General features: G+C 32.2%; 1 protein-coding gene and 2 long non-coding RNA genes across 5 annotated transcripts; 2 read left to right on the forward strand and 1 right to left on the reverse strand.

Moving 5' to 3' along the window:
- The first annotated feature begins 24,155 nt into the window (after positions 1–24,155).
- On the forward strand, positions 24,156–25,752 carry LOC111894499 (uncharacterized). The gene is made up of 3 exons (XR_008232094.1): positions 24,156–24,247; positions 24,343–24,488; positions 24,566–25,752. It is a non-coding gene; the product is annotated as an uncharacterized LOC111894499 (long non-coding RNA).
- Positions 25,753–29,285: 3,533 nt separating this feature from the next.
- LOC111894482 (uncharacterized) lies at positions 29,286–31,512 on the forward strand. Its single transcript, XM_023890559.3, has 5 exons — positions 29,286–29,712; positions 29,794–29,897; positions 29,979–30,150; positions 30,275–30,397; positions 30,495–31,512. The coding sequence occupies exons 1-5, from the start codon at positions 29,518–29,520 to the stop codon at positions 31,209–31,211; spliced, it is 1,311 nt and encodes a 436-aa protein (XP_023746327.2). The 5' UTR covers positions 29,286–29,517; the 3' UTR covers positions 31,212–31,512.
- Positions 31,513–35,566: 4,054 nt separating this feature from the next.
- LOC111894489 (uncharacterized) lies at positions 35,567–51,911 on the reverse strand. 3 transcript variants are annotated; one of them, XR_008231405.1, is made up of 21 exons: positions 51,624–51,911; positions 51,029–51,080; positions 50,851–50,924; positions 50,247–50,791; positions 50,068–50,168; positions 48,807–48,892; positions 47,879–47,961; positions 46,704–46,789; positions 46,576–46,622; positions 45,703–45,820; positions 44,608–44,940; positions 43,878–43,935; positions 42,838–43,161; positions 42,153–42,218; positions 40,834–40,911; positions 40,642–40,745; positions 40,075–40,120; positions 39,444–39,613; positions 38,753–38,824; positions 37,204–38,095; positions 35,567–36,190 (listed from the first exon to the last, which is right to left on the reverse strand). It is a non-coding gene; the product is annotated as an uncharacterized LOC111894489 (long non-coding RNA). The 3 variants fall into 3 exon arrangements; XR_002851250.3 differs by lacking the exon at positions 35,567–36,190 and having other exon boundaries at positions 37,054–38,095; positions 43,092–43,161; XR_006190131.2 differs by lacking the exons at positions 35,567–36,190; positions 42,153–42,218 and having other exon boundaries at positions 37,054–38,095; positions 43,092–43,161.
- Positions 51,912–59,230: the final 7,319 nt, after the last annotated feature.

The raw sequence follows: 59,230 nt of genomic DNA on the forward strand, positions 1-59,230 counted from the left end.
TCTCTTACCCTAGATTGTTCTAAAGCTCATTACATGTTTACATAGCTTGAAAATCATCCATGGAGGCCAAGAACAAGGAGTTTACGGCCCAAGAACCTTCTTAGGCTGTAAACCCCTAAAAGTGTGCTGAAATGTCCCCAAATCTCTTCCTTAGGCTTAGAGACTAGCTTAGAACTTACCCTTGAAGTGTTTTAGACATTAAACACCAAGTTTGGAGGCTTGAAAGAGGGTTTACGGCCCAAGAACATTCTTAGGCCGTAAACTCCCTCAAACTATGCAAATCAAGCCCTAAAGCCCCTAGCTAGCCTTATACCTTCACCTAGAAACATGTAGCAGTGAGCTAAGGACCTCAAAATCGAAGGATAAGGTGTGTTTAAGAGCTTACAGCCGTAAACAAAGGAGTTCACGACCATAAAATCCCAACGAGTGGTCCTAGGACCGCAAACTCCAAGGGAGTGCCTCTTTTGAACCTTAAACACCCCTCAAGCCTTGGAATTTACCTTGGAACCCTTCCTAGTGATATAAGAGACTTGAAAGCACACAAATATACTCCTCACATGAGTTTACGGCCGTAAACTCATGGGGGAAGTGGTCCCTCAGCCGTAAACTCACCCAAAGTGAACATTTGAAGAGTAAACTCCATAGTGAGGCCTAACACTCCGTCCTTGCAACACAATAGCCTCCTAGCACTTGACCAAAGAGTTTTTCTTCGCATTAGGATGTCTATATGTGTTTAATTAGTGTCTTAATCACTAATTACTTGTAAACCTATGTCTTCATATGTTACTAGGGTCATAGAGTGTGTTCAAGTCCTTACTTGACACCAAACGCTCATCCGACACTTCCACTCGATCTACTCGCTACAGGTGAGTTCATACCCCTTAATTAAACTTTTCAAATGTTTTTACATGTTTTAGGGGGGGGATACAAGTTAAATGCAACAATTTTTAGAAATCATATGTGATTCATAATTTACAACCAAAAAGGGATTTTCTATACTTTTAGCTATTTGTCAATAAAACTGTTTTAAATAATTATCAAAAGCATTTTCTAGGTTAAATTGTTGTTAAACTATTTTCAAACTGTGTTTAAATCTACTTTTATTTTAAACTATATCTACACCAATATATTTATATAAGTAAGACTTGAAGGACTTAGGACCGATAGCTCGCACTATTTCCTGTTCTTGTTTGATTGTGGTCTTAGGGTATATTGTTATCCGTCCGACTGTCGTTGATTTCTTAGTTATATATCATATATATTTGTGTTAGATATGAAAGTCTTCATCTTATCTGATACCTTTGTAAATCAAAGACATGCAATCCCACACTCTATTTAACTATAATAGGTATAGTTAAGACTATTGCTCGTTACCTCTGCTACTATGATACTCACTACCATTACAACTACTACAAGATAATGCACATTAAAGAGAACACTCTATGTACTATACTAAAAGTTTACTATGCTATAATACAAGAGAATACACTAATCCAGAACATGACACACTATCCCTTTATACGGCACTCTACTGCGCAAATACCATGTAACCAGGGCTTCCCGGAAGGAAAGCAACACTACATGTATAGATCTATACAGGACAGACGCTATTACACCCCGACTGTTAACTACAGTCCGAGCCGACTAGGCCCAGGGGTGGCACTACATCACTACACTACGTATAACCGGGAAGGTCATCGGGCTCTCTATTATCACTCAGTTTGGTTACATGAGGGATTACATCCATATCCAAATTAATACACTAAGACTTAAAGTCTAAGCTAACATCCCGAAGTAAATAAATACCTATTACTAATTGAAGTTTGCAAAACTACTACAGCCAGCCGGCAATACTTTTCCTGATCTACGTTACTTGAATGAAATTTATTACCTTATTTTTATAACTGAAAGTTTCAATGAAAATACTTTTACACACTCGAAGGATTTAACTTACAAATGTACAATTCTAGAAAATATAAGATTTTCTAGGGATTTCTACTACTCTCAAACATTAATTTCAGCTTTTATATTACATGTTTGTAAACACTTTTATACAAGCAATGACACTAAAATCTTATGAACTCACCAGCTTTATGCTGATACTCGTTTTCAAAATAACTTGTATCCTCAGGTCAAAAATGGACAGGTACTGGTGCAGCTTTTGAGAAGATGGAGCGTATACAAGACTCATCTTTTGTTTTTGTTTATACTTTTGGTGTCTATTAACTATGCAGAACACGTTGTATTTATAATCACTATATTAATGAAATGGTTTTTGTCGCTTGTTTTTACTATTATGCAATTGTTATGATACTGTACATGACGTCCTCCACCCCAGAACGTATTCCGCCGTTCTCGGTTTTGGGGTGTGACATATGCGGTACTTTTCTTGGCTCTGGTACCCTTCTAAACAATCTTTGATGGATTGGACTTTATTTTTGAAATGTATTTGGTCCGACCATATTTAGGTTCAGAGACAGGCTTATTGGTTTGCGATGTGGGTCTAGGCGCAATAGAACGATACGATGGTATATCGTCTGTAGCCTAAATGTGGTCAGTTACGACATGGTTAAATTGTCCTATCTCTATCAAAATATGCATATGTAATTTTCTAATGTGGGAAAATAATATCTTTTCAAATCTCTGCAAGAGAAGAGATTGATGTCGTTGCCTATACTCACTTCGACATCCTTGTGCAGATCATTGATGCAAAGTGACAAAAACTAACGGTGGTTACTTCAGCTAGTTCTTAATTTGGAGCGTTCTTGCCAACATAAGTAAGAAAATCATCCCAAAGGATGGTGTCGCAGTCGACAACTTCTCTAGTGAAAATGCTCCATAACAACTCCAAGAGTTATTTGCCCATTTCGTTAGTTCCACCAGTTCTTACATACAGACACTGGGTTAAGTAGTGGCAAAGAATTTGCCACATCGTCGGTAGCTTCCCCTTTTTGAAGTCGGTGATACCCTTAAGTTTTTATTGGTAGCCCATCTTGTACAGTGCCCTAAAAACTTCATCGTTACTTGGGCTTTTGAAGATTACTGAAGTTGGAACCCTAAGATTGATTGCATCAAGAAAATTTTCCTTTGTAAGAGTAGTCGTTGTCTACAAGCTTGATATGGATATGTTCTAGATCTTCTTGAGGTCTGAAGGCTATGAAAACACACTTGAAAGTGTAGATTGATTAATAACATCACATACAACATCAAAGGGACCATTGAGGGGGTGTTTTGGAAGATTGTGAATCATCAGTTTGATTGCTTCTTCGTAATGGTCATGATCTTGAAAGATTTCTCTGTAGTGGCTCGATGCTATGGTTGGACCAATGTTCTTGATGGTTGATGTGGAACCAGTGGGTTTTGATTGCTTTTGGGAAGCTCCAGATTTCGCCATTGTTGTAGAATATGATTTTTGAAGAACTTGCAGAAAATGTTTTAGCAAGGAGGAAGAAGATGAAGATTGTCATTTAGCATTCAGAAAGCATAAAAGCTTTCTTAGACGGAACGGGGGTATTATACCTCCAGATTTTAAAATGGTATTCAAGCGGGAAAAATATTTTGACAACTGTGAAAACCCAAAGGTTTTTACCATTTGAATAAATTTAGTTAAAAATATTTGAGGGACATGACGTTCATTAAATGAGGGATTAGGTGCATTAAATGAAATAGATGATGATGGTCTAAAACATGGGGTTAATTATGTTTAACCGTCAGAGATAGTGGGAGAGTGGGACGAAAAACAACTGACGGTTCTTTGATACATGCTTAGTCATATAAAAATGGGTTTGGTAAGAAAAAACACTTTACTGAAAAGACAAAATCTTCTTATTTACTAAAAATAATAGTTTTTGAAAAGTAACTTAGGGACAAAATGCTTTTTAATGAATCAGAGATATAAACATTCCTTTGAAATACTCTTTAATTTGATTTGATTCAGTAAATAGCACACCCTTGAAACTTTATTTATTTCTAGTAGTGAAATGTGACTTTGGTGTTCTTGAAGGAGGAATTATGGTATGAATGCTGATAAAGATTGTGGTATTCCATTGCACTATAGAGTAACTTGATCACAAGGTTAGACATACAAACAATAAAATGACCTGAAGAGTACATAGATCATAAATAATCTTCGGCGAATAGAATTCACCAAGGAGTAATTCATGAAATATGTGCTCAATAGTTAGAATTAAAAGGAAATCTTTAAAACTTAGATAAATAAATGTGCTTCGAACATTTTTCGGTGACAAGATGAATGAAGCATATATATTTTTTAAATGCGAGGAATTTGCAGTCTTTGCCATTTATCACTTTAAGAAAAACCGAGGATCATGATTCATCATTCCTAACATTTCTAAAAATCTGTTAAGTTACTGGAACCAAGTGCTTTGGAGAAAACGTCAGCTATCTCTTCATGTGTAGGAACAAAGATAAGTTCAATGTTACTTTTAAGGATATGATCCTTAATGAAGTGATACCGTAGTTCAATGTGCTTTGTCTTGGAGTGTTGAATAGGATTATGCGAAATGGAAATGACACTCTGAAAATCAAAATAAAGTGGGACGCAGAGCATTCGATATCCATAATCCATGAGTTATGTTTTCATCTATAACACTCATGAGCAACAGCTAGTTGTTGTAATATATTTTGCCTCTGCGTTGGAGAGAGATACATAGTAATGTTTTATTGAAGACCAACTCACCAGTCTTGCACCGAGAAATTGGCATCCTCTAGATACCTTGGGATTAGCTTGGTATCTGGCACACAAAACCGTTATGAAGACAATATATGGTCTTCTTGCGGTCTGGTATATTAAAGAACCAATCATTCCTCAATATACCTTTTGGTCAACTAACTCTCTGGTAAGATCTGTGGTGATCTTGTAACCAAAGGTCATAGGGACCTTTTCCAAAGAGCATATATCAATGGAATATTTCTTTAACAATTCAGTGGTATACTTTTCTTGATGAATGAATATTTCTTGAAGAATGAATGAAGACTTTAACAATGCGTGCTATTCTCAGACATTCTGGATGCAAATTCAATCAGTGACTTACAATTAGTATCAGAGCTCGGATTGTATCAATCATTTTGGCCAGATCTGGAGCATTTTAGATCTTTTTCTTGAAGACTTTTTCGTTTTTGGATAGTTCTTGGCAAAATAGTAGGGGTTTGCTCTTTGTGTTTTTCATAAAAATGAGTTTTGGAGTAAAAAGGGGTGAAAAATGCTACTTCATCTGCGAGGTGTTTTTCGTGATCCGAAGAAGGTTTCACGGCTAACCGAAGAAGGGTTCTCGGCCAACCGAAGCTGTGCCTCGAACGGAAGAAGCTTTCATGGTCCTCAGTGGGTTTGCGGTACGAGGGTTTACGGCCAACCTCGCACGTGCTCGGTCTTCGCTCGTTCTCGGTCTCGCACGTTTACGGCTCAGCATTCGCGTTCCCGGTCAGCAGGAGTTCTCCGCCCAGTAGCATGTGCGGTCCTCACGCATATAGTATTCGCAACAGCAACAAATAATCAAAAGGATTTTGGGTGTTGCATGGATCGAACCTGGATCCCTTGTGTAATCAACCAGCGCCCCCTTCCAACTCATCTATCTTTCTGGATGTTACACTCCTTCCGGATTTAATTCATAACGATTCAATTTCTCGGTTAAAATTTCGCAATTTTAACACTTTCAGCCCAAAATTCAAATTTTTTTATTTCGCAATTTTAACCTTTGACTTTAAACTTTGACTTTCTCATTTAACTTTCAAATTTTCAAATTTAGCTTTTCGGTTTGACTTTTTAAATTTGACTTTTAAGGTTGTCTTTTGAGTTTTTAGTCAAAGGGCATTTTTGGTAAACAATGAGTTCTTCAAGCATCCCGATCAATGAAGTTTCATGTACTCCATCTTGTGAAGCTATAATTAAATTTCTTCGTTAACAAAATAATTTACTAAAAAGGGTAAATGAGGACCTTAAATATGAATATACTCTTAGGAAAGGTCAAAAACCCTTAAAAGAACAACTAGACGCCAAAATCAAGGACTTCCGAAAACTTCAAGAAGAATACTGTAACAAATGTGCAAATTATAAATATATAAAGGAACAGCTGTGACATCCCCAAAATCACGGCCAGAAAAGACCGATTTTGTTTATGCTTTATAAAAATCAGAGTACTTCATTTTATAAAAAGGTTGCGGAATTTGTTCCCAGAAAAACATGGTAAATACGTTATTAAAACATTTTCGAAGAAACATATTCATTTCATTTTAAAACGTTTGGGATGTCATCGTTAATACCGAAACATAAGCATAAACAGAACTTACAATGATTTACACTAGTGACCTACATCTCTTTAAATCTCTCAGTGTAATGTCACTTCACTTCGTCACCTGTGATATACATAAACTGAGTGGGTCAGGTTGGGAAACCTGGTGAGTACATAGGGTTTTCAACCCACAATAATATAATTGTTATGTTCAATCATCAAACAATTAACCCAATTACCCATCCCCGTTATCTTCTTTACTCTTAAGGATTTAACCTAAGAGTCATCTATCCTGCATTCGTTTATTCCGAAGTCCCTTACTTCCAGGGTTATAGGACTGGCACTAAATCCATAGCTGCCGATGTTCGTTCGTAAAACACTAATTCCATAGCTGCTATATCCTACTCATTGGGTACTAAATCCATAGCTACCAGTGTTCAACAGGTACTAAGTCCATAGCTACCAACTCCTATCAGGTACTAAATCCATAGCTACCAGCGTCTGACTAATAGGTACTAAGTCCATAGCTACCAATTTCTAACAGGTACTAAATCCATAGCTACCAACGTTTAATAGGTACTAAGTCCATAGCTACCGGTGTTCGTCCCATAGACACTAAGTCTATAGCTGCCAATGTATACTCACGTCATCTTCTATCTCTCATCATTCATCTACCCATCTCATACCCAACATATTCGTATATATAAAATACGTATACAGTTTAAATCCTTTAAAACATGTATAAAACGTTCATCCAGCATAGACATCAAGTATTCAGATAATATGCACACATAGCACGTAGTTTATATAAAATACTTCATATCTATGTGTAAGATGAAAGGGACTATGCACTCACCTGAGTAGGTGGTGACTTCAGCACTCGGACAACGCTTCGATACTCTCAAAACGATATTCCTTCGATAAAACCTAGTACCAATACCACTAGGGTTTAGTCTAACGATAACCGCGACAAATTAATTAGTCTGACTATTATTAAGCGTTAATAATGTTCAATATAACTCATAATAATATCCCAAATAATTATTTTAAGGACCTAATAACATTCCTATAATTATTTGAAAGCTATATTAAAAATTGCGTAAGCGTAGCACACTTACAGCGAATTTTATCGAAAACCGGAACTTAATTGGAGCAGCGTTTCGAAACCGAAAAACTCCTTTTTTTCGGGACTCCAGGAGCCTCGGGGCTTCCCTCAGGAGCTAGGGATTTTATCTAGGGCTTAGGGGTGGTTTGGGACCTTAGAGAGAGAAAGTAATTAGAGAGAGAAGTGAAAAATGTGCAAGAAAGTCGGCAGCCTTCGCTGGCTTTTATAGGCCGAAGTTCGGACCTTACGCGGGGCGTACCGAGGGTACGCTGGGCGTACTCCTCGGATAAGATCAACAGGTGGCACTCCTCGGATGGTTCATCGTGGCATGCTCCGGAACCGTTCAATCCGAAGTCCGCTGGGCGTAGCCTTCTTCCGACGCAGGGCGTACTCGGACGCGGGGCGTTCCCTTCGTACGCGAGGCGTAACGAGGCCAGGTGTCCGAATCCAAAGACCAGACCGTGACCAACAAGCTACGGCCCTGATCGAGCCACGTCACCTCCCTCGCACCAGCTTCGCAATTTCGAGTTACAACTTCAAAAATTCGCATCTTCTTCATACGGGCTCCGTTTTTAACGTTCTTTATATCCACGCGAAGGTGGGAACGTACTCTACAGCTTTCGTTTAGACTCCGTCGGCTAATTTTGGCTCGATTTTAAATTTTATATTATTAACAGGCCGGGACAGGATTGGTCTGTTAAATCCTCATAACTTCTTCATCCGACATCCGTTTTCGCCCATCTTTTTCTTGTTACGCTACTTTTAACGAGATCTTCGATTCTCGTTCAGGTCATGTCGGTTAAAAACCGCTCGATCTAATATTCGAATTTCGGGCTGTACACTGCTAGTCCGAAACTTCGAAAAATCATAACTTCTTCATACGAAGTCAGATTTGGGCGTTCTTTTTATCGATGTTCTTAGTTTAACTTATTCTACGACTTTTGTTTAGATTGCTAAGGCTAAATCTCACTCTATCGTAAATTCACTATTTACGCTTCCCGGTATCGTGCCGGTTCTGTCGCGAAACTTCGACGGGTCATAACTTCTTCGTTATAACTTGGATTTCGGCGTTCTTTATATGTACGGAAACCTTGTGACATACTTTACAACTTGGTTAAGATTATTTATTCTAAATAATCTTTTGTCAAAAAGTCGTTTTCGACCCCTATTGCCTCTAATTTGACTAGCCCGAATTTGCGGGCGTTATAATTATCTCTCCCTTAGGATGATTACGTCCCGGAATCATCAACGAAACAGGGTCGTATAATGACTCCATACGTCATTTCTTCATCCTAGGTAATAATTATTCCTTCAAGTCTATCTCTTAGACTCATTGACTGTAAGCAATGCTCGAGCGTGCACCTGCTCTCTACCTCAGGCTAGACTCCCAATTATGACCTTCAAGTCACAATCTCAATCCTTACTGGACACGAAATTGAGATGATTTCTTTTATTACTACTATGGATCGATGTGTCATATTCTAATGACCTATCATCGTATGTTGCAACACTTAGACTAAGGTCTCTTAGAGTTAAATTCTAAAACAGACTATGCCTTCCTTCATGTTCTAATGTGATATAATCACACTTTAACATTAGGCATTTCTAGCTATCAACTTTTTTTAACAACGAGCGCGATATTTCTATTGATCGCTTTGATTCCAATTGTTTGGTTTAAGTCGGACGCTACATCAAACTTGGTTCTCTAAACCACGTAACCTACTCATCGTAGTTGGACTCAATGGGATATGACCACTAAGGTCGGGATAACAACAATCTTCTTAGTCATTACCGAAACAATGGTAACGACATACTTGAATAAAACGAAATCAATTACTAGCTTCTTGGTACCCTCATGACTTTCCCTGATCCAAGTGTGAGTCCTGTGCTTCCGGTAGTATAGGCCTCTACTACCATTCACACCTACTCATACTCGTCCCAAGTATAGTCTCGCAGTTTTCCAAGTCACCATTCAGCAAATCACACAATCATTCAACACATCCGATAACAAAACGAAGGTTTTATATTATTTCTTGAAACGATTACATAGGTGTTCAAGTTCACCCTGGACTATGCCTCTAATAGGCTACATCATAAAATACTATGGCTACTACATAACTTGATCTTCCGATATGAAGTCCTCATCCTTGATTCCCCGCACGGTTTTCTGCTTTGTCGAGGATCATGTGAAATGCCCTTGGCCTTGGTGGCGTTTCTGGTCTTACTGCTTTATTTTTCTTTGGGCAGTCTCTGGACATGTGCCCCTTACCTCCACATCCGTAGCATACTTAATCATCATGTGTGCAGTCTTTGGAATAGTGACCAGTCCTCCCACACTTGTAACAAGTCACTTCTTCGTTGCACTTCCCACCATGCTTCTTCTTGCATCTATCACACCATCTCGCTTCACCTCCATCTCCTCCTCCTAGCTTTGAGAATTTTCTTTCCTTGTTCGTCCTCGAAGATCCTTCAAACTTCCGCTTCTCTCCTGCCTTATCTTTTTCTAGACCCTTTTCTCTTATCTGGGCCTCTACGTTCTTAGCTGCCCTAACAGCTGCTTTCAAGGTAGTTGCCATTTTGACCATTAGGCCAAAGTCAGTGGGCAGTCCGTTAGCAAACCTATCAATCTTGGAGAGTTCAGTAGGCACCAAGTAGGGGAATAGCTTCATCCTCTCGGTGAATGCGGTGGCATACTCATCAACACTCATCTTCCCTTTCTTCAGGTTCTGAAACTCGTTGTTTAGGTCTATCAGATTTATCTCCGAGCATTACTGCATTTTCAACTGTTCCAAAAACTCTTCCCACGACATTCTTAAGGCTTCTCCTCGTGGCATCGTATCTGCCAATAGCTTCCACCAGCTCAAGACTCCAGTTTTCAGCTGTCTTACTGCGAAGACAGTCTTCTATTTCTCGTTACAGCTGCAGCTCTCAAACACCATCTCCATCTCAGAGATCCAATCCATAATCTCAACCGGCTTCGGGCTTCCTGAGAGACTTGGTGGTTTCGCACCCAAGAAATTCTTGTACATCCTCCCATCCTTGTTGTTTCTCCCTTCTGGGACATCCCTTTGCTCACCTTGAGTCCCTACTTGACTCACTTGGCGGCTGTAGTTCCCTTCCTCAGATTGCTCGGGAACTGACTCCGTCGGTTCAACATGTTTGGTAGGTTCGTCCCTATTCAACATCCGTCTCATTTCTTCCCTTTGTTCAGCCAACATAGCCCGAATCATGGCTTGAACTCCAGCCATGGTGACTGGCTCAGGCGCAACTTCTTCTACAACAGGTATTTGCTGAACCACTGGGGGTTGGTTTCTGTTCCCATTTGCGTTTACGTTTCCGCTACGGGTTTTTGCCATCTTGATCTATACACCGAATAAGGTGAATCTAGATCTTAATTTAGGATTGACGTCTTAAATCATCCTTATCACCCTGAAACGTTTATATGCTAGTTCTAATATCGTAGTTAAACGCTTAGAATCCTAAACACATAAGGTTTCCAGATCCGGTCGGCAACAGACCATAGATCCGAACAAATAACAACATATCATGCACAAAGCATTTAGCACATAAAAGCAATCTAGGCATCATTCCTAAAATAAGCTAGTGCTCACACCTCACAATCATCGCTTAGCATTCCAAGTTTAAGTCTAGAAATAAATCCATATTCCTAATTCGCTTAAACTAATGCTCTGATACCAACTGTGACATCCCCAAAATCACGGCCAGAAAAGACCGATTTTGTTTATGCTTTATAAAAATCAGAGTACTTTATTTTATAAAAAGGTTGCGGAATTTGTTCCCAGAAAAACATGGTAAATGCGTTATTAAAACATTTTCGAAGAAACGTATTCATTTCATTTTAAAACGTTTGGGATGTCATCGTTAATACCGAAACATAAGCATAAACAGAACTTACAATGATTTACACTAGTGACCTACATCTCTTTAAATCTCTCAGTGTAATGTCACTTCACTTCGTCACCTGTGATATACATAAACTGAGTGGGTCAGGTTGGGAAACCTGGTGAGTACATAGGGTTTTCAACCCACAATAATATAATTGTTATGTTCAATCATCAAACAATTAACCCAATTACCCATCCCCGTTATCTTCTTTACTCTTAAGGATTTAACCTAAGAGTCATCTATCCTGCATTCGTTTATTCCGAAGTCCCTTACTTCCAGGGTTATAGGACTGGCACTAAATCCATAGCTGCCGATGTTCGTTCGTAAAACACTAATTCCATAGCTGCTATATCCTACTCATTGGGTACTAAATCCATAGCTACCAGTGTTCAACAGGTACTAAGTCCATAGCTACCAACTCCTATCAGGTACTAAATCCATAGCTACCAGCGTCTGACTAATAGGTACTAAGTCCATAGCTACCAATTTCTAACAGGTACTAAATCCATAGCTACCAACGTTTAATAGGTACTAAGTCCATAGCTACCGGTGTTCGTCCCATAGACACTAAGTCTATAGCTGCCAATGTATACTCACGTCATCTTCTATCTCTCATCATTCATCTACCCATCTCATACCCAACATATTCGTATATATAAAATACGTATACAGTTTAAATCCTTTAAAACATGTATAAAACGTTCATCCAGCATAGACATCAAGTATTCAGATAATATGCACACATAGCACGTAGTTTATATAAAATACTTCATATCTATGTGTAAGATGAAAGGGACTATGCAAGGGACTATGCACTCACCTGAGTAGGTGGTGACTTCAGCACTCGGACAACGCTTCGATACTCTCAAAACGATATTCCTTCGATAAAACCTAGTACCAATACCACTAGGGTTTAGTCTAACGATAACCGCGACAAATTAATTAGTCTGACTATTATTAAGCGTTAATAATGTTCAATATAACTCATAATAATATCCCAAATAATTATTTTAAGGACCTAATAATATTCCTATAATTATTTGAAAGCTATATTAAAAATTGCGTAAGCGTAGCACACTTACAGCGAATTTTATCGAAAACTGGAACTTAATTAGAGCAGCGTTTCGAAACCGAAAAACTCCTTTTTTTCGGGACTCCAGGAGCCTCGGGGCTTCCCTCAGGAGCTAGGGATTTTATCTAGGGCTTAGGGGTGGTTTGGGACCTTAGAGAGAGAAAGTAATTAGAGAGAGAAGTGAAAAATGTGCAAGAAAGTCGGCAGCCTTCGCTGGCTTTTATAGGCCGAAGTTCGGACCTTACGTGGGGCGTACCGAGGGTACGCTGGGCGTACTCCTCGGATAAGATCAACAGGTGGCACTCCTCGGATGGTTCATCGTGGCATGCTCCGGAACCGTTCAATCCGAAGTCCGCTGGGCGTAGCCTTCTTCCGACGCAGGGCGTACTCGGACGCGGGGCGTTCCCTTCGTACGCGAGGCGTAACGAGGCCAGGTGTCCGAATCCAAAGACCAGACCGTGACCAACAAGCTACGGCCCTGATCGAGCCACGTCACCTCCCTCGCACCAGCTTCGCAATTTCGAGTTACAACTTCAAAAATTCGCATCTTCTTCATACGGGCTCCGTTTTTAACGTTCTTTATATCCACGCGAAGGTGGGAACGTACTCTACAGCTTTCGTTTAGACTCCGTCGGCTAATTTTGGCTCGATTTTAAATTTTATATTATTAACAGGCCGGGACAGGATTGGTCTGTTAAATCCTCATAACTTCTTCATCCGACATCCGTTTTCGCCCATCTTTTTCTTGTTACGCTACTTTTAACGAGATCTTCGATTCTCGTTCAGGTCATGTCGGTTAAAAACCGCTCGATCTAATATTCGAATTTCGGGCTGTACACTACTAGTCCGAAACTTCGAAAAATCATAACTTCTTCATACGAAGTCAGATTTGGGCGTTCTTTTTATCGATGTTCTTAGTTTAACTTATGCTACGACTTTTGTTTAGATTGCTAAGGCTAAATCTCAATCTATCGTAAATTCACTATTTACGCTTCCCGGTATCGTGCCGGTTCTGTCGCGAAACTTCGACGGGTCATAACTTCTTCGTTATAACTTGGATTTCGGCGTTCTTTATATGTACGAAAACCTTGTGACATAATTTACAACTTGGTTAAGATTATTTATTCTAAATAATCTTTTGTCTAAAATTCGTTTTCGACCCCTATTGCCTCTAATTTGACTAGCCCGGATTTTGCGGGCGTTACAACAGCTTGCTAACGTGACTGCCGAACTTGATGCATTGAAAGCTAAATATAAAGATGCGGATTTTACCTTTAAGAAATTTGATGTGTCAAGTGAGGTAGTTGCATCAATGATTGAAAAAACAATTAACTTCTATGGATAATCAAAATAAGGGTCTCGGGTATCATAGTGTACCGCCTCCTTTTAATGACAAATGTAACCCACCCCTTGAAACCAACGAGGAAGAGATACCTACAAAGTGTGGCCAAGTCCCTCAACCAGCTTCGGTTAAGACTGAACAATCAGGGCCAACTAAGGATATTGAGGTGAACGTTTCTGATGATTCTACTTCTTGTACAAGTAAAGTAGCAGAAGATGAGAACAAGGAGGATATTATTGAAAAAACCAATGACTCCTTGAACTCAGAATTTGTTGCTTCTAACTCAATTACTTTGAAACTTGCTGTTGGGAAATACATGCCACCAAAACAAGCAAATCAGAGTGCATGTTGCATGTGTGCATGTGGGAACAATCAGAAACAAGGCAAGGTTACGCCACCAGGGGCTGGAAGAAACACTTCCTACATGAAGAAAAAGACATGTTTTCACCGTGGAACACCTTGACACATTGCCAGAAATTGTTCAAATCGTGCATATGTTCCCTACTACACATAAGGCTGGCAGAACATATCTATATCATACTATCATACTATACTTATAAAGGATGCATTTTCCTATTACCTCATTCATTTGAAACCCCCCACATAAATTTCCAAGCACCTCATACACTTGAAACTCCCACACATTTTCACCTTCAAAGTAATTAATCACACATCATGAAAGGTTTTATAACTTATATAATATGTTTAATAAGCAATTAACGGATACTCTACTATAAAAATATCATTCTCTTTGAGTAGACACACAAATACAAATCACATACAAAATTCACAAAGAAAACAAGTTTAAATGTTTTGTGTTGGTTTGAGGGCTTTGGACCATTTTTCGAGTCATGTTATTATGTTAAAGCTTTTAATTTGTAAATTTGTTATATACTATTTTTTTTCTTGGTTTAAGTAATTTTTAAGACAATCATTGTATGTTATGGTTGAAACTTTAATATAAATTAGATTAGATAACATTGTTATTATGTAAGTTTGTTATATACTAATTCTTTTTATTTATATTTTTCTTGGTTTAAGTATTTTTTAAGACAATCATTGTATGGTGTGGTTGAAACTTTAATGTTATCGATTTATGGAAACTGATATAGATAATATTTATTAAATATTATATATATGTATATATATATATATATATATATATATATATATATATATATATATATATATATATATGTTTGTATGTTTATGTTGCTTCAAAGTAATAATTAATAAAAAATCATGGATATGCAATATTATCCATAGTATCCATGTAAGTCCCTTTTAAAATGCAAATTGTCTATCTTATCACTTCATATTTTAGTATATGTTTAACATTTTAATTATAATAATAAGTGTCTTTTAAAAGTGTTTTTCCTTTATTAATAATAATAAGTGGTTTTATAACTAACGAACCATAATTATAAATAATAAAATCAAATTATAAAACTCATGGATATGTCATATTATCCATGCAAGTTTCTTTTGAAATTCAAATTGTCTATCTTATCAGTTTATTATTTAGTGTTTGTTTTACATTTTAATAGTAATATTAAGTGTTTCTTAAAAGTCTTCTTTAACTTATTAATAATAATAAGTGGTTTAAAACTAAAGAACAATAATTTTTAATGATAATAACATCAATTTATAAATTACATAACGTTAAAAATAAATAAATTGTATTTTAAATGAACATCATTATTGAAATTATACTTATAAACGAGACATTTTTCTTATCACCTTATGCATTTGAAACCCATATAAATTTTCAAGCACCTCATGCATTTGAAACCCCCAACCTTTTCACATTCAAAGTAATTAATGACATATCATGAAATGTTTTATAACTTATATAATATGTTTAATAAGCAATTAATGGAGTCTACTGTAAAAATGTCGTTCTCTTTGAGTAGACACATAAATACAAATCACATACAAAATTCACAAAGAAAACAAGTTTAAAGGTTTTGTGTTGGTTTGAGGGATTTGGACCATTTTTCGAGTCATGCTATTATGTTAAAGTTTTTAATTTTTAAGTTTGTTATACACTAATTATTATTATTATTTATTTTTCTTGGTTTAAGTATTTTTTTTAGGACAATCATTGTATATTGTGGTTGAAACTTTAAAGTAAATTATATTAGATTCATGCTATTGATCATATGTTATGGAAAGTGATATAGATAATATTTAATTAAATATTATATATATGTTTGTATGTTTGTGTTGCTTCAAAGTAATAATTAATAAAAAATCATGGATATGCAATATTATCCATAGTATCTATGTAAGTTCTTTTAAAATGCAAATTGTCTATCTTATCACTTTATATTTTAGTATATATTTAGAGTAAATTACACGAATGGTCCCTATGGTTTAGGGTAATTTACGTGTTTGGTCCCTAACTTATTTTTTTTAACTCGGAAGGTCCCTACTGTTTGTTTTTGTTACGCGTTTGGTCCCTGTCTTAGCTAAAAAGACTATTTTGCCCTTGATTTTTTAATTTATTTAGATAAATACACACCCAACCCCACCCCCTTCACCTTACCTTACCTACCCCACCATTTTTTCCTATTTAAATAATATTATTTTTAGGTAAGATAGGGACCAAGTGCGTAACAAAAACAAACAGTAGGGACCAAACACATAATAAAAGCAAACAGTAGGGACCTTCGGAGTTAAAAAAATAAGTTAGGGACCAAACGTGCAAATTACCCCAAACCATAAGGACCATTCATGTAATTTACTCATATATTTAACATTTTAATTATAATCAGAAATGTGTTTTAAAAGTTTTTTTTTCATTTATTAATAATAATAAGTGGTTTTAAAACTAATGAATCATAATTATAAATAATATAATCAAATTATAAAAATAATGGATATATCATATTATCCATGCAAGTTTCCTTTAAAATGCAAATTGTCTATCTTATCAGTTTATTATTTAGTGTATGTTTCACATTTTAATAGTAATATTTTAGTTTCTTAAAAGTCTTAATTAACTTATTAATAATAATAAGTGGTTTAAAACTAAAGAACAATAATTTTAAATGATAATAACATCAATTTATAAATTATATAACGTTAACAACAATAAATTGCATTTTAAATGAACATCATTATTGAAATTAGAAAATAATTGCATAAGTAAAAATTTAAATTAATCAATTATAACAATTGTTAAAAATAATATTAAATAGATAATTATATTTAAATTTATTAATAAGGAAGGTGGTTGATGTCAATGAATAATATTGTTTAAAATATTATATTAAAGTTAATGTCAATAACAACCATTTTAAACATATATTTTCAACATTTTAACAATATATTTTTAACCTACGTTGTGTAACGCGCGAGAATTCGTCTACTATACTTATGAAGGAAACATTTTTCATTTCACCACATTCATTGAGACTCCTATGCTTTTTTAATTTTTTTCTAATAATGATTATAAGTTGGTTAGTAAGGTAAAATAAATATCAAACCTAAAGTATAATCATATATAAACTAAATTTCATTATTAAAAGAATATCTTTACTTCTACTTATAAAGTTATGCTTTTAATTTTTAATATATTACACTTAATCTGTTAGTTTTAATATGATGTGGTATATAAACCATTATCATTTTAAAGTTACAACTTTTGAACAATTTGTATAAATACTTAAATTGTTAATTTAAATATAACATTACATGTCAACTTAAATATAAATTTTAGTTCAAATTAAACAACCCAAAGAATGTTTTTTTAAATAGTTAAAAGTGATAAATTGTAGTGTCGTTATAATAGTGATTAAAAGTTGGTTAATCAGGTTAAATAAGTATCAAACCTAAAGTGTAATCATAAATAAACTAAATTTCAATATTAAAATAATATCTCTACTTCTACTTATAAAGTTATGTTTTTAACTTTTAACATATTATACTTAATCTATTAGATTTAATATGTTGTAGTATGTAAACCATTATCAGTTTAAAGCTATAATTTTTGAACAGTTTGGACAAAATACTTAAATTGTTAATTTAAATATAGCATTACATGGTCAACTTAAATATAAATTTAAGTTCAACTTAAAAAACCCAAAAAATATTTTATGAATAGTTAAACGTGATAAATTGTAGTGCTAAATGCAAAAACTAAATTGTAATTTCAATTTAACTAAAATATATCCTAACGATATTTTTATAATCGTTAAAAGTTTTCAAATAAGCAGTTAAAAATAACTTATAATAACAATAATTATAAATAACTATATATAAATAATTATATTGTTACATTTAAAAACAAAAAACAATGTTTGATGTTTAATAATTACAATGATAGAAATTAAAATGTTACGCAAATATTTTTTTTAAAAACAATTAACATTAACAGTAACTATAAATAACATTAAACCATATATTATATTTAATTTTATTCATAAGTAACCAACGAATAGAGGTCATTCAAACGACTGATATTATGTAATTTTAATAGATGTATATATTATCATCTAATTCATTATAATCAATATATTATATTAACTTAGTATACGAATTATCATATCAAATTTAATAACAACGTTATTTTTATATTTAAAAAACATATATTAGTAAAGATTTCAATTATATAGATATTTATGTGCAACAACGTTAACATTCGTCTAATTAGTATATATAGTTATATGTGTAGCCCAATGTTGTATTGTATTTAGCTCAATATTAGAGCTTATCTCATTGTAATTTTAATATATATTGCTGACTAATGAGAATGACGATTTATGAGAAACTAGTTAGACAATTGTAAACTTATCAAGTTTCTTTCATCATGTTATGTTTAACTTGACAACACGAATAAAAATACAACTACTACATACTTTTTCTCTTTTCTTTCCAATCATGGAGTGCATAAAAATCATTACATTTTTTATTTAAATTTTTATCTTTCGTTTTTTTGCAAATTTAAGAACACCATGCAAGTTTTCAATATACAACGACTAGGTTTAAAGTTTTAATTTGATTTTGGTTATTTATAAACCACGTAACAACGACACGTATAAATATTAACAAGGACATTTCGTACATATGATGGCTTATTTCAATATTCCTTGTGAACACTGTTATTATTTTCAACATTTGTGCCCACAATAAGACCAATTCGGTTGATTTCATGACTTCAAGTCGTTTCTATTTTATGAGAATACTTGTCATCTTTAATAGCCAAATTACCAAGAAACTTCATGAGAGTTTGAAACAATACTCCCAAAACATGCACAAAATTATCGGTCTTATGGGCAATTTTGTCAATTCACGAGTACGAATCGCACAAATGAGCTCACTTGAAGTTAAATAGACCAAATAGCTTTAACCTTTTCCACAAGTAAATATTGTTTCAAAAAGTTAGCAAGTCACTTAAGATACAAGGATAGGAATTAAGTGTAATATTTTGTTACAATAACTTGTAAAACATGTTTTATAAACCTATACGTTTTTATCGATTTGGTGATCTGATAATCAATCAGAAAATTCGTATAATAATAATCATTAGCCGTCTTTAAATAACCAAAATGGTAAAATCTTGTAACTATTTATAGATTATGTATTTAGGCTTGTCTATTATTTTAAAATTTATATTATTAGCTTTTGAAAGGAAATAGGTAAGTGAAAAGTTCACTCATAAGTCATAACATTACATCTTTAATTAAATTATATAACAAACAAATCTTATTACTTTTCATTTTTTTTTCTTCTATTAAATAAATTGTAAAGGAAAACTGCTAATCTTTAAAGGGAATGTAGCAAATAGTGGTGCACATTCTTTTAACAATTACTATTCAATTGAGATATAACCCTAATTTCATTGTCCATAATAAATTCTCAAAATTTATTAGCTAGTTTCACGATAACATGTTTGAGGTTTTCGCATTGCTTTACTTTAATTTAACATAAAAGTAAATGTTAGTAGTATATAATATTTCCCTTGAGCCGCTTTAAAAATTACCAAATATTAAAAAAAGTAAGACTAACGGAAAGCGATCAAATCCAATATAATCTTGTTTACATTTACATTATTGTTAACCGAAAAGGATATATTAACCTCATTGGCGATTTGGAAAGTTTTAATACAGTAATTAATGCGTAAAATTATAGAAAATTAAAATTACTGATTTAGACATGTGATGTCCTTTTGTCAAGACAAAATAAAATTATTATTCGATGATATGTTGTTTTTAAGTACATATTACAATAAAAGACTTATTATAAACTACATACTCCGAATACTCGTACTAAAATTATATATTAAATTCCAACGAAATCATTATAGTTTGATTTAGTGGTTTAACCGTTTAACAAACAAAATAATTAATTAGCGAGAATTTACTTCTTTTAAAACTCACTGTAAATGTTTCCTGTAAATTGCAAAAAACTATCGTAAGTAATGTTTTTTTAGCATTCTTTTTTTTTTGTATGAAAGTTTTAAAAGTTAAATTATAATTAAAAAAAAATATTTTTGTTAAACCAAATAAATTCCAAAAATAGTGGTTTTAATAAAATATTAAGTTTTATATGGTGGTTATAACGAAACCAAAATCTTATTGTTAAAAGAAAATATATATTTTCAATGATTAAACCGATATGTTTTTTTTTAAACTACAACATTTTTATAGAATTTAACCAAAACATATATGGTTCTTATAATATTACTTACATTATTCGTTTAAGTTATTTTTATCAAATATGAATATCTTGCTCGTCACACAATTGTTTAGAAGGTTTCTTTTATTATTCAGAATATTCTCAACAACCTCAAAAAGCTGTTTTTATTCGTAACAAAATTCATACAAAATTAAACAATCAACATTAAATCATCCCAGTTAAACGATATTCTCTAAGGGGTATATCTAAAAAAAGGTGCTAAACGAAATCAAACCAAAGGAACCTTCGGAGCAAAATACTATTAGGACAATTAATTTTCATTATTTGCAAAATTTTCCTAAATCGAAAAGAGTATTTTAATTTTTAAGTGTAAACATTGAATAATTGGAGAAGGTTCCACTTGCCGTTTATAAGCTGAGTTGACCGATTTGGCGACTCCCACCCTTCCTTTGCAAGGAAATGTGCCTAAACGCGTCGTTCTTTCGCTATGCATTCTAATGCAAAAATAGAAAATATTATTTATTTGCTGATTTTTAAGATTTTTTTTCTTATAAACATCAAATTTTAACTGAATTGAGGGATAGCATGTTGTTTCATAATTTTTTTATTTCATTGACGTAGATGCCAAATCATGATATTTTAGTAAAGATAAATTATAATATGATTTTGTATAAGAAAAAATAAATAGAGTAACATACTTTCATAAGAAAAAATAAAATAATAATACGATATTGATAGGAAAAGAATGCAATATTAGTTAATAACAATAACTTAAATTTTGATGCATAGTTTCTTTTTCATATGTTCGTATTGAGATAAATTTTCAATGTTAGATATTACATTAATTTGTTAAATAAATTAAATCAAATTGTTGAGTTTTTAATAAATAAATATATTTTAGTTTGTGTGTTAACACACGTCAAGTTTTTAGGACATATAAACATCTTAGTAATGTGAGCAACAAACATATATTTACGTCATGTGTTTGATTAATGAAATGGTAATCTTTTGTATACTGTTTGGTCATTTAATATATACTTTATATACTAAATGATAAGATTTATATACTGTTATCAAATTTCTGATTAACAAGTTACCATTAATAAAATAGAAAATTAAAAAATAACATTTTTAATGAAAAAAATAAGTATAGATACATTGTTATATTTGCATTTAAGCATATGGATAAAATAACAATAGAAGAAAATTTGATTATTTGATTTTTTTTTTTCACTCGTTTTAATTTAGAAAACTAAGTTTTCATCTTACGTAAGTGGACTGGTCGATGTCTTTTGTCGACATGGTTATTGAGAAAGTCTCTCTGCCTTTCGTTTCATTGAGGTTGTAACGATTCTATAATGTTTAATAAAAATTAGGATAAATTATTTAATCATCAATAACATGACAAATAAGCTCTTGATATTGATTTTAATAACACTTTAATCATCGATAGCATGACAAATAAGCTCTTTATATTGATCTGAGTTAACAGGATTGTTTTTTTTCTTTATTAGATGATATTATAAACATTAATTTAAAGAATGAATTTATAATTCTACACAATTATACATTGTTAATAATCACCATCAAATATCTTGAATGCTAAAATCCACCTCCAACTTTAGATAATAAAGTTAATTAACCAACCAACTATCCGTTTTATCATATGTGCTCATTAATCTTTTTAGGGTAAATTACACCGTTGGTCCCTCGTGCACATGCCAGAAAGCATGTTTAGTCCCTATTTCCAAAATTTAACTCGTGCAGTCCCTCGTTGTTATTTATCTTGCATGGTTAGTCCCTATGTACGTTAACTGTTAACTCCTTCCGTTTAAGCTACCCACGTGCCTTGCACGCAGGGGCATTTTCGTCTTTTCAGGGTTTTTATACATGAACCCGTATGGCGCGACTTCGAAAACCGATCATTTCTGATTTCATCCTCCGTCGACCCTTAGCATTGCACGAGAAAACCCTAGTTTTCTACGATGGTGAACTGGAGGATTAGGCAAGAATGGGAGGAATACAACCTCCAAAGCTCATACGGTAAAATTTTCTACATTTTCAGTTGATCATCCATTATACGTTCCTAAAACGTAATTTTTTTTGGGTTCGCAGCTGACAATCCAAGTATGTTCTCGATACGATTGAACTATGGTGGAGTTTTTACGAAGTTTCCAGGCCGCAAATACATAAAGGGGAAGATGAAATATATTGATGGCATTGATAGTGACTTGTTCTCGGTGCATGATATGGACGAGATAATGGAATTGCTTGATTGTGTGGAACCAGGTAAAAGTATTTATTATCATTTCAAACGACCAACCTGGGATTTAGATTTTGGGTTGTATGCTTTGGGTTGTGACGAAGATATAAACCACTTTAGGTCATACGTGTATGAACACAAGGTGATAGAAGTGTATACACAGTTTTGGGAAACCAAGCTCCATACGTATCAAATGTCCCCAAACCCTGCAAAGATAAAGATACACGAAATTCCTGAGTCCCTTTGTCGTAAAAGCTTGTTATTGACATGGTCAAATTCAGGGGATTGTCCTAGTGAAGAAGCCCCTGTTTTTGAGAATGTAGAAACTATGGACGAACCCCCTAGTACATTACTTGAAACAACCTTGGAACAACCCCTTGTTACATTGAGTGAAACAGTTGAGTCAACCCCTGCCTATATACCAAGAATTGATAGCCCTTTGACTAAACCAATGATAGGAAGCACATGTCCTAATGTTGATGGTTTGGGTGATACATTTGAATGGTGTGAACCTTTTGGTGGGACTCCTATGGAACAAGATGAACCAAATAGTGAAAAAGCAGGTGAAGACAGTCAAGCTAGTAAAGACAGTCATGATAGTGATGACACTGAAGATAGTGAATACAGTCAAGATAGCGATTACATAGTTGATGAAGATAATTTGTTAGATGATCCAGAGGTTGATATGAAGAACTTTCACCTCAACATTGACAAAGAGGTGGAGTGGGTTGGAAGTTTTCCTGATGATCGAGATGAAGCAGTAGAAGGTGATGAAGAATTAGAGGTTATAAACACTGAAGAATTTGTATCTGCATCTTCATCAGATGAGGGTGAAGCTAGTAAAAAAAGGAAGAAGATAAGAGATTTACGAAGAGCACATAAGAATGAAGCAGCTGCTGTCAAAGATCCATTTTACATCCACCAGACTTTTAGCACAGCCAAGGAAGTTAAACAACAAATTTATCTTCATTCCATACAGAGTAGAAGGGAGTTAGACTTCGTCAAGAATGACAAAAATAGGATTAGAGTGGTTTGCAAAGGGACAATACCAAACCTTGGGATATTAGAAACAGATGGGACCAACAAAAGTAATGACAAAGTGGGACCAAGTCAAAAGAAAAAGAAAGTGAAAGATGGTTCTATTCATAAATGCCCATGGGTCCTACTAGTGAGTAAGTGGAAAAAAGACATTAACTGGACTGTTAAGACCTATGAAAAGCAACATACGTGCCTTCAAACAAGGAAAATTAGGGCATGTAACTACAAGTTTCTCTCTGAACAGATTGTTGACACAGTGGAGGCAAATCCAGAAATACCACTTAGAGCATTACGTGAGATGCTTGAGAAGAAATACCAACTTGGATTGTCAGACATGAAAGTTCATAGGGCGAAAACAAAAGCCCTGGAATCAATTAGGGGAGATTTTGCTGCTCAGTACTCATGTCTAAGAGACTACTTACAGGAGGTGCAGAGTAGAAATCCAAACACCACAGTCAAACTTCAAGTGCAAAGTGAACCATGTTATGCATCTGAGACCAGGGTATTTGAACGAGTATACATTTGTCTTGGTCCACTAAAAAGTGGATTTGCAGCAGGGAAAAGAGATTTACTAGGGCTTGATGGTGCATTCATGAAGGGTCCATACCATGGTATGATCCTGACAGCAGTGGTATGTGCATAATCATATTTTAGTATTTGATTAATGTTTGACCATAGTTAATTGTTTGCTTATTACTGTGTTTGACATGATAATTCAGGGTTTAGATGGGAACAATTGCACATACCCTTTGGCATATGCAGTTGTTGAAGCAGAGAACTTTAATTCATGGACCTGGTTTTTAACTAACTTAGGAGATGATCTTGGTTTGTATGCAAACTCCAACTTCACTTTCATATCAGATAGACAGAAGGTAAATAAATTTCTCCATTCATTTTCACATGCATGTTTTACAATTCAATAAGCAACTTCACTCTTTTGATGATTTAGGGGTTATTGCCTGCACTTGAGAAACTTTTCCCAGCAGCAGAGCATAGATATTGCCTAAGGCATCTTCATGAGAACATGAAACGTAAATGGAGGGGCAAGGAATTCAAGGATTGTCTTTGGAAATGTGCAACATGTACCACCATACCACAATTCAACAGTGCCATGGAAGAACTAAAGAAACTTAACAGTGAAGCATATGACTGGCTTAATTCTATTCCACCTAAGCACTGGTCCAGATCCCACTTCTCAGGTATATAATATTATGTTTATAAGTGTATAATTTTTAAATATAATCTAATACAGTTGTGTTTTATTAGGGAGGGCACATTGTGATGCTGTGTTGAATAATATGTGTGAGAGTTTGAATAGCAAGATAGTGAAGGGTCGTGATAAGCCAATTATCAGTTGCTTGGAGTTTATTAGGGAGTATATCATGAGGAAAATTGTCATGGTTCAAAAAGAAATTGATAAAGCTAATGGCCCATTAACTCCTACAGCCACTAAGACCCTTGAAAAAATTAAAGAAAGGGCAGCACAGTGTAGGGCAGTGTTCTGTGGCAATGGGAAGTACCAGGTTACAAGTGAAGGTACTAATCAGTATGTGGTTAATATGGACCAACAAACTTGTTCATGTAATAGGTGGGAACTGACAGGCATACCCTGCAAACATAGTATAGCAGCTATATGGGATATGAGGCTCAACAATGAAAATGTTGGAATACCTGAGACATGGGTACACCCAACTTATTGGCTCAAGACATGGAAAGAAATGTATGTCTTCAAAGTTGAACCTATTAATGGGAGGTTATTGTGGGAAAAAAGCACATGTCCTACCAAGTTGATACCACCAAAGTATCGTGTCCCTATTGGCAGACCAAAAAAAAAAGAGAAGAAGATCTGCAACAGAAGATGATGGAGTGTCCACAAAATGGAAATCTGTAACATGCACAAAATGTGGAAATGTGGGCCATAATGGAAGGACCTGCAAGGGACAATCACAGACTGGGAATGGAACAGGAGAAGGTGCAGCAGGGAATACAACAGGAGAAGGTGCAGCAGGTAGCAGTGGTGGTGTACAAAATGGAGTTGGGAACAAAGGAAAAAGCCCCATGCTTTGAGAATTTGTAGTTTGGTATCATGATCATGAAGGATAACTATGTTTTTGTTAGGCATTTATTGCCATATTACTTTGTTGTTATGTGTTGTATTTTGATACTTTGTTGCTGTGTAGGATAACTATTTGTATGCCATAAGACTATGTTGTTATTTTGGATGTCCCTTTATGTTAATGGTCAATGGTTATCTTGGATATTTTAGAGTTTTTGTCCTTTTTAATTGTTATATTGGATGCTAGTATTGAATGGTATATTGCATATGTTGCAAATACCACATTATCATTAAATTTGAACACCAACTGATAACACCACATTATGATTACACAATATATTGCAACTAAAATTGAAATTTTTTTGTTAATACAAATAACATTACAAAGAGTCTCCATTACAATATACACATACCAAAATACTAACAACTTCATTACTTAACCTACACTTTGTATATAAGGACTGAAACAAAAAAAACCCAGCTAATAACTAGGTAAAGCTTCAATTTGCGATTTTGTTCTTCAAGTTTCATCCTAAACGCCATACAATCATAGTCCTGATCATAATCATTCACCCATCCTATGAACTTGCATAATGGTCCCTGAACCAATTAAAGTAGATGAAGAATTAGGGCAAAATTAGAGAAGACGAAGAACGAAATTGAAATCATTAACCTTACCTTTACTGTACAAGCATAATAGAGTTTCCCAGGGTTTCTTTTGCTATAAGATGTGCGAATCACTGCAGTGGCTCCACAATTGCATTTAATATCGATCATTGTTATGTATTTGGAAGAAATCGATCGAACGAGGGGAAGAGACGAACGAGAGGATACAGAGGAAAAGAGGGTTGCAGTGTTCTTTATAAGATTTAAGGTGTAACGGCATTAAATATGGACACAAACCCTAAAAAGACGAAAATTCCCCTGCGTGCAAGGCACGTGGGTAGCTTAAACGGAAGGAGTTAACAGTTAACGTGCATAGGGACTAACCATGCAAGATAAATAACAACGAGGGACTGCACGAGTTAAATTTTGGAAATAGGGACTAAACATGCTTTCTGGCATGTGCACGAGGGACCAACGGTGTAATTTACCCATCTTTTTATTTATTCCAAAGTTTTTAAACTTTCAAAAGTATGTAAACAAGTAAAACCATCATAAGCGGAGAGAAATGGATAGATGTTAGAAGAGTAACATGTTACTCATATGAATGTCACCCTAACTTGTTCATATGACGTCGATATAACGTGTTTTTTCTATTTATTTATATATTTTTAAAAAGCTTAAAATTATTAATAATTATTATTATTCTTATGAGACTTTATAAATATAAAATTTATAAAGATTTTGAGAACATTCAATATGTTCTTATTCTTTGAAGAACATTCAACAACTACTATCTAACACTACCAATGAACTGAGACACCTACATATGAGTTATTTGAAATAGTCATTTAAAAAATAAACTTTTAAAATATGTTTATAAAAAGGTAATGTTTAAAAATAATTTTTTAGATAAAAGTCTCAAACAATCAAACTCTTAACAATTAAAATGTTTAAATTGTCAATGGCATATGTTGGTGTAACAAAATCACTAGAAACAAAGGTAAAGTGTAAACCTTACCTACATTTTAAATCATAATTACAACATTTTTTAAATATCTAAAAGTGAAACTTCATATTTGGTCTTTAGCTAAGTCTTTCAATCTGAATATACGTCAAAAGATGTTTAGGTTGAGGTTAGAGAATCCTTTTAAGCATAATCAAGGTCAATTCTTAAGGGTATTGGATAAGCGACAATCTAAACCCAAAGTCAAACTACTAATACTTGTATAGATTCAATATTTGGGGAAAATTCATTTTAAAATTAAACATTGCTAAAGAACATGAAACTCATCAATAATAAGTCAACAATTTCAAAAGAATGCAATGCATCATGCTTCCACTATCAATCACTAAGTTAATCTAGTAGTACAAATCTCACAATGATGGTTGAAGATTAGGGCTCATGTATAGATAACATATATCATAATATACACTTTTTAATGTACATTCAAATTCAAAGTTCAACTAGGTATCAACCATCCATCACACTACACAACTTGAGGGATAACAAATCCACTCATCTAAGTGAAGACATTCAAGAATGCCATCATAACTCTTTCAAAGTTCCAAAAAATTAGGTACCCATAAGTGTCGCACCAAGTCTAACCCAACTTACATGGATACATAAGTTGATGAACAAAATCTCTTTCAAAATATTTCCCCATTATAAAACTCTTTAAAAAAACATTTCATAAATGAACACATATAACATATAGCATCTCAAGTAGTAAATTCACATAAGAAAACATTTATAGAAATATTTCAAAGTACAATACGTAACAAGGACATGTATTATTGGGTAACAAACTCACCTCAATTGTTACAAGTACACTACTTGATTTTTAGTGTCATTTGGATGTCAATTAGTTACCTAAAGATCCAATATTTTGAGTAATTAATTGCTAATTAGTTTCTATATACTTAAACTAAAGCATATAAACCTAACATAGCCATTTCCCATAATTCCTAAGCCTATAGAAGGTTACGAAAGCAAGAAAATTGGAAATGGATTAAAAAAATATGTATGTAAGTAGAGCTTTACTCGGTCAAGTTGAATCACTTTATGATTCTACTCGACCAAATGGAATGTCTTGACAACACAAAATGAGTTTAAACCTCCAATAAGCTTTCACATGTTGTACATTTTGATTCCAAACACTCTTAATTCTAACTCTAATGACTTAGGATGCTTAATCAAAGTTTAAGGATTTGCTCTAACACAAAATTAAAATATGATTAACATCCGCAATTCATTAATTAAAGAATGATCTTCATCATCTTCTAATTAGAACATTAAAACTTAAGTATTACCACTAGATTAAAATCTCTCCAATGATTTGAACTTTGAACACTAAGATCAAATTGCAAATCATTAGAAAACGCTAAATTCATATTTAAACTTAAATATGAATAGTCCAAGAATGATCATCCATTCTTCGAGCTCATAAACTTCATCAAAGCTTCATAACATCGAATTTTGACTGAATTTGAGACTTCAACAATTGATTTGGACTTAAAGTCATTGAAATTACATCTAAAACTCAATTATAAACCCAATCCATACTTTTAAATCGAAATTTATTGGATTCATGGATGAATTCATGAAGCTATTATTTCAAATCCACATTAAAGCTTCATAGAGTAACTCTATTTTTGGTCGATGAGATGAACTTACATCGTTAAAATGATGTTATAAACATCAAATTCACCACATAACTTAATATAATAACATATTTTTTTCATATTATTTAGATTTATGGAGCATTCTTAAGCCTAGAACGCAGAACTGGAGAAGAATGCTACCTTTAGTACTTCTCTTAAATAAGATTGACTTGGAACTTCACTAGATCTTCATTTTGGCTTTTAATTTCACCATGTTAGCTCTCAAAAATGTTTTGCCTCTCAACCCCCATAGCTTTAGTCATTCGATGAATCAATTTATTAAAACGAAACAATTTTTTAAAATGAAAAAATCACCTCACTATTAACCGTAGATAATAACATGTTGAGTTAAAACTGTATAGTTTCAGAACCAAGAGGGGTTTAAGTGTACACAAAATAACACTAATGGGCAGTTGTGTAGAATTTTGAATTTTCTTTATAAAATGTTTGTAAAATTTCAATCGTCACAACAAAAAGTTAGAAGGTGGTTTCTCTCTTTTGTTGTCTTTGCCTCCTGCCATATTTGAAGGCTTCTTCCTTTCATACTTATCGTCTTCTTCACTGAAGACTAAGCAAACATGGGAAGAATCAGAAGAAAATTCGATGCTCTCTTTGGCCGGAAATTCGAAACCTCAAAGTTCAAAGCCACCGTTAACCTCGCCATTTCCCGCCTCTCCGTCCTCAAAAACCAGCGTCAAGCTCGCCTCGGGGTGGCTCGCTCCGATATCATCGATCTCCTCAAGCTTAACCACCATGAACACGCTCTTAACCGGGTACCCACTTTCTCCAGTTCTATCAACGATTCTATTAAGAGCCACCCCTTTAATTAAACTTTAAATTATGGTATGTGACAGGTTGAGCAAGTGATTAAGGAGCAGAACATGTTTGATGCGTTTGTAATGATGGATGGTTACTGTCATCTGCTGTTACAAATGGTGAATCTCATAGAACAAGAGAAGTACGTGATTTCTGTGTTTTTTTAGCATGTTCATTGTGTTTAAGTTTCTAGGACTAATCATTTTCTGCAAATTTACATCAGGAATTGCCCTGATGAACTAAAAGAAGCAGCATCAAGCTTGCTGTACGCAGCTCCTAGATGTGGAGAGTTCCCGGAGCTTCAAGAGATTCGGGCGATTCTCACAGCACGTTTCGGGAAGGAATTTGCTAATGGTGCTATTGATTTACGGGGTAACTGTGGAGTTAACACGAGGGTAAGAACATAAACTGGGATTCATAATTTCATATGATTTGTAACATATCAGATCGATATTTTGTTCATTTTAAGTTGAAATTTTGACATCGAGAGTATGTTTTCATTTTGATGGTGTTAATCAGATGATACAGAAACTGTCTCCCCAAAAGCCATTCTTGGAGAACCGAATGAGGATGCTTCAGGAGATCGCTACAGAGAATGGCATCGTTCTGCAACTAGACGATGTGTCTCCAGTGATTAAAGAGGTAACTAAACTAAATCAGATTCAATGAAAAAACTGTAAAGACTTCAAGTAAAAGATTGACTTACGATTAAATTCTATGGGTTGTTGAACAAAAACAGAATCAATCAGAAGTCGGGGATGTATCAACACATGGTGGGATTGAAAACACTTCGAATGCTTTGGGGGAGGAATTCGTTGAAGTTTCGAGTTTCTCCGAGTCCAGAAAGGGGAAGAAGAAATTCAGGGATGTACAAGATGCTGCACAAGCCGCGTTTGAATCAGCCGCGTATGCAGCGGCTGCCGCCAGAGCCGCGGTGGAGCTCTCCCGGCCAAGATCTTTCGATTCTGATAATCCCGATAGTCCCAATTCCCGACCAAGAAAAGCACGTGATTTTAAGCCAGATAAATCAAAACTCCAAATGAGACATGAGAAAAGTCACGAATCGGAATCGGAATCCGAATCTGAATCTGAATCTGCCCTAAACCGTAAAGCAGAACATGAAGATAAGGTAGAAAATGTTGGCGAAAAAATTAGGAAAATCACGGTGGCCGGAGACAATGATGGTTCTGATTCAGATAAGTATAAGCAGTCATTCGAGAAGATGAAGACGGTTGTTTTCGATGATAGTGACCATGACATTGAAAACAATAATACTGGTTTTTTGTCATCAAGAAACTATGATAAAGGAATGGATGCAGAACAAGAACAACCGGAGTTTCATTCTGGAAACAGTGAAGCAGGATTTGGTGAAGGGTGGAAGATGGAGTCGGGAGTGAAGCAACTAGATTTTACAAAGAGGCCGATTTCTGTGAGGACTAAACGAGTTTATGTATGATAACAAGCTGTGAATTGTGTGATCTTGTTCGAAGTTTTGCAATTACGAATGGGTAATATTTCATTTCATTTGTGCGTTTTGTTCCTGAGTTTTGAAGGTTTGATGTTTTTTTTTTTTATTAACTTAATTTCTGTAAAAATGCATTTTGTTATGCTAGGAAGGTTATGTACTTATGTTATATGTTGCATTCCACGTAGGTGGTTGTAAATGAATGATCTTATGGATTGTTTCAAGATTTGATAGATTAGATTGGATAATGGATATTCTTATTTAAATAGCAAATTATATAAAAGTTATCATATTTTGGTTTTTTTTTCCGGATTAGATCAGATAATGGATAATGCATTACCTTCTCATTAGTTTGATCTGTATTTATCATCGTATAAGAGTCCAATCATGGCAACAATTTAGGCTATCAACTACTTGACTAACTGCAATTATAGGATTTGGGTTTGGGATATATATATATATATATATATATATATATATATATATATATATATATATATATATATATATATATATATATATATATATATATATATATATATATATATATATATATATATATATATATATATATATATATATATATATATATATATATATATATATATATAGTCAAGATCAAATAAAAATGAAATTTTTGGTAGGAAGCTAAGAAGTTTTTTTTCTATATATTTTTTTCGCGAACAAACAAAATGAATCATTAGATGATTCATTTGTAAGATGATTCACAAGAAAAAATTCTCAAAAAAACATCGCGATGATTCATTTATACAATGATTTTGTTGTTATTCACTAAAATTGTCAAAAAAGTGAATTTTTTTTCTTAATTTACTTAAAAATGAATCATAAAGATGTTTTTTTGGGAATTTTTTCTTGTGAATCATCTTACAAATGAATCATCTAGTGATTCATTTCTTTTGTTCGTCAAAAAGATATGTAGAAAAAAAACTTCTTACCTTCCTACCAAAAAATTTTCTTACCGGATCTATATATATATATATATATATATATATATATATATATATATATATATATATATGGGACGGTTCACTTGAGATTAAAAAAAAAAAGTAGAGATATTAATATACTATATTAATCCACAACATTCTTAGGAATAGTTAACTTTAGAGACTTTAGTTTTTGGCCACAATAGTTCTAAATGTTGACAATTTTAGTCCAAAGTTTAGACCCTTTAGGTTTTAGCCACAATAATTTTGGGGTTTGACAGTTTTTGTCTCTAGATTGGAGTTTGACAGTTTTAGCCATAAAGGTTTCAAGAATTTGTCATTTTTAGTCAATGACATTTACCAAATATGACACTTCAAGTTTTCACCATATTAGTTTGTGGAGTTGATATTTTTCGTCCCGCTATCTTGGATAATCTACTACACGGCCCTACTTTTTTCATAACATTATACACACAAGATAGAAACAACAAACAAGAAAAAAAAATCAATCGTTTATGCTGGTTTTAATACAAAACCATAAATTGGCTAGAGGAGTTGGTGATCCATGATACCACAAAAATATGTTCCTTCCAAATTCATTAGTTTACATATTAACATGTAAATTCCTTTGTTACAGCATAAAACACACCCTATATAGTTTTTCTTTTTGCAATTTATATTGTATTGAAATATTAGATGTGTTTAAGTGTGCAATTATTAAATGTTTATGAGAAATTAAAATGAAATATAAATTATAATTGTCGTTTTAAATTGCTAACCGTTAGTATACATAACAATGTTAATTGAAATTTAGAATTCTTAACAATAACATACATAGACAATGCTAATTGAAATTTAGAGATCTTAAGGTTAATAAATATGATATTGTGTCTAAAGTGTAAATATCAGTATCACTTAAAAAAATAAAAAGAAATATAGATATTCGTCATTCGGTTAACCATTAATATTAGACAACATGAATAGTGTCCAAACCAGAAACCAGAAAACCATATGTTATACATGCTTGATTACCAAAACGAAAAAAAAAGTCAAAATAACCGAAACTATTTGTTGGAAATTAACTACTCGCGACCGTTGTATCGCACGAATTTACCATTGGGATATACATAACTAACTGCCAAAAAGAAACGATTCACCAAAACAAAATTATTCAAAGTCTGATAATTCTGGGGTTCGATATATATATATATATATATATATATATATATATATATATATATATATATATATATATATATATATATATATATATATATATATATATATATATATATATATTGTTTTAACATTGTTGGAGGATTGATTTTTGGAAAGAATTAACAAACCGATGGTAAATGATATTTTCCAATATTTTGTGTATTCCTTGGCACATAACATGTTGAAAAGAAAATAATAGTCGAAAGATGTTACAAACACACGACCCATCAAACCGGTCAGAGTTTGGTTTAGGGTAGAAAAACAACTCAACATAGTCTTAAAAAAATTATGTTGAATATTACAAACCCACAACCCATCAAACCGCTCAAAGTTTCGAAACAAGTTAAGATGTTATATTTATTTGAAGCTAACATTCTGATTGGTTAATTGCAATTTGCAAAGAATTGATACAGAAATGAGTTTATCAACGTTTGAGATTGTAAGAGCTAAAGAGTTATCAATATTTTATAACTTGGTTGATACACAATGGTATTTATGGTTTAATTTGATAGCCGTAAATAAATTATTCACCGAATTTATCGAAAACTATTTGTCACCGCCGCTTTGCGCGGGTATACAGCTAGTGTGTATATATATATATATATATATATATATATATATATATATATATATATATATATATATATATATATATATATATATATATGGGACGGTTAACTTGAGATTAAAAAAAAAGTAGAGATATTAATATACTATATTAATCCACAACATTCTTAGGAATAGTTAACTTTAGAGACTTTAGTTTTTGGCCACAATAGTTTTAAATGTTGACAATTTTAGTCCAAAGTTTAGACCCTTTAGGTTTTAGCCACAATAATTTTGGGGTTTGACAGTTTTTGTCTCTAGATTGGAGTTTGACAGTTTTAGCCATAAAGGTTTCAAGAATTTGTCATTTTTAGTCAATGACATTTACCAAATATGACACTTCAAGTTTTTACCACATTAGTTTGTGGAGTTGATATTTTTCGTCCCGCTATCTTGGATAATCTACTACACGACCCTACTTTTTTCATAACATTATACACACAAGATAGAAACAACAAACAAGAAAAAAAAATCAAAGAAACACCACAACATGTAACAATGAAAAAAATATATTTGAACCGCCGCGAAGCGCGGATTACCTTCTAGTTGAGATTAAACCTCAACCACATATTTCACATTTGCCGCTCTAATGCTCCAGCGTACCAGCAACAACGACGTATGCCTAATCATAAATGATTATATGGCAGAGATGTATAATCATACAAGATTATATATGTTTATACGTATATGCATAATCATAAATGATTATACATATTCATAAATGATTATTACAGTTAGTCGCAGAAGAGGTGGTGGTGACAAAGGTGGCGGTGGTATAAGTAATGGAGGTGACAATGGTGGGGTCGACTGGTGTCAGAGGTGGTGGTAGTGGCGCTGGCGGTTACGGTGGTGTGGATGGTGACGGAGGAGAAAGGAACGGATGGCACACCGAAAGGTTAGAGCGGCAAATTTGAAATACGTGGCTGAGGTTGAATCTCGAGATCTCTATTTTATTTTTAATCTCAACGGAACCTACCTCTCTCTCTCTCTCTCTCTCTCTATATATATATATATATATATATATATATATATATATATATATATATATATATATATATATATATATATATATTATTCTATTCAAACTAAGTATTGTGTTATTATATGCATAATTGTGGGCCGATCATTTTACTTAATTTTGGAAAGTGAATAATACATATTATTAACTTAAATATAATAAAAAATATTATCTAATTTCATTCTAAGGGTATTTTAGTCAATTAACATAAATTTAAAAAAGGAAAATTGCATATTTTAAGGAAAATAGATTCTATTAATTTTAAAAATCTGATTGTATGTATGATAATTCTCCTAATTCGAAAATTACGACGGAATATTTTTATCAATATATTGAAAAATAACAAATATGATTAAACCACACAAGAATACACATTCTGACATAATATATATTTTAATTTAATGAACTTCTTGAAGAATAATAAAATTTTGGATACAAGTTAAAAAAATTTCATTACATTCTTAGAAAAGAATATATATATATATATATATATATATATATATATATATATATATATATATATATATATATATATATATACACTATTTTATGAGAATGTTACACTTATTAATAACAAAAAAACACAATATATAAATCATTCTACCAGAATATACTATTAGATTTTTTTTTTCATTATATTGTATATTATTCTGGTAGAATAATCCATTCTTTTTGAAAGATCGGTGGTCATTGTTCATCTTCATTCAATACAATGTTCATCTTCAAGATTCTATTCTGATAGAATCATAATTCAAGATTCCATTCCAGTAGAATTGGAATTCGTGATTCTATCCTGATAGAACTGCAATCGTAGAAAATAAACAAATCACAAAGGAAATATCGAGATTTAATTCCCACGGAATCGGAATTCGCCACCATCTATAGCAGTGCAAATATGATTAATTTCTTCCAACTTGCTCCTTACTCGATTCTTTTGAAATTAAATAGCAGCCAGTAATAAGATTTGAAACTAAAAGATCTAAGCATTACCAAAAAGCGTACAAGGATATTGTATCCTGAAAGCAATAATCTAAGAAAAGAACCTGACACTTTGAAGGGTAGATACGTCCTTTCGCCTGATTTTAGCAATGCTTTCAATTCTTTGGGTCTATCCAAGATTGTTAATATTGTTTCCTTGTCAAAATCGTTAATGTGCAAAAAGTCCTTGAACACTGTCTTCTCTAAAAAAAAATGATAATAAATCAGGCGTATTTGATCTTTCCGTGTTAAATCAAAAAGAAACATACATGTATAGCCTTATAGTTATGTTCCTCGAACATACAAATGGAAAATGGTCATTATCATAAATTTAACAGATGAGCTTGCTAAAGTTGAGAACAAGAGACCAAACACAATATTTTCAAACAATGAAATGAGTATCATATTTTGAAAAAAGATTTTATTTTTAAGGATTTAGGGTTTGTTGAAATTTAATCATGCTCCTCGAAAATGGAAATGAAAGAGACAAAGATGCCAGGGACAAAATGGTCATTTTCATAAACTTAAATTATGTGAACTTTTAGCATAAAAATAGATTGAATTACTCGCTAAATAAAAGCATTTTTATCAAGTCATACACAAATCCAGAAAATATAAGACATCATTCCACACAGCACTTTATCAGTGCAATACATATTGTAAAAGAAAAAAAAGGTTATGTGCCTCATATACGGAACAATACACAGTCTGATAGAAGCTATCTTTCCAAAATTTAGTTAGATATGCAAAGATTCAAGAACCTGGGTGGGTATCCATTGAGGAAAAATGCGGACTAAAAACTAACGAATTAATTTGATAGAATACTTATTTTCTTTCCATTTTACATAAACATAATAAAATGAATTTCGTTCCTATGGAATTTGTTCCATTTTAATATATGTAATATTTTATGGCATGCCATAAAATTTTTATTACCTCTTTATATCGACCACTTGTTTTTAACATTTCAATCTACCAAGGACCACACCATTTCCTGAAGTAATAAATAAGCAAGGAAAGGAGGGGTACTTTTGGAAATACAAAAACAAGGTCATAGACTCATAGCTATCTGCATACCGCTTCCATGCTTTGTCATCATATAACTAGTGGATAGAATGTGGTAATTTGATAAAGCAAGTTCATAATTTCATAACATGAAGGCATAACAACACCCTTATTAGTTATTTGATTATATCCATTGGAACTAATAACTTACCTTGTTATTTCCCACAACTTCCTTAAAAATTTAACATAAGTTTTGAGGCTTGTTGTTATCATAACCAATTTGGTGATATGATATCCATCATCATTGGTGAAGAAACTTGCTACATCATCTCTGCCTCTCTTTTTGCCATCATTCAAAAAAGAATTAATATTTTTAATCTGAAAACAAACACACAAAACACTACATGACTAAATTTAAATAATGAAGCTTTATAGTAATTACAAAATGATGGTTGCCTTCTTGGATCCCTTCCAGAAGAAGATGTTAGGAATTACGATGATGATTACCCGAAAAAACCATCATAAATATATTCCATTCAGTTAAATATTTTTTTTGAGTGAGATTTAATTCTCTCGAAACAAGTAACTTCCCATAAGAGATACAAAGAATTTGACGGTGTATTTATTACTCACCAACATACGAGAACTATAATTACTCAAAGCCTATTAAAAACTCAAAAATTGATTGATAATGAAATTAACTCTTTTATAAATACAGATGGTTCGAGGTCATCGAAATTAACTCTCTTATGAACGTTGTGGAAACTAAAACCCAAAAACTGAACTACAATGATATAATTGGGAATATATTTTCTTAAAGTAGGTAGGATACATGAAATTCTTTTCTGACTTAAGTATACCAACTTACCAAAGCTTTAAATTTCTTGAATCATGTCTTCTATGAAACGAAAGCCCAACATGCCTAGTAAGATACCATTTGATATTTTGAGCATGTCAACTTACACAGACAGTATCTCATGAAAGCTTTCGATCAATCATTTGGCAAATACAAAATGAGTATAAAAAAATTGATTATTATGCCTTAATGAGAGATAGCCTTGATTAGTGCACACCTTGCAAGGGGAGTCGTGTTGATTGTGAAACTTGATTTGGTTGTTCATGCCACAACGTTACACAACTTTTAGTGTAAACTTAAAAGATTAATTTAGAAATAAAATGTTTTGTAACAATTACTGAATGCAAATAATACTAAATTGTGGAACTTAGTTTGGTTCTTAGAATAGACTTAGTGCTAATAAATGTGTATGATGTCTTAATATGAAGGGATAATGACTTAAAAAGGTAATGAAGTTTCAAAAATGTACAAAAAAGACCATTATCTTTTTTTTTTAATACATAAAATACCATTAACGTATATTTTTTGTACACAAAATACCATTAACGTATATTATGGTAACCGGGTACCTCAGGTAAACGGAAAAATGACTTAAAAGGTAACAAAGTTTCCAAAATGTTCAAAAAATACCATTATTTTTTTAGTATAAAAAATACCTTTGAAGTATATCATTTGTATACAAAATACCAACAAAGTACATATTTTAGTTTTTCAAAGTATAGTGATTTAATATGAAAGATAATAAAATTACAATGTCCTCATAGCTTAGATTACGAAAGTATAATATTTAGGGTTTTATAGATTATGAAAGTATATATATATATATATATATATATATATATATATATATATATATATATATATATATATTAAGTATTCAGTAAAGTAGGGTTTGGTTATTTACCTTGGCATCATCATATACGATCATTTAGCTTTTTTTCTCCAGATTGCTGTGTTCTTGACTGCTCCGGTTATCCTATCAAATAACCACAAATTAGAAATTAAAGACATAAATAAAGCTTTACTTACAATCTTCAGAAATTTATATAAGATGGGGAATCAATCTATGTGTTGATGATAAGTGTGTGGCAGGAAGGCAGAATATGTGACCTTAATAATAACATGTCGTTAGCCAGCCAACATTACAATAAGATTAGAATGGAGTAAAAATGTTAATAGACAAATCAAATACATGATTGAACCTCATAAGTAAACCAACTAAAACTACAATATGCTAAACCTAGCACATTCAAACTAAATGACTAATCCAAGATTTTAACCATAGTTCTTTTGCTAGTAAGACGCAAATCAATGAAAGAGAAAGGAAGAAAAAACATTAACTGTGATTTCTTTCTTCAATAATAATGGTATCTTTCAAGAATTATTAATTTCGTACATCTTTACCCATCAATAAAATCTTTAAGCGGCCTCCAGGTGCCTATAACCCTATATGAATTGAATCCATCCTTCTTCATCAATCGCTTCTCTCCTCACAAAATCTTTATAAATATTAATAATCATAAAAATCAACTCAAAATTCAAACTCGACTGGACAAGATTTTAGTCAGACAGAAGATCAAGAGTCGGTCTCTCACCTTCCACCTTGTTGGGTGGGATATAAAATTTTGGGCAGAAGAGAGTAACATCATACAAATATTTGCACTTCATCTTTGTACTAGCCTTGGAACACACACATACAAAAAAAGGGGGTATGGTTGATCATCGGATGTATAGTTCATCTCAGGGACATCCACAAACTTTACTTCTGAAACATGAATACTATATATGCATCAATATTTGTTTAAATGCAAGAAATACCAATGTACTTTCATTGATTTCTGTATTGTAGCATCCTACTTTAATTTAAAGACAACACACAACAATGTAAATTTTTTGGAGTACAATGTCCTAAAAAAATGAAAGTACAATGCTATAAATGGATAGATTATTCAAAGTAAAATGTCACAACAAGAAAATGCTATAATTGGGTATAATTTTCAAAGCAAAGCAGAATGTCCTAATAAAGAGAAAGATATAAACATCTATAAAAGTATAATGTCCTAATAATAAAATAGCTAAAAGTAGTATGCTATATAATTGGGTATATTTTTCAAAGTAGAATACTGTAATAGATAGAAAAAAATGAAACTAGGATGCTGAAATAAAACACAAATAAATGAAAGTAAGTTGTTATATATTGCATTTAGCCCTAAAAATAACTTACACCTTAAGTAAATCCATGACATCAAGAGACAAGAGGAGGGTGATGCACCTGAAATCATAAATAAAAGTAAGTTGACTTTTATTTTGTTAAATACTAATCTCCCCCACATAACATAGCATAGCATATAAGATGCATTCTTGCCTGAAAGATAATATTTTACCCTTGTTCTACCACTAACTACCACAACAACAAAATTTGTGACTATGGTAATGAAATGTAGAGGCCAGAGGGTTTACATTAAGAGTGTACATATGAATATGAAATCTATAGTTGATAAAAAAAACATGTAATAACAATAATGTACATTGATTTAGGCAAAATTAATCCCATATACATGAAACGTATGTATCAAATCCTAGCCTTCTTGAGTGTCCTTGAAAACATAATCCCCAAAATTAACCCCATGTGTGAAACGTATGTATTAACTACTCATGTCTTATTTGAAAATCTTCTCCTATTAAACTAATTTCATCCAGAGTTTTTAGAAAGCGGACTACATACTCGCATTGAATTCTAGATTTGACATGTCATATTTATATTTTTATTCACAAAAGAGAATTGATTATTACCTCATATGAGATACAAAAGTAAACACCATCACCCTCTTTATATTGACCAATTGTTTCTAACACTTTAACCCACCAAATACCACACCATGTGGCATTTCCCTTCCCTGATGTCTCAAATTGCCAAAAGAAAGTAAACTTTTCAGATAAATAAAAAACTTGACTAAATAGCATATATAAAATGTAAATTATTACCAGGCATACTAAATAAGTGCTGATAGCATTTTCCATGCAATATTCAGAATCTTTTTAAGAGAATAAGCACATCCTTTCCTAAAGATAATAAATAACCAAAAGTTTTAGAAACAGAGGGGTATTTCTGGAAATACACAAACAGGGTCGTAGACTCATAGCTATAGCTATATGTACAGCTGTATATTGTTTCCATGCTTTGTCTGCTTGTAATCAATGGATTGAAGGCAGTAATTTGATAAAGCAAAGTTAAACTTTTAAAATGCAATGTCTTTATATTGAGAATATAATGCCACAATTGAAATAATAATGCTATAATTGCTTAGATTTTCCAAGTACATTGTCTTAATATGAAAAAAAAAAAAAAGTAACAGAAAAGAAAATTGAAAGTACAATTTTACAAGTACTGACCAAAATCAAACATGTGAGAAAATATTTTAACAGGTTAGATTTATTAAGTATTATGTTATAATTGTTTCGATTTTCAAAGTATAATGTCTAAGTATGTTAGAGTTTCAAAGTGTAATGTCTTGCTAAGAAAAAAGTTGAAATGTGGAATGTTTTCAAAGTGCATTGTCTTAATAAGAAAAAAAGTTAACAGTACAACGTTTAAAATTTTGAATATAAAATACTATAAATGTTAACAGTACAAACAAGTTTAGATTTGAAAAATACAAGTCTTACTAGGTTGGTTTTTTAAAATGCAATGTCTTAGAATGAAAATAGTTAAATGTGTAATGTCTTAATAGAAAAAACAGTTGAAAGTACAATGTTGGATTTTGAAAGTACAATAACTTAATAAGAAAAATAGTTGTAAAAAAATGAACTACAATCAAACAAGTTTAGATAACCAAAGTATAATGTCTGAACAGGTTAGTTTTGAAAGCCTGATTTTGAAAACCATAAGGAATTGATGTCTTAATATGCAAAAATATGAAACCATAATTGGTTAGATTTCAAAGAATAGTATTTTAATATGAAAACAATGGAAGTATAATGATATAATTGGTAACCAGAATAAAACAAGTTTAATATTTTAAAAGTAAAATGTCTTTGATCGGTTAGATATTCAAAGTGAAAGTGTTAATAGGAAAAAAGTAAAACTAAAAAGTCTTAATAGGTTAATATGAAATTTATAATGCTATAATTGGTTAGAACAGGTGTTGACATGGGACTAAACAGCAAAATTTGGCAAGCAAAAAAGAACATGTATTGACATGTGGGTAAATGTGGTTTTTATGAATTAGGGAAATTATTAAGTAACATATACGAACAAAATTATTAAGATTTTACAATCATTGTTTGGAGTTAGATATAAAAACCTTTTTGATTGCAAATAAACCAACTCCATTTTGCTTCCCTTATGCTCCCAGCATTACTGTTAAACACTATTAAAAATTGAAGAAGGTGAATAATTTAAGTAAAAAAAAAACATGAAAAACGAAAAATTTATTGTTAAACACCAGAGGTTATTTTCTTGAAAAGCAGTATTACTGAAATGCAGTGAGGTTTAGATGGGATAAGGAATCATAAAAAAGGAAAGTGTTAAGACATGCTATAGATGACAAATTGGAAGCAAAGACTAAAATAGAATTCTCATATCAAATTGGGCTAAGTAATCAGAAAACCAAATGGAAATTGGCAAAGGGCATAAAAATCAAATAATAAAAAGGAGTCAGAAGCAAAGACTAAAATAGGATTCTCATATCAATGTAACCTAACCAAGCATCATAACATATTTAGAATTTGGAAATGGCATAAACTCAGTTTATATTTGATTTATTATACGAAGAAGTTCATAACTGTTTAAAAAATGGAGCTAATGATTCAAAAACCCAAATTTTTGCAGTCAGAAACCACATGTTCTGTAATAAATGCAAAATGAAAGTGTCACAAAATAACTATATAACAGTAAAAAGATTAGATGTTTCAAGAGTATGCTTTTATTTGGCCTAAACTTGAAAAGGTTAAATAGCAAGAAATTTTCACTTATTTGTCTATGCTTACCTTGAGCTAATACGCTTGTGAATCCAAAACATCATATTAAAAAATCAAAAAAAAAAAAAAAAAGATCAACATACAAGGGTATTTATTAATAATCCTTTTCTAAGCAGGTGAGAAGATAACACAGGTAAAGGGAGAAGAGATACATGCAACTGATAAGTATTCCCATAAATTGCACAAACTTGGACTCATGGTTGAAAGTCATATAAACTGTAGAAAGAGATATCCAATAAAATGCATTAAAAATAGTATTTTACTGATGAAGTGGCTGTGGCTTGTCATGTAAAAGCTTTCCGACTCATTGGAATGCAGCAAAGACCTCCATGTCTGCAGTCACATCTAAAAAGTTTAATCGATATTCAAAATTGTATAAAAAATTTTGAGTGTAAAATTGTTAGCTGCTTCACCAAATTCTTGAAAATTTTGAGTGGATATGACGAATGAAAGAATGTAAAAGTCCATCCGATTAAAGATTCCTCTGGTAGGGAGGGATAAGTAATCAGAAAACCAAATGGAAATAGGCAAAGGGCATCAAAACTAAAATAATAAAAAGGAATCACGAGGAAAGACTACAATCGATGTATTGGAATTTTAGAATTCGTCTGTTCCAATTTATACAAAGAGGAATCATAATCGAAATACACAACCAAAATAGGAATAAAAAAATAATTTTGGGACTTTTTTTTACCATGAATTGTGATCGATGGCAACAGAAAAAGACAAGTATCTTCCTACCCATTTGAAATAATGACAAGTGCTCAAAAATATAATTAATTTTATCAAAATATTTTCATTTGATATGTAGGAAAAAAAGGTAGGAGGATATTTATTTTCTCCAAAAAGGATTATGTGAGAAGGGTTATAGACACCAATCAAATTCTTATTGGCTTACATAGTCGGTGAAGGGAAGTGGAAGCCGGCTAATAAGGGACAGATCAGCAGGTGCAAATTTTAAAAAGTGGCGGACGAAAATTGCCAAAATATAAAAAATTATGTGGCATGTCATATATTAATAATCAACAACATACGGTTTAGTTATTTACCTTGACATCGTATATAGTCATTTAGCTTTTTCTCCAGATTTCTAGTTGCTCTTGGCTGCTGTGAAATAACCACAAATTAGTAATTGAAATACATAATTAAGATAGGTATGGAAGCTTTTACAATCTTCAGAAATTAATATAAAATAAAATGTGGCAGATTATATGACCCTAATAATAACCCGTGATGACAGTGTTGTTGCTAATCAGCCAATGTTACAAGAAGATTTAAAAAAGTTAATAGATAGTCAATACATGATTTAACCTCCTCATAAAGAAACCAACAAACTAGGATATGTTAAAAAAACCAAATGACTTATCCAAGATTTTGAGCAGAGTTATTTTGTTAGTAATATCCAAATCAATGAAAGAGAAACAAGAAAGGAATTTTGTAAGTACGATGCTTTTATCCGTAAAGACAATGCAAGTATGTTGTTATTATGGGTTACACATAACTACCATAAGTAAAATATTAAGTATATATTGCGTACATTGGTAAAAAGAATGAAGTATGTTGCTATTTCTTGATATTTACCGTGTAAAAAAGTAAAAAAACAAATGTGTGTTACCTCTTCAACCCCAAAAGGATGCTGCTGTGGCTTTCATAATTTAGCAAGTTGCCAAAAATAGATGAAAATAATAACTTTTTCATGACAATTATACGAGACAAAGCCTAATTATTTTTGGTAAAAAAAAAGTAGCTTTTGTTAATTTATTTTCTGATATAAATTACCTCAAGAGGGTCAAAGGGTACTCAGGGACTCTTTGGGAACTATTTGGTGGTCTTTGGAAGCCCAATAATTTCTCCTCCCTTATTTTGACCTTGACTTTGACTTTGACCATCTACAAGGCCTCTGCCTGCTGCCCAAATGATTGTCTTCTGGAATAGTAACTGTATCAAGTATCTTCTGATTGTTATCAGAGGGAGAGCCTCTGAATGAAGATGAAGGTGTTCCATTCGCAAGAGAGAGAGATGTTTGTTGGAAGCTCCAATGAAGACAAAGTTCTTTGAAGAGGATCTTGAAAGTTGTTCACATGAAATACATTCGTGTCTTCTTCTGATGATCTGAAACAAAAACAAGAATAATTTTTAAGCATATCAGATATCAGATGCAACTTTTTTTTAAGGAAAGAGATGAATTTTGTTGGGGTGTTAATTATGGAAATGAGAGAGATGAAGAAGACAAAGGAAAAATGATTCATGTTGAAATATTTAATACCTGTGTACCAAAATTTCAAAAAATATTCTTTTTTGGAGAATCTTTTCTGTGTGGGATTATTAGGATATAGTTATGCTCCTTAAACATGGAAATGGAAGAGATGAAGAAGAAGACATTGGCAAAATGGTCTTTATAATAAATTTAACATATGGGTTGTGCTAAGGTTGAGAACAAGAGACCAAACACATTATTATCAAACAATGAAATGAGTACCATATTTTCAAAAATATACTATTTTTTTTAAGATTTAGGGTTTAGTGATGCTCTTTCAACATATATGACAATACTTTCTAACCATATTTTCAAAAAGAGTTTATATATAAGGATTTAGTGTTCAGTTATGCTCCTTCAACATATATGACAATAGTTTCTAAGGAAAGAGAGAAATTTTGCTGAAATTTCATTATGCTCCTTGAAAATGGAATAGAAAGAGACAAAGATGACAGGGACAAAATGGTCATTTTCATAAATTTAACATCTAGGTGACGACCCAGGTACCAAAAGCGGTTGAGAAACCATGAAATAAGGACCAAAACTGCAAAAAAGACTCCCTTTTGGATTGGACCTAAACAATGCATACCAAAAGCAGAAGAGAAGAGAGTAAGTACCATATCATCATCATACAAATATTTGCACTTCGTCTTTATGGCATGAGGGTATGGTGAATGTTGATCATTGGATCATTGGATGTATAGCTCATCTCAAGGACATTCACAAGCTTTACTTCTAAAACATGTATGGTATATATACATCAGTATTGATTTAAATGCAAAAAATGTACTAATAATGTAGCATCCTATTTTCAGTTATTCCTATTATAGGCAGCATTGTACTTGGAAAAATCCAGCCAATGTTATCAAGATACCAAGAAATTTCCATTGCTATGATTAGATATATTTTTAAAACTATGATATCCTAACAAGAAAGATTACAAGTACAATAGAATAGAGTTTTCATAATGTAATGCCCTTATAAGAAAAAGAAGAGGTTGAAAATACAATGTTGTAGGGTTAGGGGGGCCTACATGACCCATGAGGACATCCATCCTTCTCATTCATACAAGTAAATTTTTTGAGATAAAATGTCCTAATAAGAAAAAGAAAAAAAAAAATTGGAAGTATGATGCTATAAAAGGGTAATGTCACAATAAGAAAATGTTAAAATTAGATACAATTTTTAAAGCAGGATACCCTAATAAGAAAAAGATGAAAGTACAATGCTATAAACATTTATAAAAGTATAATGTCCTAATAAGAAAATAGCTAAAAGTAGGATGCTATATAATTTAGTAAATTTTTTGAACTTTCAAAGTACAATAATGTCTTAATAAGAGAAAGTTGATAGAAAGAAATGAACTATGTAGGATGCATAAAACTCAAATAAATGAAAGTAAGTTGTTACTTATATCTTTTGAAGTATGGAAAAAAATCTAAAAGGCGCCTTCCCTCTCTTGTGCTGAAGAAAGTTTTGAAAATTGTTACCTTTAATTTAAATAATGTTTTTTTGCCTCTTCACTGCATTCATAACACTGCAATAACCAACCACACACACACACGTAACTGAGTATCAATGATTGAAAAATACATAAAATATCTCATTTATACCCCACCCATCATATGCTCTGTTATATAATTGTGTAACTCAGTAGGTTGAACTCAGTTCTGCCATGTCATCCAACAATTTCAAGTTGTTAACCTACACGAATGAAAATATAGTAAGTAATCCAAAAGGAAATATCTGTTTTGTCATGAACTTAATTTTGTTTGGAAAGGTACAAAACCAACATGCAAGGAGAAATAAGTATACAAGTGACATACATGCCTTGGCATAAGTCATCCATTTGTATCTTTAAAAAAATGCAAATAAATTATTAAGTACTTGTTTTGTACACAATCCGCCTTAAAAAATAATAAACTACTTAACATTGACCAACTTAATTGTACTTGGCATATGATGTTTTCTCAAATTCATTAGAGGCTATGTAATCTCCCTGTGCCAATTAGAAAATGTTCTTGAAATACCCTTGTCCACCAGAAAAAATAAAAAATAACCTGTTAGCATTTCTTCAAGTTAAAGATTGTTGTTTTTGGATGAAAAACTATAAATACATTGCTATTATAAGTAAATAATAATGTATTTTGTACATATCGGTAAAAGAGGGCAGAGTACGTTGTTATTTCCCACAATTTTCCTTCAAAAAATTTAGCATACGTTTTAAGGCTTGTTGTTATCATATATATATATATATATATATATATATATATATATATATATATATATATATATATATATATATATATATATATATATTATCATTGGTAAAGACACTTGCTGCACCATCTGATATGCCTCTCTTGTTGCCATTATTCAATAATAATAATAATAATCTGAAAATGAACACAAAAACATCACATGACTAAATTTAAATCAATGAAGCTTCTCTAATTTTCAAAAAGGAAAAATATATGTTGGCCTTTAAACATGATCTGATCAGATGCAAAGCTATGAGAGGTTATACTTGGATCCCTTCCAGATGATGTTAGAATGATTATCACCCGAATATATATTTCATTCACTTAACTATTTTTTTAAGTGAGCTTTAATTCACAGTTTTATAGAAAAAAAAAACATGACATAATAGGTAACTAATTTACACCAAACGTGAATAATTAATGCAACTAAGTACATGTTAAATAAAAGACACTATTTAGCCCCAATCCTCTAATAAATACTAATCCTAATTAAAATAAGAATTAAAAATGGAGATAAGTAAAAAAAATTGACCTGTGTAGACAACAGTGCCAAAAAACCCAAGATAATACTACTCCATATACAGTTCTAAAGTCAATGTGAAATGCTTTTCTTTCCTGAAACAAACCAACCTTCATTGCTTCTTCCATTCCAAAATCAAGAAAAGGTTGTAATACAAGAACAGAAAATATAAACAAGTTTCAAATGATAAGACAGTAAAATAAAACAAATTCTACATTAATTATAAAGTCAAAGTAGTTGGCATCAAAGCAATCTATCAGGTTTAAAGAATTGGATTAAATTAAGGCAGCAGCAGCCTTGTTGTTGGGGTTGACTATGTTATGATCCCACATGCAGATAGATTTTTCATTCACTTAGGGTTTCAATTAAACAATCAATACCCTCTAATAAGTGAAGCACAAAAGCATTAAAGCATCATAAGCGACTAATTTGTCAACTGCTACTATAACAAGGGATAAAATAAGATATTATTAGTAAGAGAATTTTTGTAACAGAAGGACAATTATCAAGGAAAGTATAACAAATATGTAATCAGGAACTTGATGCAATCTAAGGATTCATGATATTCAATACAACCCAAATAGTAAAACACCTTAAGGGTGCGTTTGGTTGTGGAAATATTTTTTCCAAAAAAAACAGAAATTTTAAAAACGTGTTTGGTTCGTTCAGTTTTCTAAAGTTTTCTAAGAAAATGAAAATTTTCAGTTTCCCAAAATTCTAAGATGGAAAAGGAAAACTCCATCTGTTTCAATCAAATGTGTTTTCTAAAATTTTCATTGAAAACTGAAAATGAAAACTCAATTCTATTTTCTACAAAAATGAAACAATTTTACACAACCAAACACAAACCTTAACCTTTGTTGAACACCAAGAGGATTAAAGAATTAAAACACCCACTGCATTCAATGATTGAAAAATATCTCATTAATTTATACGCCACCTGTCATATGCTCTGTTATATAATCGTGTATCTCAGTAGGTTGAACTCAATTCTGCCATGTCATCCAACAATTTCAAGCTGTTGACCTACACCAATGAAAATATAGCAAGTAAGCCAAAAAGAAAGAGCTGTTTTGTCATGAACTTGATTTTGTTTGGAAAGGTACAAAACCAACATGCAAGGAGAAATTAGTATACAAGTGACATACATGCCTTGGATAAGTCATCCATTTGTATCTTTACAAAAATGCAGATAAATAAATAATAAAGTATTTGTTTTGTACCCAATCTGCCTTAAAAAATAATAAACTACTCAATATACTCTCCTCCAATAATAACTCCATCTACTTGTAATCTCGGAAGGTTTCAGATGCATACCTATTGTGGAAGCAAATTAGTGATGTGTTTTTTTTCCAAATATATACAAATTCAGTGAATAAAGTATTACGATAAGCTATGAATAAGAATAACTCACAAAGGCACATAAACTCAAGAATTCAAATGATTGATGATAGTTCTCGATAAACAGCCCTACACTGCAAACAAGCTTAAATACACTCCTAAGGGACCACTGGGACCACAACAAGGTGGCAGAATTCCCCACGATTACAGCAGTACAACAAAATTAGTGCTAATGTCATAACCACCTGAAGGAATAACGGAAACAAAAGGGATAATGCAAAAAGGGAAAACAGACACTTCACCACACTCCCATGCAGCTTTATTATTTATTGACCTTTCTACCCCTCCTGCTGTAAACTAGAAGTTCTTGAGGCTTATCATATTAGTACACAAAATTATGATGTAAATTGTAAGGTAACAGCAATAAGATGCTTGTTCAAGCATCACAGCTGAACGAAGAGGTTCCAAAAAAATTGAAGTTTTTCACAAAATTCACAGATTTATATTTTTATTCACAAAAGAGAATTAATTATTACATTATAATCACCACTTGTTTTTAACATTTCAACCCACCAAAGATCACACCATGTGACATTTCCCTTCCCTGATGTCTCAATTTGCTAATTAAAAGTATGTTTTTTGGATAAATAAAATTTTTGACTAAATAATAAATATAAATTGTAAGGAACTACTAGGCCTACTAAATAAGTGCTGAAGGCATTTTCCATGCAATATTTTGCATCCTTTTAAGAAATTAAGCACATCATTTCCTGAGGATAATAAATAAGCACAGGTTTCAGGAACAGAAGGGTATTTTTGGAAATACACAAACAGGGTCATAGACTCATAGTTATAGCTACCTGTACATCATTTCCATGCTTTGCCAGCTTGTAATCAGTGGATTCAAGGCAGTAATTTGATAAAGCAAGGTATTTGAGATTCAATGGACCTAAATGTGTACCTTTAAACATTAAAAGAAAAACTAAATAAGAACATAAAAAACATCATGTGTTTTATAGTGTTAAGGGTAAAAACATACATGTTTACACTCTGATTCTTGGGGGAATCTTCTTTTCCTTTTCTAAACCACAAGTTTTGTATTTGGTTTCTGAAACCTTTTCTTGTTGCAGAGTAATGAATGGAATTTGTAAAAGGAATTGGAATTAAGGATAGCAATTAATCTCGGAGTAATGGAAGAGAATTTGCGGTTCTTAAAATATTTTTGAAATGAATGAAATTTATCAAAGGAATTGGAATCTGTCGTATGTATGGTTGAAAAGAAATGGAAAGGATTTCAGTTCCATTCATGTTTTGTTTTGTGTTTGGTTTGTAAATCTATCAAGAGAATTGAAGTGAAAATTATGTTAAATGACGAAAACACCCTTTAGTGACTTTTTTTTTAAAATCAATAGAACTGCTATTATAACTAAATCCATGTAATTTAAATGGAAGAATGAGCAACAATGCAATTTAAAAACTTACATGTAATAGATGATCAAAGGATACATTGCACACAAATTCTTTAATGAAAAACTGGAATCATGTTGGTACAAAATCAGGTTGAGAAGCTGCAGGGGAAAGTAACTAAAAATAATTTTAAAATGATAAAATCTAAACTCTTAAAATTGTATGTAAAAACTTACAGATGTATATAGTTTCTACTTCTATGTATAGGTGAGGGATGGCTCTAAGTACAAGTCTGAATCCTCATTGTTTCCTGCATCAACAATAACCGGATTCAAGTCTGAATCTGAATCCTCATTAAAAAAGCATTGTAACATGTGATGAATGTTGTGAACAAGTAAACAAATAACTTTATACCTCAACATTTGGTTGTCAGCATCTGATGCATACCACATTTGCAATTTGAAGTCTATAAAAAATATGGAAAGGCTTTTCATTATTACCCTATTAGACATCTTGCATGTATATTAATATTAAGTAATTAACATTGGGGATTCAATATGTGTTGATAAATGTGGCAGATTATGTGACCCTAATAACAACCGATGATGACAATGTTGTTGTTAGCCACAATTGGTTATTCACAAAAAGAGATTTGAGAAAGACATTCATGATCTGATCTGATAAAATTGGTAATTCATAAGAACACATTCTGAAACAAGCGTACCAGACACGCTAAATCAGATTTTACAGAGAAAAAAATCAATAAAAAGATAGAGGAGAAAACCCTAACGAGACGATCAACAAAACTATGTAGTTTCCTTATGTTTTTAAGTTGCAATACAACTTGTGCAATTAGAAAACCAGAGTTTATTGAAAAAAAAAACGCAACTACGCTTCGATTTTTCTTTTCTCCATACATACAGAGGAGATTACAACATCTGAAATACAGAAAACCCTAGAGAAGTAAAATAAAAGGGAAAAGAGAAAAATGATAAGAATGAAAACTTACAGACAACTTCTTAGGAATACCGACATGGTTGTGACTTATGAGTTGTGAGTGTCCTACGAAGGGTGGGGGTGCTTGTGTCTCCGGTGAGCTGAGTTGAGTTACAGAGGTTGCGACGAGTCGTCTCCGACGGTGTTTGGAGAGCGGAGCGGGATGATTGAAGTGAAGTGAAGAAGGAAGAGTGGAGAACGTAACGTATATTTTATGCGCCAATACACCGACCCAAACTTTTGGCTTCCCAATTCCAACGGTCTTTTATAAAACCTTTCCAAGATTAAAACCATTTACACGTCTCCAGATCGTCAGTTTTGTAAAATGCTGGTTGTTTCCCCCCCAACTTCCCTTTGTATTCCAAACAATTGACATAAATGGTCCCTTGAATATTAAAACTTGTTATTTATATTTTTATTAAAGTTTATACATGTGCTTTTTATAAAATATTATTAAACTTTATGTTAGTTTTTAACAAATAATATCAGAAGATCTCATCAATGCTTTCAAATTAGTACCAATATTTAGTATCGTAACCAAATTAAATGTTCAGTACGCCATTTATAAACTGTTAGATGAAAATTTTTGTTTATATTGATTTATTTAAAAAATGTATGATTATAAACACAATGTTACATTCAAAAAGATTCCATTTTTAAAGATTTAGGGTTTAGTTATGCTCCTTGAAAATGGAAATGAAAGAGACGAAGGTGACAGCGACAGGGACAAAATGGTCATTTTGATAAAGTTAACTTTAAACGTCAACTGATGGCATATTGAGTTGGATGAATTGTCACATTATCATTGAGGTTGAGGTAAAATATTTGTGCATCTTCTCTTCTTGATGAGCCCTAAAACGTAGAACCTAAAGATACAAGATGTGGGATTCTAAATAATTCAATGTAAAGCAACATGAACTGATTAAGTAAAATACTACTATATGTTATTATTTATAAAGCAGCATCCAGAAAGAGTAAGAGAAAGACCACCGACTATATAGCAAAGATCTATGCTCTCCAAAACCCAAACACAAAAAAGAATCACTCAACTACGAATTTCATATCAATAACTTTTAAATTATGTGAACTTTTAACATAAAAATAGATTGAATTCTTCACTAAATAAAACCATTTTTATCAACTCAAACATACACAAATCCAGAAAATATAAGACATCATTATCCACACAACACCTTATCAGGAACAATACATAGTCTGATAGAAGCTATTTTTACAAAATTTAGTTGGATATGCAAAGATTCAAGAACTTGGGTGGAAAATCCAGAGAGGAAAAAGGCGGACTAAAAACTAATGAATTAATCTGACAAAATTCTTATTTTCTTTCCATTTTACAAAAACGGAATAAAATGAATTTCGTTCCTATGGAATTTGTTCCATTTTAATATATATGTAATATTCAAAAATGGGACTCCACACGAGTACGAACAGCGTACTCAGTCAGATGACATTTTTCCATTAAGTACTTAATCTCTAAAGCCCTTTCGTCCAAAGCTCGGATCTAGTCCCAAACAGTGTTATAAATCATAAACTTTCCAACTTTATGACCTTACATGGCTATTAAGTGCCCAAGCCTTAAAACCCTAACTTTTTAACCAATTAAGACATCATAACCTTTGCATGGTAGGAAAAGAAGGACCAAGATCACGTTTTTATCAATTTAAACACCCTAAAACATCCCAAAGGACAACTCATTTGGTATAGAGTAACTCCTACTCAAATAGACCAAGATTATGGGGCTAATAAGCACAAAACTCCACATTTAGCAAGATCTAATGAAATAACCAACACGTTCAGATGTTTATACCTCGAAATGAAGCTTGAGGGCAAGATGTTTCTAGATACAAAGAGGTCTTGAGCTTCTAAGGTGAATCCACTTCCTTCTTCCTCCTTCAAGAACACCAACAACACACTCTAAGGCTCAAAACGATCAAAAGGTGGATTAGGGTTTGCAAGATACAAAATGAGGGGTGAAGGCTAGCGATAGGAAGAGGTATTGGGAGTTAATGATGCTTAAATAGAGTCCAAATCCTAAAAATTAAGGTTTAGCCTTCATCCACGTACGCCATCAGATCCACACATTTTATTTAAGTGCCACATCACATGGGACCATTTTGCAAACAATTTACATCATAAGGATCAAAATTGTAAATACCTGGAAATCGAGGCGTTACAACAGTAGCTGTGGAAAGAACTCTTTACTGGTTATTCAAAGTTTATACTTGAAATTTTAGTTGACGACTTATCTAAGTGGAATACTGTTAGATGAAGATGTATAAAGTCTTAACTAAATTGGCATAATCTTAGTGAATAAAAGTAAAGTCCTTTTGGGTTGCCTTCAAAAACTAGAAATAGCTATAAACGACTTTATTATATGATTAATAAATTAATTATAAATAGTTGGAATTGATTAATTATTAGTCGGAGTTAATATGAAATTAATTTAGAATTAATTAATTAAAGGTTACGGATTGTAATTCTCCAATAGTTGAACAAAAGAAGCAATTGTAGAACCATCCGAGCATGGAAGTTTTTGAGGAGGGTTTTTGGAAGCCTCCTGTTGGCTGATAAGAAAACGATTTGAACTGGGGACAAGATCTAATATTTAATTGTTTAAATCTAGATTTATTTATAAGTTACCCAAACTATAAATAGGACTCGTGGGCATCAAAATTTCGTGGCTTATCATACCTAGAAAGTGAAATACGAATTTCACTTCTTTCTCATCTCTCTCTTTCAAGTTCTAGTGTTCTACAGTTTTGGGTGTGAAACATTAAAGACATTCACATTTATTGGATGTTAGCTTTCTATGGAGCATTTGAAAACTCAATAGTTAGTATATTTTAATATACTTAAAGGTATGTATTCTAATATCGTATTTTCGATTATACCTAGATTAAATTAGTTTTTCATAGTATGTTGCTATAATGAGAAAATATCATAAAATGTTTATGTGAAATTCCGGTGTGCAAATAGGGATGGCAACGAGGGCGGGGAACAAAGGGGACCCCAATCCTCATCCTCATCCCCGAATCCTCATTCCAATCCCCGGTGTGCAACGGGGACCGAGGATCCCCAACGGGGAAACGAGAATTTCTTTTTCTCTTTTAATATGCAAACTTTTACGTTAGAAAAAACTCTAAATTTCAATTTTACCATCATAAGTTTAAAGATTTTATAAAATATATAAGTACTCATAAATTGCATAAAAATATGAATAAATTTTCTACCAAATTTAAATACATACATGAAAAATCAAGTAGCAAAAAAATTAGCAGATTGATATTTTAGGTAAAATAGATCAACCAAAGAGAAAAAAAATATACATGAGTTTAAATTAGATAAAAGAAAAAGTAAAAGTATAATTTCAACCAAGTAATTACTAATGAGTTAGGTTACTTAGATCAAATTTTATGTATTATAAATTGTTCTATAAATACATGTTCTCTATTATTTTTATATATTAATATATGTCGGGGACGGGTCCAGGGTTGGGGATTAAGGGTATCCCCATCCCCACTTTTTTTATTCGGGGATTCCACATCGCCGGTCAACTTAAGTATTCCCCAGTCAAAACGGGTGCGGGTTTCGGGTTTCCCATTGGGTGTGGGTTTTTTTGTCATCCCTATGTGCAAATATGTTTTATGTAACCTAGAAAAACCTTAAAACCATACTTCTCAAGTCAAATTCACAAGTAGAATTTTTTTTTCATACAATCTTTTGTTACAAAGAATTTCCAATATTTGATTCAAATATCGATATGGATGTCTTTTATGAAGAATAAAAAATTATAAATTTTGATAAAAAAAAAATTTAAAATAACAAAAGGAAATAAACAATAATTGCCACAATTGTTTTTTTTTTCTAAATTGGAATGGTTTTTTTTAGACCAGTAGAACATGCAAAATAGGAAGCAACAAGTAACAGTGGTTGTGATATAATTTTTTGAAAATATTAGTGATTTTTTTAGTTAAAAATATGATGGTTAAAACAAATATTGACCAAATTATATTGTTTTTTATGTTGGCTTTAATTTAAATTATAAATAACATAAATGTTTTATTTTTTTTAATTTACTCCACATTGACATACTTCAATCAATTATTATTTGTCTAATAATACTCAATCAGGTGATAATAAATACATTCTACAATTAGTATTTTAATGTAAAATATTTTAACCTAGTGGGTTAAAACTTAAAAAAAGTGGGATCATATGCCAAATTTGAACATTACAATGACAAAATCCATTTATAAATAAACATTTTAATTCAATTAAGTTATAATAGACGAAATCTTGATCTTAATTTTGGAAAGGCTTTTATAATATTTAACCGTTAGAAGTTGAAAGGGTTATTCCCGCTATTTATACGTTCTTCTTCAGGTGTCCCGCTTCCAACAGACCCCCAAAACACCCCACGGACACATAGCGATTGCAGTAGCTCCGCCATCCTTCGTCGGAGATCTGATGGAAATCAAAAGGGTTGTGTTCTTCAGTTATTCCGTTCTCAATAAATCTAAACATCCCCGAGACCAATGGCGATCTATGTAATTCTACTGCACGAGACCAAAACACCCCAACCTTCGCAGTAGACTCTCATTCGCCTATTAGTCCAAGAAGTTATCAAGATCGATGTAAGTTTTCTCTAGGGTTTTTTGGTGATTCAGATATTGTAATTTTCTTGTAAAGTTAAAATTGATGCTTGATTAAGAAAGAATCAAAGGTTAATTGCTGTTTTATTTTAATCTCGTTGTGGTTTCTAGTGTTACCCTGCATTCCTCTTCATCTTTTCGTTGACGTTTTTTTTTGTAAACTCTGATTTTGTCAGATGCACCAGACCCATTACAACTGAAAAAAGAAACTGTATATTCTCGTTGGGTTTTTTTTCTTCATCTTTTTATTCTTATAGTTTTTTATTCTCTAATCTAGGGTTTTTCTGCTATCGAGACGTGATTTTTCTTATGTACAATTAAAGTTAATGTATGGAAAAGAAGATTGATTCTAGAGTATGAACCTTGGCTACTTATTCATGTTATATAATTTTATGAAGATTTGTAAAATTAATATCATGCAACACATCCTGTTTTCGGGCTATCTGACAGGATAATCAAGAACAACAAGAAGCCAAACAGAGGTTTGATTATTTTAATAACTATATGAGATACGATTTTTTTTCTTGAACTTCAATCTGTTTGAAGTATGGTCATTTTTGGGTTCTGTAACTCATCAAAATAATTGATCTCACTGCTCTCTTTTGTTTTTTTTATTGTGATTCTAGAGAGTTTGCCCCACTAACTGAAAATACGTACGTGTTTAAAATCTGCAGCAAATACAGGTTTTTGAATAGTCACAAACTGGTTTAGATTTTAAATTTTTTAGTCTCCATTTTATGGTTGTGTTAGATTTCAGTGATTTTTCAATTCATCTTGACTGAGTATGATTCTTTTGTAGCATATGTAAACCAGAAAGGAGAAAGAAAGAACAGGGGAGCCCTTAGTGACATTGGAAAAAGTCCCAACTGAGGTAAGCTTTTATATAAAATTAGCATTTAATATAATATCAAATTATTTATTTAATGCCTCTAATAATAGATAGGTACATTTTGAAGGGTGATATGTTGTGGTGAGAGAGCCGTATATTTTTTTGTTCCTGGTAAGAGTAGACTAAAAAAACTGGTTCTATTGTGTTTTAAATCCTGGTAAGAGTTGACTAAATATATTTTGAAGATGTTGAATATTTTTTTGTTAACATGTTGGAATCATTACAAGTAGTAAATCCCTGCATGAGGTCCAGTTGGAGTAGTGAGACTCCTAACAACCCAATGGTGTGAACATGAATCTTGAAATGTCAGATGATTAGGGGTATACATGTCATTTCATTGCCACTCCAATGGAAGGATGTTTGTACAGGGGTACTGAGAGGAATCTTTTTTCTCACTATCTTGACCTGGCCCTCATGAATTCAATTTGACTCCTGGTATTTTTAACATTTACTTTCAAAATTGAATTGTGTTTTATATAGAGGAGGCTTGAGGGTGATTAGGGGCATACATGTCATTTCATTGCCACTTCAATGGAAGGATGTTTGTACAGGGGTACTGAGAGGAATCTTATTATTTAGGTAAGTTATATTATTTAATATTCCTACTAATTACAGTATATATCTATTTCTTATATGATTCATATAGTTTTATAATTAATAATGCATCAAATGAACAGCCAAAGGAAAAGTGTACTATTACTTTTGCTCGATCTTAAATTTTTTTTTTTAATGATTTGTACTTTGAAATGGAGTGAGATTAGCATGTGATAGTAGAGGTTATGGAAAAGCTTGCAGATATCTAAAAATGTCTTTAGTGATTGGAATCTTGCATTAAGTTAAATTTTCTAATCATCATTATTAAATCTTCTTCTGCAGGTAGATAGAGTGTCTAATTATGGGTTGAAGTTTTGAAAGAGGGCAGGTAGAATCTATGGTTAATTAGGTTGTTAACAATTATAGTTATTTATTTATTTATAAATATACAAGCATTGTACTATTTATTAATATTTTGATTTTAATTTTCAATGGGAATGCTTAAAGTTGTTGGTTTAAAAGGGAAAAGGTTAGCCATTTATTTTAACTTAAATACTTTAAATTTCATTCAAGTTAATGATTTTGCACCAGTGACAGAAGATGAATGCATAAATAAAGTTGATGTCACATTTTTTGTTTCCAAGTTTCAGTATTTCTTGAAAATGTGTTGGAGATAAAAGGCACCCATGTGAAGGAGGTTATGGGTGACTCTGCGTAAATTTGAAATAATTAGTTTAAAGAAAGTGAAAGATTTATTTAACAGTTGTTAAATTGGACTTTATGCAATGGATTTGTTGGATGTTGTCCAAAAAATAATTAGACGGATTTTGATTTTTTTGAATCAATTTATGTTGGGTTATTAATTAAGGTTATTGAGTTAATTTTGAATCTTTTTTTTTGTTAAAAGGTTGGAAGCAAAATCTCTGCTCCTAACAACCCAGTGGTGTAAACATGAATCTTGAAACATCACGTGATGGGTACCAAAAAGTTAGGTAAAATAAAAAATAAAAGTTGATGGGTTTTTATAATTTGTATGGGATTAAAAACATATAATTATGGTTATGCTTTTTCTCCAGCAAAGAAAGAGACAACACATGAAAGAAAAGGTATTTTGGCTGTTTATTATGATGGCAAGTCTTTCAGCTATTTTCTGAAAAAGGAGAAAACTTTTTTCCATTGTAAATGGTAGGTCATAATATTAACCTCACATTTTAATTTTATGACCCATAATTATAACTATTTAAATTAAATGGAAATTAGGGTGTTACACTGGAGGTGGCCCTTCTTGGTTCATTTCATACTCCCCCATACTAAGTGGGCTTAAGGGTGTCGTATGCTGGGCGTACCACCCTATGTACGCGCAACGTATTGTTGTAAGTTGATCGTGCATGCCATGCGCGTACGCGCAATGTACGTGTGCATTCCCCAAAACCCTAAATTTTAGGGTTAAGGACTACATAAAGAACATTATGCCCTAAACCCAACCTCCCTCTTACCCTTAAGCTGCTCCCACGAAACCCCAATCTA

The sequence above is a fragment of the Lactuca sativa genome, chromosome 4 (genome assembly GCF_002870075.4).
Source record: "Lactuca sativa cultivar Salinas chromosome 4, Lsat_Salinas_v11, whole genome shotgun sequence".
Classification (NCBI taxonomy): Eukaryota; Viridiplantae; Streptophyta; class Magnoliopsida; order Asterales; family Asteraceae; genus Lactuca; species Lactuca sativa.

Excerpts from the sequence above, each read along its gene's own strand:
- LOC111894482 (XM_023890559.3), top strand. The coding sequence starts at position 29,518 with ATGGGAAGAATCAGAAGAAAATTCGATGCTCTCTTTGGCCGGAAATTC. Across the intron at positions 30,151-30,274 it reads ACTGTGGAGTTAACACGAGG|ATGATACAGAAACTGTCTCC; the intron begins GTAAGAACATAA and ends GGTGTTAATCAG. Across the intron at positions 30,398-30,494 it reads TGTCTCCAGTGATTAAAGAG|AATCAATCAGAAGTCGGGGA; the intron begins GTAACTAAACTA and ends GAACAAAAACAG.